This window comes from Triticum urartu, chromosome 7, assembly GCF_003073215.2.
Source record: "Triticum urartu cultivar G1812 chromosome 7, Tu2.1, whole genome shotgun sequence".
NCBI classification, from domain to species: domain Eukaryota; kingdom Viridiplantae; phylum Streptophyta; class Magnoliopsida; order Poales; family Poaceae; genus Triticum; species Triticum urartu.
In genome coordinates this window covers 684581722-684653810 of record NC_053028.1, presented here as the reverse complement: position 1 = coordinate 684653810, position 72089 = coordinate 684581722, and the positions used below count along the sequence as shown (strand labels likewise).

Below are 72089 nucleotides of genomic sequence, written 5' to 3'. Positions count from 1 at the left end.
ATATTCATCATGGGCTTAAATAAATTTTCAAGATCATAAGAAGAATCACCCCAATCATGATCATTGCAACAAGTAGTAGACATAGCAAAACTAGCATCCCCAAGCTTAGGGTTATTCATATTATAAGCACAATTGATATTGATAGAATTTATACTATCATCATTGCAATCATGCTTTCTATTCAAAGATCCATCATGAATCACTCCATAAAGTACTTCATCACAATTTTCAGATCACGGATTTCAAGCAAAACATCATAAAGATAATCTAGTGCACAAAACTCACTAGCAATAGGTTCATCATAATTGGATCTCTTAAAAAGATTAGCAAGCGGATGAGGATCCATAGATCTTAGGTTCTCTATTTAGCAATAAATAAACAACTATACCAACCAAATGAGCAAACGAGCCAAGTAAAACATCAAAGCAAATGGAAAAGAGGGCGAATAAAATGGCAAGGGTGAAGTGGGGGAGAGGAAAACGAAAGGCAAATAGCAAATAATGTAATGCAAAGGGTAAGAGTTGTGATGGGTACTTGGTATGTCTTGACTTGGCGTAGATCTCCCCGGCAACGGTGCCAGAAATCCTTCTTGCTACCTCTTGAGCACTGCGTTGGTTTTCCCTTGAAGAGGAAAGGGTGATGCAGTAAAGCAGCGTAAGTATTTCCCTCAGTTTTTGAGAACCAAGGTATCAATCCAGTAGGAGACCACGCGCGAGTCACCTCGTACCTACACACACAAATAAGAACCTCGCAACCAACGCGATAAAGGGGTTGTCAATCCCTTTACGGCCACTTGCAAGAGTGAGATCTGATAGAGATGATAATAATAAGATAAATATTTTTGGTATTTTTATGATATAGATTGAAAGTAAAATATAGCAAAATAAAATAGATTGGAAACTTGTATGATGGAAAATAGACCCAGGGGCCATAGGTTTCACTAGTGGCTTCTCTCAAGATAGCATAAGTATTACGGTGGGTGAACAAATTACTGTCGAGCAATTAATAGAAAAGCGAATAATTATGAGAATATCTAGGCATGATCATGTATATAGGCATCACGTCCATGACAAGTAGACCGACTCCTGCCTGCATCTACTACTATTAATCCACACATCGACTGCTATCCAGCATGCATCTAGAGTATTGAGTTTATACAAATAGAGTAACGCCTTAAGCAAGATGGCATGATGTAGAGGGATAAACTCATGCAATATGATGTAAACCCCATCTTTTTATCCTCGAAGGAAACAATACAATACGTGTCGTTTCCCTTTCTGTCACTGGGATCAAGCACCGCAAGATTGAACCCAAAGCTAAGCACTTCTCCCATTGCAAGAAAGATCAATCTAGTAGGCCAAACCAAACTGATAATTCGAAGAGACTTGCAAAGATAAACCAATCATACATAAAAGAATTCAGAGAAGATTCAAATATTGTTCATAGATAAACTTGATCATAAACCTACAATTCATCGGATCTCGACAAACACACCGCAAAAGAAGATTACATCGAATAGATATCCAAGAGAATCTAGGAGAACTTTGTATTGAGATCCAAAGAGGGAGAAGAAGCCATCTAGCTACTAGCTATGGACCCGTAGGTCTAAGGTAAACTACTCACACATCATGGGAGAGGCCATGGAGTTGTTGTAGAGGCCCTCTGTGATCAATGCCCCCTCCGGCGGAGCTCCGGAAAAGGCCCCAAGATGGGATCTCTTGGGTACAGAAGGTTGCGGCGGTGGAAATAGGGTTTCGTGGTGCTCCTGGATGTTTGCGGGGTATATGGATATATATATAAGAGGAAGAAGTAGGTTGATGGAGCAACGAGGGGCCACGAGGGTGGAGGGCGTGCCCAGGGGGTGGGCGTGCCCCCCTGCCTCGTGGCCTCCTCGATTGTTTCTTGACGTCCACTCCAAGTCTCCTTGATCACGTTTGTTCCAAAAATAACGCTCCCGAAGGTTTCATTCCGTTTGGACTCCGTTTGATATTCCTTTTCGGTGAAACACTAAAATAGGCAAAAAAAATAGCAATTTGGGCTGGGCCTTCGGTTAATAGGTTAGTCCCAAAAATAATATAAAAGTGTAAAAATAAGCCCATTAACATCCAAAATAGATAATATAATATCATGGAACAATCAAAAATTATAGATACGTTGGAGACGTATCATCGTGCTGACGAAACTCTCCCTCGGCCTCAGCTGAATCAACAGTACGAGGGACGTCATCGAGCTGTACGTGTGCAAATAGCGAAGGTGCCGTGCGTTCGGTGCTTGATCGGTTGGATCGCGAAGACGTTCGACTACATCAACTGCGTTACTTGACGCTTCCGCTTTCGGTCTACGAGGGTACGTAGACACACTCTCCCCTCTCGTTGCTATGCATCTCCTAGATAGATCTTGCGTGATCATAGGTAAAAAATTTGAAATACTCGTTCCCCAACACTTAGTAAGATATGCCACAATAGTTTCAGTTTCATAATCATGGAAAGGATTAGATTCAACCAGAGTAATCAGCTCTGGGTCAACAGAGAATTCATAATCCTTATCGTCAATAAAGATAGGTGAAGTAGCAAACTTAGGATCACATTTCATTCTAGCATTCAGAGATTTTTCTTTATACTTTTGTAGAAATTTCTCTAGATCATATCTATCATTGCAAGAAAGAATATCTCTAGTTGCTTATTCACTCATAACATAACCTTCCGGTATCTTAGCCAATTCATATCTAGGAAGGCTAGTTCTAGCAGGTGTTTCAGGAGGCTCGGTTTCAAGCTCATCATCAGATTCAACAACATCATGTTGTACAACTCTAGCAATTTGTTTATCAAGAAATTCACCAAGTGGCACATCATCATTATAAAGCAAGGTAATAGCATCATCATAAGCATCATTCATAGTAGAAGTAGCATCATCAATAACTTGCGACATATCAGAATTAATAGCATGTGGTAGTGTTGCAAGTTTACTCATAACAGAAGGTGAATCTAAAGTAGAACTGGATGGCAGTTCCTTACCTCCCCTCGTCTTAGAGGGATAAATCTTAGTCTTTGGATCCTTCAGATTCTTCATAGTGATAATATGGTAATAATCCCAAGTGACTCAACAAATATAGCTATGCTCCCCGACAACGGCGCCAGAAAAAGGTCTTGATAACCCACAAGTATAGGGGATCGCAACAGTTTTTAAGGGTAGAGTATTCAACCCAAATTTATAGATTCGACACAGGGGGACCCAAAGAATATTTGAAGGTATTAGCAGCTGAGTTGTCAATTAAACCACACTTGGAGATTAATTATCTGCAGCAAAGTGATCAGTAGCAAAGTAGTTTGATAGTTTTGATAGTAGTGACAATAGCAACGGTAATAGTAACAGTGATAGCAGTAGTTTGTAACAAGTGTAACAGTGATGATAGCAGTAGTAACTTAGCAGAAACAATAAGGATAAATTCGTAGGCATTGGATCGGTGACTTGTTGGATGATATTCATCATGAGACAGTTATAACCTAGGGCGATACGACACTAGCTCCAGTTCATCGATATAATGTAGGCATGTATTCCGTAAATAGTCATATGTGCTTTATTAAAAGAACTTGCATGACATCTTTTGTCCTACCCTCCCGTGGCAGCGGGGTCCATATTCGAAACTAAGGGATATTAAGGCCTCCTTTTAATAGAGAACCGGAACAAAGCATTAACACATAGTGAATACATGAACTCCTCAAACTACGGTCATCACCGGGAGTGGGCCCGGTTGTTGTCACTCCGGGGTTGCCAGATCATAACACGTCGTAGGTGACTATAACTTGCAAGATCGGATCTAAAACATGGATATAATGATGAATTCATAAACGGTTCAGATCTGAAATCATGGCACCCGGGCCCAAAGTGACAAGCATTAAGCATGGCAAAGTCATAGCAACATCAATCTAAGAACATAGTGGATACTAGGGATCAGGCCCTAACAAAACTAACTCGATTACATGATGAATCTCATCCAACTCCTCACCGACCAGCGAGGCTACGAAGGAATTACTCACTCCCGGTGGGGAGCATCATGGAATTGGCGATGGAGAAGGGTTGGTGATGACGAAGAACGAAGATCCCCCTCTTCGGAGCCCCAAACGGACTCCAGATCTGCCCTCCCGAGGAAGAACAGGGCTTGGCGGCGGCTCCATCCTGTGGATCGCGATAATTCTTTCTCCCTGATTTTTTCCTAAAATAATGTGAATTTATAGTATTAGGGGGGTCATCAGCGGGGCCACCACGTGGGTACAACCCACCTCGGCACGCCAGGAGAGGGGGGCGTGCCCTAGTGGGTTTTGCCCACCTAGGGGCCCCTCTCCAATGGGTCTTGGCTCCAGAACTTCTTATTATTGGTATAAAAAATCCTCAAAAAGTTTTGTTCCATTCCGAGAACTTTTATTTCTGCACAAAAACTACATCATGGTAGTTCTGCTGAAAACAGCGTCAATCCGGGGTTAGTTTCATTCAAATCATGCAAATTAGAGTCCAAAACAAGAGAAAAAGTGTGAGAAAAAGTAGATACGTTGGAGAGGTATCTCCCCTCCATAGTTTACTCCTCCGGTCATATTGTCGTAGTGCTTAGGCGAAGCCCTCCGCGGATCACTTCATCATCACTGTCACCACGCCGTCGTGCTGACAAAACTCTCCCTTGACACTTTGCTGGATCAAAAGTTCGAGGGACGTCATCGAGCTGAACGTGTGCAGAACTCGGAGGTGCCGTATGTTCGGTGCTTGATCGGTCGGAATGAGAAGAAGTTCGACTACATCAACCGCGTTGTCAAACGCTTCCACTTTCGGTCTATGAGGGTACGTGGACACACTCTCCCCCTCTCGTTCCTATGCATCTCCTAGATAGATCTTGCATGAGCGTAAGAAATTTTTTAAAATTGCACGCTACGTTCCACAAAGTTCAATCATTTACCGCACAAAAGACAGTTGCAAAGGCGAAGACTATATTTTCTTTCTCCCTAGCAAGCAAGACGGTCAGATCAGCAGGCCAGGGCGCATGGGAGCCAGCGCAAGGTGGCAGACACAGAAGAAATGGTAGCAAAAGAACACAAAATCATTCAGTGGTTGCTAGTAAAGCTCTAGGCCATGTAGATTTTAGGACTTGTTTTCTCTGCCTATATATTTGCTTTCTGCTCAGACGAAAAGAAAATATGCATTGTTCGCCAAAAACAGCGAGTAAACTTGCATTCATATAATTACTTGAGCATTGCATGATGAACAAATGAATGAAAAGAGGAAAGGAAAAACCAATAACACGACTAATATAGACCGTTGCCCTGGAACTGGCGATGGCTTAATGCCATTTGTTTCTGCATCTCCGCATAAACAAATCACTATCAGCCATGCACAGGCCATCCCAAATCATTGTGTACTCTTACCTTGCTTGAGACCTGTACTATATGCTATTACAGTAGTCTTGCCATTTCTCATATTTCACTTGTTATTATAACAAACTATAATAGTTAAGAAAAACATGTGGCTTGTAAATATAGAGAAGCCAGCTTTACCCACAGTTGTCAATTGAGTGAAACAGTTACTTTCACCGTCACATTCATAGGCAGGGAGCAGCCACATCCATGTTACAGCAACCCAAGGTAGACATAGCATGAAAACAAGAACACCATAGACATGACGACAACTGCCGGGATTTAATTCGACAGATCTCGGATAGGGGGTCCCTAATAAGGATATTTCCTTTGCCGTGTACAACTGGACATGCTTTCGACTTCAAATTGAAGCGCGGATGACCTCGGGACGGCAACGTGAGGATGTGCTAGAGGTCATGAGAGCGGAGCCAGTGCTGGAATGCTGTTGAACATGCCATAAGTCAGTGATGCTTGAACTAGAAACCATAGTTTACCTAATGTATGAAATAGAAAACTTGGACCTATGAAATCTTGAAGGATCATGTGATTTTTTTTTTCTGTTGCAACGCACAGGCACTTTTGCTAGTATAGCTAAACTATAAATTTTCCATCTCTCGTGACAACTGAATTAATTAAGGTTGGGGTTTAATTACTTGCAAGCCTTCACACCCATACAAACAGGGTGAAGAAATCCATAGTACTACCGGAAATACTCACTCCTATATCACTTGTCAATTTACGATATGTGTCGAAAATGTGTGAGGAAGCGTGTGTAGAACGGTAATCATCGTTGTTATCTCCATTAAGTCTTGAAAAGCGTGTGTAGTACGTGTCAGACCGAGTGTGGTGGCCGACACGAGTGTGACTGGAATCGTTTACCTCACGCTTTTCTTTCCTGTTGCTCCTACTATCCGTCTGTTTATAAGCAGTATGCATGCGTGTTTAGCTGCCGATCGAATAAACGCAAGGGGACACACTAGCTAACACGGTCTCATGGCACAAGCGCCGCACGTCGTCATGCTCACGAGCTCCGGTGCCGGCCACGTCCTCCCGGTGTCCGAGCTGGCGAAGCGCCTCGCCGTGCGCCACGGCTTCACCGTCACTATCGTCACTTACGCCAGCCTGTCCACACCCGGCCACTCCTCGCCGCTCGCCTCCCTCCCGCCGGGCGTCTCCGTCGCCGCGCTCCCGGAGGTGTCCATCAGCGACCTCGCAGCCGACGCGCACTTGGTGACCCGCATCCTCACCGTCATCAACCGCGCCCTGCCACAGCTACGCGACTTACTACGCTCCCTCCTCGGCCTCCCGGCGGGGATCACTGCCTTCATGACCGACATGCTCTGCCCCGCGGCGCTCGCCGTCAGCAAGGAGATGGGTCTGCCTGGGTACGTCTTCTACACCTCCAGCCTCATGTCGCTGTTATCGTTGCTCTACACGCCGGAGCTCTCCAGGACCACCACCTGCGAGTGCCGCGACCTCCCGGAGCCCGTGATGCTCCCGGGGTGCGTGCCGCTGCACGGCGCCGATCTCGTCGAACCCGTCCAGAACCGCTCCGACCCCGTGTACGAGCTCATGGTCGACCTCGGTCTCAACTACCTCCTCGCGGAAGGCTTCATCGTCAACACCATGGATGCGTTGGAGCACGAGACGCTGGTGGCGTTCAAAGAGCTTTCTGACAAGGGCGTGTACCCGCCGGCGTACGCTGTGGGTCCATTCATCCGGCGGCGGTGCCCCGACTCCGACGAGGTCAAGCACAGCTGCTTACGGTGGCTGGACAACCAGCCGGACGGCTCTGTCTTGTACGTGTCCTTCGGCAGCGGCGGCACGCTGTCCACGGCGCAGACGGCCGAGCTGGCGGCTGGGCTGGAGGCGAGCGGGCAGAGGTTCCTCTGGGTGGTGCACCACCCCAACGACAAGGACAGCAGCGCGGCCTACCTCGGCACTGCCGCTACCGATGCCGACCCGCTGAGATATCTGCCCGACGGGTTCGTCGAGAGGATGAACGGTACAGGGCTCCTTGTGCCACTGTGGGCGCCGCAGGTGGAGATCCTTAACCATGTCGCCGTGGGAGGGTTCATGTCTCATGGCGGATGGAACTCCACGCTGGAGAGCGTGGCGGCGGGCGTGCCGATGGTGGCGTGGCCGCTGTACGCCGAGCAGAGGATGAACGCGGTGATGCTGTCGTCGGATCGGGTGGGCCTGGCTTTGTGGGAGAGGCCTCCCCTGGGTAAAGACGGAGCAATTGTCCCGCGAGAGGAGGTGGCGGCGCTGGTGAGAGAGCTTATGGAAGGGGAGAAGGGCGGCATGGCGCGGAAAAAGGCCGATCACCTCCGGGATGAGGCCGAGATTGCTTCGGCGGCAGGTGGGTCGCAGGATCGAGCTCTCGCGGTAGTGGCTGGCATGGTTTCCTTGCATCGGAAGAGCCACGGTGACTAAAGAGGATGCTCCCTAGTCTCCCTAGTTGCTCCCTAAGGTAACTGAATAAGAAGCATGGTGGCTGAAGTTGTTTCTTGATTTATGTTGTATCGATTGCTATATGTGTATTTTACATTTAAATATAGAATAATACTTTGTTCTTTGAAGATATTATTATCACATATTGTAAAGATGGAAGCAATTTTCAAATTATCCTAAGGGAAAAGAAGTGGGAGGATCTAAAATTACTTGTGTCATAAAATCATAATTGAAATGATTAAGGTCAGTGATCAGGTGAGTAATCAAATCTAAGCCAGCAATAGCGAAGGGAGAGACTTTGACATCAGAAATGACAGTTTTTTTACATAGATCTTTTTATATTATCAACATACATATTTCAATATTTTCTATGTGCCCTTAATAAATCAGCAAAAACAAAATGCAGAAATGCCAAATCTGATTACACTCTAGATGTTCAGATTACATGTGAGACCATAGGTGAAATAGGCTAACAGAATGGCAGACGAATTGAAGAAGGCATTTATTCTAGAAAAATAATACTCCCTCTGTTTATTTTTGTAAGACGTTTTAGACATTTAAGATAACACCTAAAACAGTTCAATTTCAGCTGTCTAAAAGGCCTTACAAAAATGAACAGAGGGAGTATAAATAGTGGATTTGGATTCTTCATATTTACTGGAAAAGAAGAAAGTAGAAACACGCCTCCAAATGGTGCGGCACAAAAGTAGAGGAACCAAGGGTGATTGAGTGCAATCCTTTCCAACGACATCTGCATAGATCAACAATGTAGTCAACGTATAAAGAGGACTCCAACTATCCATGTACGGTCAAAATCTACTATCACTTTATTGAATATAGGAAAAGAAACCATATAAGTTTTCATGGTAATATCACCAACTTTTCTAATTATCATACGGGACACACAACATGCTCTCCTTTTAATTATCTATTTGCTTATTGCTAATTTTTTTACCATGAAAATGTGAATAAAACCACGTCATCCGAATTTAGAATTTTATCCTTACCTTGATAGAAATGAAGATATTATGCCAAAATTTCAACCTAGAATAGCCCAATGAATATCGTCATCAAAATATAATGCATTGAAGGCACGTGGCAATCACCAACATCAATTTAATAGCCCCATAAACCGATGAGGGCGTTTGGCTCCAGGGTGCATACCGCTATTGATTACTAGTATGAGATGGCAATAATCAAGTGCACTTTTATAGTGCAGACACATGTAACTACTCCTGCGATAATACACTAAATTATTGCATAATACATGCACATGCAGCTAGTTAATGCGCCTGGAATGATTGATACATGCAGCTTCTTAATGCCCTTTTACACGCTCTAGTTACATTACACAATGTGATTTTTCTACGGTCATTTTGAATTTGTGAACCTTGTTTTTGGGTTATTGGAGTGACATTTGTTGGCTGAACTACAATGCAAATACAATGGTTTCACTATAATAATGATAATGTTCTCTCTTAGTGTAATTTTGTATGAGAGAAACTCTTAGTGCAATTGTTAGAGTGCTACCTTTTGAGATAATTGATTTCCATGAAAATTCATAAAGTTTTAAACTTAACACTTGGCATGGATATTTGAGAATTCCATATAAAAATTCATGTAATTTTAATTGTGCAAGTCACTGGTATCATTTATCTTAAGAAAACTCAGGTTTTCGTGGCCTCAATTCCAAAGAATATTTCAACAACAATTACGTATTCTGAAATTCAATAATTTATTGGATAAGTAGCAATTCCAAGAAAATTCATTGTACCAATTCCGAGGAAAGTGGTACTCTTGTTAAAAATCAAAGAATTCACACTCAAATTCCTGGATTTTTCATTGTACTAACAAAATGTACCATATATCTCGTGATCTCATCGGCAAAATGGCTATTATTGATATGCATGATGAGATCCTTGTCTGTTGATATGCATGTACACAAGTTTGACGTATTTTAGAAAATGTTAATGCTCACATGCATGAAGTTATTGACATGCATGTTGGTGGAGCCCTTGTCAATTGCCAAGTCACATGTCCACTAGCAATTAGCATTTGATGTACTTCCTCTGTTCAAATATATAGGGTCTAATACGTTTTTGAGATTACCTTTAACCATGTGTTAGACCAATAATATATTATGTGCATGTTACACAATGCATACCATGAAATTTGTATATGAAAGGGAGTTTCTAATGGTATAATTTTTATATCATACATCTCATATACTAATAATTTTATCAATGGTTAAAGGCTACCAAAAAACATACTAGGCCCCATATATCTATGTGTGTGTTCGCGCGCGTGTGTGCATATATGTATATAGGAAATACATCTTTAAATAAAAGTTGCGGTCTATGTATCCGGAAATCGAATTTGGATCTCGGGAGCACATGCTCCTGCGCACTGAAATAATTCAAAATAACAAAAAAATCCAAAAAAATTATGTATTCATAGTCACATCCAAATGCTACCAGTAAATTTTTAGGCAAAAAGGTTAAATATTTTGGACTGTGCAAAAACATTTTGATATATTATATGTTTTTTCCGACATCATATGTAAAAGTTATAGCCGTTTTACTTTTTCATAACACTTTTTTGCAAAACATGCCCAAATTTAAGTTTATTAATTTTCCTAACTAGTAGATGTAGTAATATAACTACATCTCTCAGGATTTTATTTTTTGAAGTTTTTATCATTTTCTTTTTTTTTCAAAACTGAAATGGCGATACACCGCGGGGGGGGGGGGGGGGGGCCTTTAGTCCCGGTTCATGTCTCAAACCGGGTACCCTTTAGTCCCGGTTCATGTCTCAAACCGGGACTAAAGGTCCCATTTGAACCGGGACTAATGCCTTTAGCCGCTTAAACCGGGACTAATGCTCACATTATTCCTGGTTCGTAATGCAACCGGGACTAATGTGTATATTGAGCTGTGACCAAACCCCTGTTTTCTACTAGTGTGTCACTCTCATTTAGTCCATGTCCAAACACAAAATGTCAAGTTATGAAATCGATAACGGGTTTGCAAGTGAGCCATTAGGGACAAGCTAGGGCCAACATGTGTTTGAAGGTACATCCGCAAGAAAAGAAAAGAAAAAAATGTGTTTGAAGGATTAAGAGCGGGAGGGAGAAAACGACCTGAAACCGAAAAGAACACAATCTTTTTTGGTGCTGACTGAAATTACTAGACACGTGTCAAGAACTATGTGGACAAGAAAAACGACGTAAACCAAATTGAAAAGCGGATGACTGAAAATTAGACACTCCCTTTGTTGAATCAAGACTGAAATAAAACAAAAGATTGCCGGAAATAAATGCATTTGAAACTTTGTCAACTGGGCATTTCAAATGTTTCTAAAATACATTAAATCATGACTGATATTTATATCATGAAAATTATGTTAAAATCTCTTGATTGTCTCTGAAATTCATTGAAACAAGACTAAAAAATGAAAAGGCCTGAAAATGAACGTATTTATTTTTTTATGAAAAGTTTGTTCAAATGCAATTGAGACGTTACTGAAACAAGACCAAATAAAATGAAACGTATGTAAAGATAAATGCACTTGAACTTTATGAATTGTGAAACGTTTCTTGAACAAGATTGGAATAAAATGAAACATGCTTAGCAATAACATGCAAAATTATGTTTCCTTTGAGAAACAAAATAAGCGACGATTTAATCGGCAGCTAAAGTCCTCTTGATACACAATCACATCAACTCAGTAGACGTCAAAATGACTACACGATCAGCCAAACATTTGCAGCAGTGCGCCCCTACATTCCGACGTGCGTGCCGGCCGGAGTACTGCTCGCCTCGCCGTCGACATGGTAGGAGAACCATGTGCCCGTGGACGCGGAGCAGTAGCACCCGGACGCGGCGTCGTAGTAGTGCCCCGTGCTGCCGCTGTAGTAGTAGCCCGACGACGGATCGTACACGTAATCACAGCCCGCGACGACGCCGCCGGCTTCCTCCTCCGTCGTCGCACCCGAAGCATCAGGCTGCGCTGCAGGCGGTTCAGGATTAGCTGCGTGTCCACTGGACGATTCCGCTGCGGTCTTCGAGCCGGCGCCGACTGCGTCGTCTCCGAACATGTCCACGTAGTAGTCACGGGTCGCGGCGGCGGTCTGTTGGTCAGCTTCGTCGTCTTCTGGAGCCTCACGCGCCAGGCGGCGACGGCGACGCGCGTGCTCGTAGTCCCAGGCGCCGCGCTCGAAGGCCTCGCGGTCGTCCGTGTACGCGTCGAGGTCGCCGCGCCGCACGAGCTCCGCGGATGCCTCCATCAGCTCGTCGAACGCGCGCCGCGCCGGCTCGTCCATCCCCTTCCCTCTGCCACGTTTGTCTCCCTTGAGCCTCCGCAGCGCACGCGGGACCGTCTCGCCGGGCTGGAGGAGGCCGGCGATCCGCTTCTTGATGTCGAAGACGGCGCGGGAGCCGACGACGCCCTCCAGGATCCTCTCGTCCTCCTCCTGCCTCTGCATGGCCTTCCTGGCGCGCTTCGTGGCGGCGGGGCCGGGGGACTCGCCGTCGACGTCGGTGGCGCCCAGCCAGGGCTCCTCTTTGTTCTTGGTGCCGCCCCGCGCCGCGCGCTCCACGAAGCTGTCGCTCTCGTCCAGGAACCCGGTGTCGCCGCGGGTGCCGTGCGAGGACACGCCATCAAGATCGTCATCGTCGAGGAAGTCGTAGGCCGCGGCGCCGTCGTAGCGTGGTGCTTTGGAGGCGGCCTTGGCGTCGTCGTCCTCGCCGTCTCCGGCGGGGCGCTTGGTGCGGCGCGGCGGCTCCATAGGGTTTGGTCGGAGAGAAGAGACGACGAGAGGTTGGAAGATATGCCGACGTAGTCGTGTTGGTGCACCCATCGGATTTGTTTTGGACTTACCGACGTAGCGAACCAACGTGGCGCATCATCATTTTTCTTCTCCGAGAGGAACTGGGCCTGATTCGTGCGCCCGTGTCCGTCTCACTCCCCCATTTCGGCACATCATTCAGTCAAACATTTCTAGCGGCGCGAATCAACCTGTGGTTGAGTTGGTTATGTAGACAATGGTATCCTCAATCCATCAGGGTTCAAATCATAGTGCTCGCATTATTCCCGGATTTATTTCAGGATTTCCGGCGATACGCTTTCAGTGGGAGGAGACGTTCCCGTCGACGACGAGGCGCCTACGGTGACTTCGTAAATCTCAAGATGATATGCCAGCTCAGTCTCTCGGAGGTGCTCATAGGGGTAGGGTGTGCGTGTGTACGTTCATAAGGGTGAATGTATGCGCATGTATATAAGCGCTTGTGTCTGTACTGATGCTCAAAAAAAAACATTTCTAGCGGCACCCACAAGCCAATGAGTGGACGACACCTCGTTAAGTATCCCTCTGTTGTATTTGATTCCTTTCCTAATTTTGCACGTTGGTATTTTTCTTATGAAACGATGCATATGCATGGTCTCCATTTCTCTCTTTTTTTTCGAACTCAAGTACAGATATGGCACATTCACTCTCTCTGCTTGCCCTCCCTACGAACCCATTTTTTTATTTTCTGTTTATCAGTAATCATTCATTTCCCATAAAAAAAAAGTTTCAACCGTTCATATATTTTAAAATGTAATTTCATTTTTGATTTTTTATATATTTGAAACCTTTGATGCTACATTTCAAACACATTTAAATTTCGATCCACTTATTTCACTCACCTTTTTTTGTAAAAATGTTTATTTGCGAAGCAGGTTACTTAAGTGTGTGAATCCGATATTTGTGAAATATAACTGAAAAATATTTTGTAAATCAATCAAAATATGTGAAGTTGCTTCAAAATCAGAGAAAACTAATTTTCCGAACTAACTGAAAATGGTGTTCCAGAATTGAGTGAACTAAGGTTTTCTGAAATGCGTGAAATCACTTTTTGAAATGAGCAAAATCACTTTTTCAAGTGAGTGAATAACATTTTCACATTTTGATACTAGGCTTATGTCATTTATTTTAATTTTTCATATTTCATAAAAGAATGAAGGAGTGAAAATCAAAGGAGTTACATAAAAAATGCAAATATGCTTTTTCGAAATGGGTGAAATCCACTTCTTTTAAATGAGTGAAATCAGTTTTGGAAATGAATGCAATTAGTTTCTTTTAAATAGTGAAATTTGTTTTCTTAATGAGTGAAATTAGTTTTTTGAAATGAGAGAAATCATTTTTTGAATCGAGTGAAAAAAACTATATGAGTGAAATAATTAAGTTGAGTCTTTTGAAACAATCAAAATCACTTTTCTGAAGTAGTGAACATCGTAAATATTTTTTATATGCTGGAATATAATGAGTATGAAATAAGTGAAATCGGATGAAATGAATATATTTTTTGAATTTAGTGAAATCAGTTATTTAAAATGAGTGAAATTAGTTTTTTTTAACAAGTGAAACTAGTTTGTCACATAAGTGGAATTGAAATATGAATTAAATAATAAATTCAAACTATTCAAAATGCATCCAAGATTATTCTTGTTTTAAAGGTCATATTGACGTGAATTCAAATCTATAAAAGTTTTAAAATCAAAATTTGGTTCAGAAGTTATCAGCAATTCAAAGTTTCACCACCAAACTAAACTGCATGCCTTTTGTTTGTATGCATACCTTCAGCAAAACATTTCAGTACCCGGACTCACCACACCAATCTTGATGTCGAGGCTGGCGGTCGATGCATTGTCACATACTGCACTAGTAGAATTATCAGTTTCCACGGCTCACTCCCGGGCTCGCTCTCATGCTCATCCATCAGAAGTGAAAACCACACTGTTGGTTATTTCGAATCTCGATGAATATGAAAAATTGACCAATGAGCTGAGAAAGCATATACCCGCAGAGTAAACTTATCAACTTTCTGTCATTACCATCTTCTCTAATGGTGTTTCCTTCATTGCACTGTATACTCTGTTGTATTTCTTTTTTTCGACCAAGTTGGATTTTATTGACTTAAAATGAAGCATCAAGCGGATACAAACACAATGAGCACACACCCGTCCTCTGCATAGATAGAATTCACACAGTCAAAATCAATGCACACACACAAATAAACATGCCGGCAAAGAGCACAGTCATATAAGACAAAAACTATATGCCTTATCAAAGAAAAGGAAAGACAAATTCCATAGCGATCAATAAACTACAGCAACAACCATATTTGTACCAATTATCTGTTGACACCACAAAGACAACGGGAAAAGTTTTTGAATGACAATCCCTTCATGAATGGAATGATGCTCAAGCATCACCACACCGGATCCAACAACTAAAGGCCTGGTTCTAGTTTTCGCTCTGAAGAACAAGTCTGAGCATATCCAAGCAATTAATGCCTTCAACAAGGTAATGACACAAAAACATCGCCATTTCTAGGTCTAACAAACTCAGGTCATACCTAGGGTTTTCACCCCGGAGCTCGAGACCAGGCACTCGAGAAGCGCCAAATCAAATTCAATCATGTGTTGTCACTACCACTTTTTCGTGATCCCAACAACTACATGCGCTAGGCTAGAACTCCCACCGCCCCTGCAACAGAACCATACCCTCTACATCAAGCCGCCGCCCATAAATTGCATCTCACAATCAAAGGAAAACTAGCTAGAGCGAGAGCCGTCAAAACCAACAGTGGAGCCTTTGGCTCCCTCCCACATACGTGTCGCCGGTAGTAGCCACTGGATGTGAAGAGATGACCCCAACAAAGACTTCGATGTCCACCGCAATCCGCAGATCGAGCAGCCTACCGTGTCGCCAAGGCCAGATCTGAAGGAGAAATCCTTCCAAATCCAACACCGACAAAACCGTTCGCTAATTTGATCGGACGTGACCACAAGCCATAAAGGAAGCGACCAACCCCAATCCTAACAAGTAGTTGCCACTGAGAGAGCTGCATGTGCCCAACACGGTGGTCTAGAGGGAGCGGTAGAGGACCGGAGGACCGGTGGCGGCGAGAAAAGGAAGGGCTGACGGGAGGTGGTGGCAGCGGCTTAGGGTTGCTCCTCGAGCCGCCAAGGGAGACGAGATGCGGTGACTATTTTACATGGCCTGCTTCGCTTGTTCTCTAGCTAGGAACACCCAAAAAGAGGTACTAGTAGTAATCATTCTTGAGGAAATCGTTAACCGGTAGCTGCTCGGTTGGTTGGCGAGTAGGGGATTAATAGGCTAATCGGCAAGTTAATCGGCCATTTAATCAATTAATCGGATGATTTATCGGTTTATCGGCTACTCGGTGACCCTATGAGTAGGGATTAATCGGCAAGTTAACTGGTTAATCGGATGAATTCTTGAACAGGGGTAGTAATTGGCTTGGATTTCCTGATTAATTGAATACCTGGTAACCTTTACGAAATTGAGCCGAGTTCTAATGCATCAAATGTATCCATTGCTTTGTAACACTACTTTAACAAGCTTACCGTACATATTATTTTGCCATGCCAATTTTTTGTTGTAATTTGTGTTAATTGAGCTGTGTTTTCTTTTTGTCTTTTGAAACTTGATTGTGCACGGATGAAGTGTGGCTTGAGAAAGTTGGGGGAGGTATTTCACCGTGTGAAGATACGTGGGATTGTGTCTTACCATTACTATGTTCCCCTAAAAAATATTCTGCGATCATGCCACACTTGCAGTAAAAATTCCCCAAAAATCACAACCAATTCTAGAACATAGCCGTCCATCTTTGTCTGCAAAAAAAGTGGACTAGCTTGTCTTGCGATGATTCACGTCACATGGGTTGCGCTAGCAAGAGTCCTTGGGATAAAAAATACAACCATGATAATTTGATGGACATTTTAAGCTAAAGGCCTAGCCATGAGTATTTGCCCTTGTTTGCAAAAAGGGTGAAAGTGATGGGTCTAATGCGTTACGTTGAAGTTTCCTAGTAACCATTTTAAGCGAAGGGTACAATGAATGAGTTCGCATCCATTTGCACAAATTAGGGGCCTCTTTAATACTTAGGATAACTGGAGGAAGAATGCATGAATAGAAATTTTTTCAATGGTTACATTGCTCATAATTCAGAAGAATGTACCATAGGGGAAATGCAGAGATTTTTCTTTGGTTTTAAGAAAAACAAAGAAATTTTGCGTTCCACCCTAACCTCTCTTTTGCAAGCGTAATATGCACAAAGACCAAGGAAAATGCCATAACTGACATAGTGTATTAACTTAATCTGAAAATTTCATATGTTTTAACCTTAATTTGACTATGCCTTTTAGGATTCCCGTGTTTTCCTATTCTTGCAAATCAAACACAGAATTCGGCAAATTCATGTGTTTTCACCATCCTCTGTTTTGCACATGCAATCCTATCTCATTCTTATGTTTTCTTATTCTTGTGCTTTTGCAATCTCGTGAATTGAAGAGGCATAGTGAAATGGACATGTTCGACTGGTCCATCATCACGCCTGAACTACACACGCGTGTTCCTTCCTGATAATATATACCCACATCACCCAAAGCTCTGGTCATTTGTGTTCATTCTCATGGTTATTTTGCACTTTGCATGTTTTAATATGACTGTCCTTTGGCTGGATATAACTAAGAACAACATTATCCAGTATATCTGGTTGTTTGGTAAAAGTTTCCCAATTAAAAGGTAGGCTCTCGCGAATCGGCTCATCGATGCAAATAATATGGTTAATGGCTCTAGTTTGAGGTTGCAGTTCAAAACGTTTCTTAGAAAGGAAAAAGACAGATAATAGCCGACAAGTGCAATCTACAAAAAGACTTTCAACTTATAGTCCCATAGTACTCGTCATCTCCAATGTACATATTCCTTCAAATTTGGAAAATGGAATATATATATATATATATATATATATATATATATATATATATATATATATATATTCGCCGTTGGGAACATAGCATGCCTGACTACTAAGAAATTCTTTGTGATCATGCCCTGTGACCCATATCTGCACCCCTCTTTCTACTTCGTGCCGAAGCCTGAAAAATGTTATGTTTTGTAACAACATTTCTGCACTCTTGCAGTAAATCCTTTAGCTGCCCCGGCCGAAAGTTGAAACGTATTCTGGAAGACTGCCGCCCATTTTTGGCTGCAAATCAGTGGGCATGACTAAGCTAGTCTTGCGCTGCTTCACATCACATGGGTTAGGTTCCTTGGGATAGCAAATCGAAGCATAAATAGACGATGGACATACATTTAAGCTAAAAGGTCCAGCTAGCTACGAGTATGTGCCCTTGTTCGGGCGAAAGCGGTCCATCGGTTAAGCTTCCAGTAACCATTTTAAGCCAAAGGCACAGCCATGAGCCTGCACTACTCGTTTCCACAAACTAGTGAAAAAGGACGGCCCGTGACCTGTACCCGCATCAATGGCGCGTAGCTAGCTAGAGTAGTGCTAGAATTGAACAGGGGATTGTGCCATGCCGGTTCATATTCGGGGAGGAGGAAGCTTCGTGGAAGTTGCGAGTCCAAACTCACATCGCATCATGTCATCTATAGCTCGATCGAGCTTAGTGTGAGCTTAATCGGGGGCCGGGCAGCTTCCCGGAAGTTGCTAGCTTGGCAATGCTTATAAACGCCGCCACCGCCCGGCCGGCCACTCTCTCACACCGTAACCGTAGCTAGCTCCAGGAGAGCAGAGTCGAGGAACGAGGTCCGTCGCCGCGCGCGTGTCTCCAAGCAGAGGCCGCCGGCCGGCTCTGCTCCAGTCGTCTGCAACTACGATCTTGGACGGACGGCGGCATACTAGTCCGACATCTGTCAGCCGCCGGCACGGCGCACCGGAGGCCCTGCGCGCGCGGTTGCACACAGGTACGTTATTCATCCGGCCTCTGTCCAGAGTTAATTAGTACTGTATACGTACTAGCTGCAGATCAGACAGGAACTTCTTCATTTACATTTTGTACTGGTTGATCTGATTGCTAGCTAACTGGATAGGATTTTATGTAAGCTTAATTAGCTTGGCAGTTAATTTGTTGCACGCATACATGCATGCAGTGGCGGAGCGTGATGAGCAACTAAGAGGGGGTCAATCTTTTTTCAATCCAAAATCAAAATATACATGAAAGTATCTGCGACTAATATCTAATGCTCCATGGCAATAGAATACACCCGAATGAGAACAGTAGAATAGTTTGCATGCTGTCAAAAAAAAAGAGAATAGTTTGCATTGCAGTGTACCATCCTGCTAGGTGAGATGATTGACTGAGCAGTGCATGCACATGCATCTATTATTACTTTTGGTCAGCGATACCAAAAAAAATAAGTATAAAAAATTTAAATACACACATGAAGTATATATATCTGGATTTATCATGCATGCATGTACAATATATATTATTTGATGGAACAAGTTTTTTTTAATCAATCCATTTACGGTATGTAGTACTATTAAATAAACACATTAACTCCAGCCATCATTTCAGTTTCCTATATTGGACAAGTGAAGTGTGGTAGCTGCTCACTGACACAATGGAACAAGTTGACATTTGGGCGCCCATCTTGGCCGATCCTCTTCCAAGTCAACAGGTATTCACTTTGTTGATCAGATCACATATCTATTTTAGAGACGATGACTAGTTGGATGCTTGGTTTTATTTCAATATAAAAGTGGAGCCAGCCTATATGTCTAAACTAAAAAATCGTAAGTTATCTGAAAGAAAAGTATAAGCACAACCAAAATGGTCAATAAAAAATATTGAAGCATACTCCGGGCCAGTTCTTTTGGGCGATTCTACCAGAATCGCTCCCCTCCCCAGCTTCTCCCAGAATCACCACTTCATATATTTTTTACAATCCTAACTAACTAGACCTTAACTAGATAGGATTGTAAAAAAAAATATGGAGTGGCAATTCTGAGAAAAGCTGGGGAGGGGGGCGATTCTGGGAGAATCGCCGAAAAGAACTGGCCCTCCATGGTTTATTCAAGATTCATTTTAACTGGATGTAATGTATGTCGACAATCATAGTTCATATATGATCCCCACTCTTTAGATCTTATCAAATCTGACTTGGATATAGAGTTCGCAACAGGCTCGTCGAAATCCCGACACAATAACAACATATATTTCATTGTTCTTGATGACAGCCGGAGATTAAAGTTCACTCAACATATGTGGATTATGGCACCATTGACTTTCAAGCACTCTTAGAAGGACCCCATGATTTGGATAGATGGCTGAAAGGTACGATGCTTAATTTTTGCGGTCTATTCCAAACTTCGTTAGACAAACAAGCAATTTATCCATGGTTCGATCTTGAAATCAAATAATGTATGATTCCTTGCAGGTGCATTCATTCCTACTTATATAAAGGAGGCAAATTTAACTCACGAGGCAAGATTTCCGCACATCCAAAAGTACAAACTTGCAAAACAATTGAACGTGGCAAATGGCATTGAAAATTTGTTTCATCATTGCAGATTGAACCAACTAGTGGTCATGGCATGAAAATACAAACACCTATGCCCGCTCCACCGGAGGCGTTGCTTGAGAAAGAGGAGGCCCCTGCCACCACGACTCTCAACGGCGGAGGAGGAAAAGAGGCGGAGATGAGAGAGGGAGGGGGCATGTACCCGCCGCCTTGTCACCGGAGAAGCAGGAGGCTTGCGGCCACCGTGACACCGCCGGAGGAGGGGACCGGCGATCTACTAGGTATGAATTATGAAGGCTCCATTTGTTGCAATGTACCATTTTGTCATTGTCTCAAGTAGTTAAACACATATGCTATGTGATTCAGATTACATACCAAAAAGTGGTTGGAGGCATGGAAGTCGTGTGAGAAGTGCACGTGAGAGAGGAACATGGTCGATAAACATAGAACCATGCTCCCGGGACTTGCGCTCTGCAAGTGAAGGCCAAAAACATGGGTGCAAAAGAAACAATGACCATTGGACATCTGAAGAGGTGAAAGAGCTAGTGGATGGTGTATCTGTACATGGGGTTGGACCATGGACTAAGTTGAAGAATGAAAGGTTTCCAATATCAGTTCGAACAGCGATCCACCTTAAGGTATAGTCAATTGGTGATTAATTGCACTAAAGAACAAGCATTGCATGCTCTTTCTGCTCATTGTTTTGTTGTATTTCACACTTTTTCTCTATTCATCTTTTATTTATCTACATATATTTTATTGTAAAAGATGTTAATTTTTATGTGTTTAATCTTTCAGGATAAGTGGAGAAACCTAGTGAAAGCCTTCACGGTCAGGCCCACATCTAAAAATGAGATTTTATATCATAACTTTATCAAACTCATCATGGAGCACCACCGATTTTTCATCTCTTACATTTCTTGAATTCCAGGGAAATGTGAAAAGAAGGATCTCGCCTCGTCTAGATAAGGATTGCGTCGAAAAGATCAAGAGGCTAGCAGCTGATTGCCCTCAAAAATGAAGTTGCACTCGTGAATGCTACACGGAACATCGTACAGTACTTTCGGTGTAGCAGTGACCCAGCAACAAGAGTTCTGTTATTTTTCAAGAACTGCGAAGCATAGGCTGTCATATTAAGTGTGTCGAGAGTAGAGACTAGATTGAACCATCTGGATGGAACAGCTTCTGTCTCCTGCCTAACCGCCCTGTGAATGGGAATAACACTCACTCCTCCGACCTGTTGGCTTGCCAGTTCTGCTACATTGATGTAATTAGCTTGACCTTTCATTTAACACCATGGCACAGTGTGCTGTAATTTTACACACACTGCTTCAAGCAGTCTCACTCACTCCGCTCGAGGAATAATGCAGTTGATAGCTCGAATCGAGCACCTGTGACACGCCTCGACCTGAAGAAGCTTGGTGCCGCTGCCACCAAGCAACAGGTTTCTTCACCACTCTGCTAGTGCCTTGAGCGATCGTGAGGTGCCGGAATGGCTGCTTGTACCTTAAGGCCAGCCAGCAGGCTGAGTAGTAGCTAGGGTAGTTTCTTTCTTGCTGCTGTATGGTGCGGTTTGTTGTTGATCCTGGGAATAATTTTGGTTGATGACAATATCCTGTCACTCACTCAGCCGGTCTGATTGCTTGCACTGATATTCTTCGATTTCATTCATTCTGTAAAAAAACTAAAAAATTGGAGCCAGGATACGGCCCTCTTGATCTTCTCTAGAAAGGAATTGAATCTGTACCCTTGAAGATTTTAATAGACGTTCAGGTCGTTATCGATAAAAGGCTTATAGTTCAGCAGTTACTTTAAATTTTATTTATTTTGCATAAACAACACAATTGTTCAGGTGTAACACTTTTGCTCAATGCCTGAACTTGAACAAATGCTACTATTGTTCATCAGAGTCGGAGACCATGCATTTTGGTTCAATTGCCTAACGTGTGTTTGAGTTACATTTCCACCACCTGATTTAACCGTAACAGCTATATATATACATGCGTTAAAAAAAAAGCACAGCTATACTATATATACACTGTGGCTGGCTATACAAAGAAAGTCTGGATGTGATACCCAGCTACGGCTTTTGCCCGGAGAACATGATGAATGACCTCTGCACCTTGCTGCTGTAGTTGATCAGGCCACAGGATCTGCACAGGTCTTCCAGCTCTCCTTCCGTGAAGAAGTTGTAGCTGCTGTTCACTGGCCCAACAATCTGCAGCACATAGCAGACAAGGTGCAACAGGCTATTAACCTGTCCCATGCAGAAAATAAGTAGTAGAGCTAGACGATCGATGACTTCTTTTACCTGTCTCAGTGGCCTTAGTGCATCAATAGAGAGCGGGCCACTGTTCGTGGGGGTGGATAAGAAGGTTGTCGCCACAAAGACACCGCCGGGCTTCAGCACACGGCTGATTTCAGCTATCTGGTTTTCAAACAGCAGAAGGGGATGTCATGGTGATGAATAAGTTCATATGAAAAGAAAGGTACACAGGTCATCGCATGACGCCCTGTTCCTACACAAAGCTGTCCAAAGCATACTAACTAAGCACTAAACTATCGTGGTTGACTTACAGACACGTTCAGCAGTCAATAATTAACAGAAATACAGAGCATTATTTCCCATGTAATGCCGGGTTTAAACTTTCTGGATTAACTAATTGTTCAGTGGACTCTGATGAATAAAATCGCAATTCCGAAGACACCAGTTTTACTATATCAATTATTAGGTTATCAACTATGTACAATATTAATCAGAAGTGCAAATGAGACAGGTACTATACCGCATTTGAAGGGGATGGCCAACAGTGGATAGCGGCTCCAGCATGAATGGCATCAATTGAACATGAAGCAAAGGGGAGCCTTGAAATATCAGCCCTTACAAGTGCGAGGTTTCTGCAGATGAATACTGCTGATGAATGTTCATAATTACTGTACTGTACTTTAGAACAAAAAGAACGTTCGGAAGTAGTAATAGATTGAAACAAGAGAGTAGATTATCACATTTTGTTCAATTAGATGCTGAACACATAGTGTAGTCTTTTTTGCTATTAAACTAAAATAAAGCACTAGTTCCCACAAAAAATAGTGATGGCCTAGTTTTTTACTTGACGGTTTGTTACAGTTGGATGTTGCATCTTGCATGACAACTATTCAAGTCTTACAGGAAAAGCTCGAAATAAACACGAAGGAAGGCTCACGTGTTCATAGGGGTTTCTTCTTGTTTGATGTAGTCATAGCATTGGCGGAGCATATTCTCAGAAAAGTCCAAAGCAATCACAGCTGAATATGCCCCAGAGCTTGCAAACTTCCTTGAAAACAAGCCACTGCCACAGCTGACATCAACGAGTATACCACCAGCGACTGATTGGAAATAATCTTGAGCCATTTGGAACTGATAAAGTCAACAGAAGACTAGAATTATATGCATATTAATATGAATATTTTCTTGTCATGAAAACTGGAGACAGCGTTTTGTTGCAGCACCAAATACATGGCTCTGACAGATATACGTCTTACTATAAATAGTTTCTCACTGAGCAGTAACAGCTTAAGGCTATGGAATTGAAAGAATGAGACGGACAAGAAATGTACCTCTTCATCGCGGCCAGGGAAGCCACTCCGATTGAAGTTCTGACGCCACCCCCTCTCGTAAAGAAAGGAGACGAGCGGGCTCCTGAACAGCTCAGTTCTAGCAGGCTTGAGTTCACTGTATTCTTTCATTCCTGAGGTGACAGTGAGATCCAAGAAGACATCTTTGCTGGTGAATGACTTGTTGCATTTTGAACACTTGAATCCAGACCTATAAATCGCTGGCCTGGGACACGCGTAGAAGCAGAAACAACATAAATCCTAATCCGGCAACCATGAGAGATGAAGATAATTCATGGACTTTAGACGTACAGGTTCATGCCTGGCGGCCCTGTCCTTATCAGCGGTTCATAGCAAACAGGGCATGCGAACACCTCTGTTTTTGAAGCGTCATTCAGCTCAGTTTTGATCTCCTGAAACTTTTCGCATAGTAAGCGTCAGTTTCACACGGTATGATTAAAGTCCTACCTCGGCATAACATCAAACACCTTGTATGCAAAACATTCACCTTGGCTTGCCCTTAACGAGACTGTAAACTATGCTATTAAACAGGCTGCTTATTTCTGAACCATACACGACTGCTGTTAACAAGATTAGCTCTCTAGTATTAAAAAGTACAAGCTAGATTGCAGAGGCCAGGCATCCTATACATGTAAGGCAACAGAAATCCAGATATCAGCAGGTATATCAACAGAAATCCATGGGAGGTTCAGTCTTTCCCTCTCGTTGCCAAATACCAGCAGTGCACGCCATGAAACACATCACCTCCCCAAACTGAAAAGATCTGCTAAACCTACGCCTATCTCGATTCAGGTGATTACTCTTCAAGCAAATACAAAGCTTGGTTCCTGCCAAAGCCCCGCCTGGGCATAACACCGGACACTTGGTGTGCGACAATCGTTCACCCTTTTTCTAGCACACACAGCGCGTTATCTTGCTTCTCCTGAGATGAGAATCAGCTTGTGGCCTCGGTACGTACCGGGTCGAGGGCGAAGGCCGCCGCTGCGAGGGCCACCCGGCGAGCCGGCAGCGGCAGGCCTGGGCTGCGGCCAAGGCGGCAGGGAACGCGCGGGGGATGGAGCGACGGGGAGGAGGAGCACGAAGGCGCTGCGGCTCTGACCGCGAGCTCCATGGGCGACGCCGACGCGGAGCTGCAGAGCAACTGCAGTGGTACGCTGACTGCAGCCTGGAGCCTGGAGACGCGCCGGCCGGCGAAGGGAAGGAAAGAAATGATCTTTGGCAAGCTCGGGCAGAGGAGAAACAGGGGAGGGGAGACCGGAAGAGGGGTGTGGTGGTGGTGGGCTCAGGCGTGGCGCCAGCCCCGTCCGTTCGCGCCTTGCCCGTTGGGTCCGGATTTTCTTTTTCAGATAAGCGGCACTCGGCGTCGGTCGACCGTCTAGATTCTGGATCGGTCACCTCCGGAGCCCTTGGATTCGGGCAATTATAGTCGTTGGATCAAGTCAACCCCTTCACACGCATGACTGGGCCTCTCTGTTGCATGTGCGCTCCATGTTGAGAAAAGAAAAGGGGGATCATCGGCCCGCATCACAAGTGAGCGTTGGTCTTCGACATCGGAACGCCGGCTGCCCCGAGACAACGAGACGCGGTACCCACCCGCCGCTCGCATCACTACTAGATGCTCGTCGTTGGCTCGTTACCGCTTGCAGCGCCCGTTGTCGCTGCTTCCAGCAATCAAGAACAACTTCATCGCCATCATAGTGCGGCCCACCGCAACATCCCCTCTCTAGCGATCGTAGCATCTGATGTGGCCGATCCCAGCATCCTTGGTACCCACGAGTGGTTGCCGGGACGATGAGGGTGTTGTCTGTTGCCATCAGGACGGTGTCGTAGCTGGTCACAACAACCGCAGACCACGGTTGTAGCACATGTCGATCTCGGCTCCAGGAAATTTGGCCGTGCCCGAATGCCATGGTCGCAACATCCGGCATCGTAGCCGATCACAGCTACCGTTGACCACGGTTGTAGCACCTGTCGATCTCGGCTCCAGGAAATTTGGTGGTGCCCAAATGCCATGGTCAGAACATCCGACGCCGTTGGTCCCAGCACCATGAGTTGCCTGTTCCGACGTCTTGGCCGATGACCTCTGCTCGGCGGTACCAATATCTCTGCCCAGCAGCAACCGATTGTAGCACACGCGGTCGCTGATTTCAGCATCCTCAGTGTGGTGTTGTAACTCACGGCGTCGCCACTAGTAGCATCTGTTATAGTCGGTACAACATCTTGGACTCATCTGGCTAGCACTGCAAAAAGGCATTGGACGGCGCCCCAGTTGCAAATGCAGGGATGGCCTAATTGTGTGAACATATATTTTCTACAAATTTCACTTCAGTTACGTGTGTTGAGGTTGAGGATGGTGGAGCAACGGGCCAGTTTAGCGACCTTGCCGATGGATCAACGTGCAAATGAGCATTCTGTCAAGAATTGAAGGACTAACATGTTGAGGCCCAACACAGCTCACCGTGAGGCCATGACCACCCTCCTCGCCATGCTTGACTCCTGGGTCATCTGGAATGGAGAAACGCTAGAGTCTTCCAAAATAAAGAAGCTATCATTCTACATTCTAAAGCTCATAAAGGATGAGGTCAAGCTTCGGGTCATCGCAAGAGCTAGGCACTTGAGGGCTATCATGCCTCAAGAGTAATCGGTTGATTTTTGTTGTTGTTGATGAGCTAGATATTGAGCCGCTCTTATGTACTCTAAACACCTTTGAATGACGCAAGTCTTTGGCCTCTGTTTAAAGAAAATATCATCCTTCTTTGTCAACTAATTCTGACGGCACTCGTCGTTGTCGTCAAAAGTGGCTTGCTTCAGAGTTTTTTTTCTTTTTCTACTTTGTAAGGGCAGCGTTTTACCTCAGACTTTCAGAGTTTATGGGAGTAGTACAAAAGTTCCCTAGCAGCCAAAAAAAATTGCAAAAGCCGGAGTTCATTTTCAGTTTGCGCTGCCCCCTCTACTCATCCATCCCACCCATCCTTTCAACCGGCAACCACGCTACCAAACAAACTCTCAGAGAGAAAAAAAGGAGGGGACTAGGGAGAAAAATTTCGTTCACAGTTCATCTACTACTCCAGTACTCCTACAAGACAACCGTTTGTTCAATTGCTTCTTCTTCTTGTATATGCACTTGGGCTACATGGGGAACAACCAGGACATTGACTGGTAAACTGAAAAAAGAATCATATACGAACTACCGAGTATTTGACAAAAAACTATCACATTAAGGGTTGCCGTCCCACAGAACTACCATTTTCAAAAAAGTGACTGATAATTATCAAAAGTTTCTAATTTTGTGACTAAAAACTACCACTTTTAAAAAATGACAAGTTTAGACGATTTAAATACATTTATGACATGCAGGACCCACTCGTCAGGGCTGATGTGGCGGCAAAGTCAACTAAGTTTGTTTTGACCATTAGTGTTGACCGTTATGACAAGTGGGGCCCACATCAACCTTCTTCCTCCTCCTCCTCCTCTCTCTCTCTCTCTTTGGTATTTCAACAAACATCTTACGTGCATGGAGGAAAGCATGTGAACTCCGGCCAACGACGGACGCGAGCATGCTCATCCAGCTGCCGTCCCTAACCCCAGGACCAAGCCACACCGCCCCCTCTACAGCGCAGGCGCGCGCCAAAACCATGCACCGCCGGAGGGCCCGAGTCGCCCGTCCTCTCCCTTGCTCGCACGCGAGACGAGCTTGTGCAGCCATGGCGCCCCTGCCTCGACAAAAACTCCGGCGAGCCCTCAAGTTGCTTCCCGCCGCATGCCGGCTTCTTCGCGGCTGCCCCTGCTTTGGTCCTCCTGCTGCAGCGCACCGGCGCACACGTTCTTTCCTCCGTCTAGCGCCTCCGCCTCCACGAACCCCTCCGTCCTCATGGCCGAGCGCCTCGCCGCTGGCCAGCGGCGCGGACATTCATGACCGCGCGCGCTCGGAGCAGGTGCAAGCTTGCCAGCTACCGTCCGCAACATCTGGCCGCCGCCGCTGCATGCTGCTTTCGTCACCGGGGCGCGAGGAGGAGGTCCTCGTCCAGCGGCAGCACGCCGCCGTCGCACGCCTACAGCTCGCGCACGATGGCGTTGAGCACGTCAAGAACCTGACGGCCAAGGGGCGGTCGGGCGAACGGCCATCCTGCTGTACCACGCCGTGTCGGACTACTACTCGCTGCAGCTCCTCACGTCCAACAGCAGGAAGGTGAGCACGCTCGCCACCTCCAACGTGACCTCGCCTCCGTCGCCTCCTTCCCTTAGATGCACAGAAGGTGCTTGTTGAAATGCCTGAGAGAGACGGGAGGAGGAGGAGGAAGGTTGACGATGATGTGTGGGCCCCACTTGTCATAACGGCCAACTTGACGGTCAAAACAAACGGAGTTGACTTTGTCGCCACATCAGCCCTGACGGGTGGGCCCCATCTGTCATAAACGCGTTTAAATCGTTAAAACTGACCATTTTTCAAAAATGGTAGTTTTTAATTATAAAATTTGGGTAGTTATCAGTCATTTTTTTGAATATGGTAGTTTTGTGAGACGGCAACCCCTAATATGGTAGGTTTTTTGTCAAATACTCACAAACTACCTATGCTACTACTTACTACTAGTATGGTACCTTGCTTACAAAACCAGAGAGACAGAACCTACAGAAGTAAGAAAAAAGCGGTTGCTAGTTGCTACTACGATTCAGTTCAGGCGATGGCGACCACCGGCGGGGGCGTCAGGCGCGAGTTGAAGTTCCGGTACCTATCATGGTGAACGATGTAACATTATTATCTAATGAATAAAGAGGTCATTTTGAGGTTAAAGAAAAATCTTGCTTTAATTCCGGCACCTTGGGAGTGATCACATTGGTTAACCTGCACTTTCTTGGTGCCCCACCTCAAGTCGTCAGCACCATGTCCATGTGTACAACAATGCTACAGGAAATACAGAACAGAGATAAGGCCGGTTAACTAGGCACCAGCGACCCCTGTAACAACTCACAACCCACCAACTGTCATTTCATTTCTTTCTTTTTTGATAAAAGGAGCATCGCTTTCAAATCCATTTCTGAAGTTGCTGAAACAAACAAGACGAATGTATGATCCTGGGCAACATCCAGGCCAGGGTTTGGGTTTGGCTGCAACACAACCTGTTGGCTACCACAGAACTGAACTACAACAACCAAACTACCAAAAGAAAAACAGAAACAGCCACAGAAAAGAAAAACGGAAACCCCTCTCACTGTGGTTGCGAGCAAAGCTTCATAAACTGAACTGAACAACAACAACCAAACTACAAACAGACAGTAAACCGGCGAACACCAAGCCTCGTCTCATTTTTGTGAGTCACGCTGGCATGAGGGGAGAACAAAAAAGTAGAAACAGCCAGGGAAAGAAAAGAAAAAAAATAGAAACCTCTCACTGTCATTGCAAACAAAGCTTCTTAAACTGTAAGTAGCCATGCTGGCACCCTGATCTCGCAAACGCTGACCAAAGCTGTTGATTGAATTCCAGTAGCCACACGATCGATGTTACATACACACAGGAAGAACAACCTAGTAATGAGCCACACGCACTGGGCTGTGAGTGCACTGTAGATTAAAACGTGTCCTCTTGCAGGCAAGACGATGCTGCCGAAATAGAAGTATGAGCAACCGAAATAGCAACCGCCCGGAGTTGTGAGGACAATGATGTTCATATGACTGGCTATGGCTCCATCAATTGACTCTGTGCAAGCAAGACAAGAATTAATCAGCCGATACAGAAGGACTTTCAGCTCAGATTTTGCAGATTCAATAGTTTACGTATGAGCAAAATGGACAAAATCATAGGGGGCATAGTATACACACAGAAAAAAAAACACATGCAGAAGTAGAACAGAATTGGTGTACCACCGACAATATTGTTTCTCAACTGAATTTGGAACAGATTATAGGGGTTTATAGTATTGAACAGGCAGAAGCAGAACAGCATTGGTGTACCACCGGTAATATTGTTTCTCAACTGAATTTGAAGTATGCAACTACTATCTGTAAATGCTCATTTGTCCCACTAGCAATGTTGCTCTGAACTGAATTTGATATGTGTAACTAACTGCAAACATTCTTTTTACAGGGAGCTACAGCATATAGTATTACAGGCAGAAGCAGAATAGCATTTGTGTCCCACTGGCAATATTGTTCCTAGCTGAATCTGACACATGTAACGAACTACAAACACTCACTTTTATCTGTTTAGCGCCGTAACTTGAAACACAAGCTGTAATAACAGTCAGGCAGATGCAACTAAACATAAACAAATGAGCTGAACGAACTTCAATCGTAGTTTTCAGTCTCCAAAGAGAAAACTTCAAACTTACGCCACACAAGGAAAAATAATTAAGGGGGTCTTGGCAGCCACAATCAACAAACTGTGTGCCTTCTACTGTCCTAGAGAGATTAGAGAACAGCTAGTTCACGGTCGGCCGCAGCAGAGCTCCCCAATGGTTGATTTGCACCAGTCATGTTCATCAGTCAACTTGCGGCCTGAACATGCATGAGGAAGAAAGGGGGGCCACCGCCACCACTCGACTCCACTCACCAAGACTGCCGCCGTGCCCACCGTCGATGACAAGCCGGCCAGCCTCGGAACAACCACAGTCTTCAGCTGCCCACGGCCATGAGAATTAACAAAATTGTCCCTTTTCTTGAAGTCCAGCAAAACACGAACCACCTCCAAAACTTTAACCAAACCTAACCCTTTTCCTCGTGTTGACCTTGGCTATGTGAGCACCACATACCTCAGTGTTGGAAAATACTTAGCTTTAAGATTCCAATGTCAACGCCACAAACCATGGCGTTGAGCTATTAGACGTCAATGGCACAGTCCATGGCGTTGACCCCATGAGAGTGGCAAAAATGATGGTGCAATTTTGAGAGAGGGTCAACTCCATGGACTATGCCGTTGAGCTCTAAAAGCTCCATGCCACAGACCATGGCGTTATTCTCGTGACACCCATTTCGATCGGAAAACACTAATTTTTCTTCAATGCTGAGATACATGGCACTGACATATAGCCACATAGGCAAGTTCAATGCATTTGAGCTTGGCATTAACTAAAAGGGTTAGATTAGGTATAAGTTTGGGAGGTGTGTCATTTTTGGCTAAACTTTGCAAAAGGGGATTCATTTTGTCATTTCTCACCCTGCGGGCAGCGTCGCTGGCACGCCGCCTCACGCTGCCTCAACTACCGCTGCCCCGGCCGTCCCTCTAAGACCTCCCGGGTTTGTATCTAGGGGGAGGGGCTTCACGCAATCACATGTGGCAGCATCGCCTCCTAACCCACCCTTACGTCTCTTTTTGCCCGCGCCTCACCGCCACCCGTGTCATCTCCGACATGGCCCAGTCTCGGCCACAGCAGGCTGTGGCGTTGCCGGCCTCCTGCGTCGCAGGCCTCGTTGCCCGATTTAGCGCTGGCTCTGATTATTGGGGTGGATATGGGAGAGATAAAACGGAGGCTGCAATTGTTGTGGAGATGGGAGAAGATAATGAGACATCATCGTTTTACTGGTAAGTTCGTGGCAGGGCCCCCAACTGTCGGCTGCAGGGATTTTTTGGCATGTTAACTGACCGCACAACACAGAGATTAATGCTTATATTTGGCATGCATTGGCATGAGAGACTCATGAAGAGGCGGGTGAAATGTTCCAACTATCTTTAAAAGGAAAGGAAAAACAGCACCCCGCCTATAACAGATCTTATGAGGCTGATTCAAATAAAACAGCTTTTGGGAACAAGATACATGAGCAGTGAGTTGGGCTCTTATTTGTGACTGTATAAGTTAATCATATTTATTTTGAAACAACAATGAAGATAAAATCATATATGTGAACATGACCAAAAGAACACTTTTCCTGCCTCATTGCTTATTTATTTCTCAAGAAACAGAGACAAGAGTAGCCATGCTTGAATGGAATGAATTTTCCTGAGGTGAGTGAAATACTCAAAAGGTGAAACTGTATCTATCAATCTTTCTATACCTTGACCATGAAATATTGCTTGAAAATAATAGTTGAACATAAGCTATGTGAAAGATCTTTTCTCCTATCTGATTCTCTAAAAACAACAATTTGAACAAACAAACAAACAAACAAGACAGCGCATCACAATTATGTTCCTAGCACAAGATAAATAACCCCTACTAAATGATGCAAACAAGAACAACCAAGTGCAGTATTGAACTATTAGGCATTAGACAAGCTGGGAGATAACCATGAACGGATGGACCTAACATGGATGCAATAGATAGTTTACCGCTTCATACTGTCGGTAAAGACAACAATGACGGTGGAAAGTTGGTATATATGAACGCTTTAGAACCAGAGAACCCGTGAGATTCAGCACAAATCCTCTCAACCTGCATTGTCTTGACATCCAGTTTGAAAAATTCCACGATTGGTGGGGTTATTAACGAAAAGTACTTCTGAGAGCATCTCCAGCCGCGCCCCAGGAAGGCCTCCTCAGGCGATTTTCTCGCGCCGGCGCCAAAAAAACGGCCCAGTCGCGTCCCATGAGCCCGATTTTCGCCGGCCTAAGCCGAAAACAGCGCCGGCGGATCCAGGCCGAACCCAACGCGCTGGGGGCGTCCGGGAGCGCCGGGGCGAGCTGTTTTGGCGCGAAAAAGCCGCGGACCAGCCGCGTCAGCGACACGGCGCCTCGTCTTCCCCCAACGGCCTCGGTTCCCGCGGGGAATCAATGGCAAGGCTGCCGCCGGTCAGCCTTGCCATTGATTCCTCACGGGCGGCGCGTCACGGGACGGCGAGCCGACGCCTCCCCTCCCTCGCACGCGTTCACACGGGCGCGGCGCGGCTATATAGCCGGTGGCCTTACTCGTCTGTGCCCACACCAGCCCCGCCCCTCGCCGCCGCCCAGCCCCTCCCTCTACCTCTCCCAAGCGCCGCCGCCCAGCCCCTCCCTCTCCCTCTCTACCTCTCCCGAGCCCGTCGCCATGGCAGAACGTTTCCCCGGAGACGAGGCGGCGGCCAACGGCTTCGGCCGTCGTTCGCTGCGCGAATAGGAGTCCTGGCTCCTGTTCCAGGCGAACATCCCGGCGCCGCCGGACATGCGCGCCGAGCCGACGGGGTGGAGGCTCAGCAACGGGGGAGTGCCCGTTCCCCCGTTGCCCGACGCCGTTGCCAAGCCAAATTACTTCGCCGAGGAGGTCGAGGTCGTCCGCGCCTCCCTCACTGACGCCCAGCTCTCCCTCCCGCAGTACGCCGCTGACAACCACGCGGCTTGGGCGGCGTACTTCGAGCGCCGCCAGCGGCAGCGGTTGGCGTCCACCAACGACGCGCCGGTGGTCGGCGGCCAGAAGAACAGCGAGGGGTGCCACCTGTGGTGGGGCGTCCCCGGCCGCACACTCGAGGGCGTGCTGACGCACCTCGAGGGCGGCAACAACCCGCTGTTGGCGTACCCGGCGAGGGCGGCCGCCCCGCTGCACCACCGACGCGTCGGGCCATGGGCGCCAAGGAGGTTTGGGTCCTCCTCCTCTTCTTCCTCCTCGCGCTCTTCCTCTCACTCCTCCGGTGCTCCGGCCCTGCTCGGCGTCAAGGCCGAGCCCGCGGCGGAGACGCCGCTCGGCCGGCGCACTCGCAGCGCCGGTATCGTCATCAACGAGGGCGGCCGGCGCGCCTCCTCATCGGCTCCTCCTCCGTGCTTCGTCAAGCCAAAGACGGAGCCGGGGCTCGCGCCGGTGAAGACGGAACTCGACGACGACGACGCGGCCCTGGAATGGGCGCGCAGGGACTCCATAGCGATGGAGAAGGAGCGCCTGGAGAAGGCGAAGGAGCGCCAGTGCGCCGCCCTGTGCCGCTTCGCGGAGCGCCGACGCGGCCGCGACAAAGGCGGGGTCGTCGTCATCTGCGACAGCGACGACGACGACGCGCCACCGCCACCAGCCCACGTTGGCGACGCCGGTCAGGGGTCCACCAGAGACGGCTACGTCAAGGAGGAGAAGTCCGACGACAGCGGCGACGATGGCGGCAACGACGGCGACTACTCGACGTTCAGCCAGTTTCTCTTTTAGTTTAGTTATTATCTATTTTGCTATGTAACGAAAACCGGCGAACATGTCTAATATATGCCCAAATTTGCCGAAGTTTATTGTGTTTCGCCGAACTTCGCCAAAATTTATCGTATTTTGCTATACAAATTTTATTTTCAAACGCGCCTGGGGGCAGCCCTGGGACCGGCGGCTAGGGACCAACTCGCTCCCAGACTCAATTTTTGCGCCGGCTCACCCTCAGGAGGCGATTTTTAGGCGTGGGGGGCCAACGGCTGGAGATGTTCTGAGCTTCTATCCTTAGTAGGATCAAGTAGTTTTCTGTTCCACCTTCGATATTATACCGATACCCAGAACCTAGTGACATTTTCTCCATCTGCCAGTCGCCGGAACTCTCGCCTTTGTTTTGCCAAATGGAATAACAGAGATAAGATTCACCACTTGCATTTTCATAACCTGCACGGAACATCCCAAGCCTGCCTTCCCCTGCATCCACAATAGCTATATCTTGTTGGCTCCATTCTCCAGGTGGGAGGTCAGCAATGGAGTCTTATTCATCGGCAAGACCCAGTAGACGCAGCCGCCCACCAAATGGAATATCCGCTCCAAGAGGTGGGCGGGGAACTCCGGCAAAGTCGATTCGATTTTCTTGCTGCTCTCCATTGGAAAAAGAAAAGAGGAGGCCGGCGGCGGAAACCCTTAATCTGATGTGATGGATGGATGGGAATGTTGTTATGTGGAGGTGAGAGATCTTTTGTGCTGCCACAACGGGCCTTGAAAGGTAAGAATATGTAACGGGCCATCTTTCGGCCCATACGGGCTGTCCGTTGTGCTATTTTTTCTAAAGAAAAAACTACTACAGCGCCAGTTTGAAAACTGTATTTTCCGTGCGTACAAAAATACTTTTTACGTGATATATTTACGAAATTAATTTCATAGGGTCATAGGTGAAAACTGTATTTTCCTTGCTAACCAAGTTTCTTTTTTATGTCATATTTATGCAATGAAGTTCAGTGTTATACACTTATACTCAGAATGGGCACGCTATCTCAAGTTCCCAAACAATGGTTTTCAAATTATTATTTTTGCGAGGAAATGGTTTTCCAATTTAACCTGGAATTCTATGAAGATCGACACGTATTAGTTCAGAAAAGTATACGCTTGTAACATATACTACCTCTGTAAACTTTACAAGACAGTAGTACTTTAGTGATCTAAAACATCTTACAAATGTTTGCAAAGGGAGTATTTGATTTGATGTAGAACATACTGCTACAATTATTGTGCACTTGTCTTGCACGCCAACTATATCCGATATAAGGAAACTTGTAGACACGGATATATAATTATGTGCTAAGATTTTTCACTCATGCATTTGGATCAACCACACCTCAAGAGACTATAATAACAGTACAATAAAAAGTACCATAATGGATTCATAATGACATGGGAAAGTCACACACGATATATAGAAATGGTATCCATCCGTCCATCAACAAACATGCCGTCACAGCGACAAAGATTCTTAATATGTAGCAAATGCTCATCACAACTGTCAAATTTCAGCGGCATCTTCATCAACATGTACCTTTCTCTCCCTATCTCCTTTGCGCATAATCTGTAGCTAGCTGCTAATTAGGAGCCATCATCCCAAGAAGAAGAAGAAAATAATTAGGGGTCATCACACTGTCTCAGCGAAATGCCTTCTTAATCTCAGGCATGGGCCACCCTAATCTTGCAAATGCTCATCACAACTGTTACATTCCAGCGCCACCTTCTTCAGTTTGGAGTTCCAAGGATGAGAGGCTTCTTAATCCATCAACCGACTCTGCGCAAGCAAGACAGGTAATAATCAGATGATACAGAAGAACTTTCAGCTCAGGTTGTTGTACAATTCAATACTACTTCACGAGCAAAATGGAACAAACTAGTCACATGCCCACGCTTTGCTTCGCTGTGGGATTCACTAGATACTCATCTTGATTGAAGGTTTTATGAATTAGTTCCCACAAGTGTGCAGCAGGTATATTTTTTCTACCTGGATGGCACGCCCCTTAGTTTTAGCAGTACAACCAAAAATATCTCTCCTAAAGGTAGCCTTACAACACTAATTACCTGGACGTTGCATTTCATAACGGGGTGTGAATGGTGTATATTGGTGATACCCACATTAAAAACTGGGTCTGCAATAAGCGCCATGTGCAGCAACTTAAACTGTGGTAAATGTGTCAAAAATAGTTAGTGCTTAATAAGCAAAGACTACTTCCAATACGAAGATTGGTAATTACTTTCCAAGCTCTGACGTTTGTGTGGAAAGATGTGAGGAATAATGATATCTTTATAAATGAGTCATCAAGACAGTTTTATCATACTTCAATTATTGTTGTTGCAGATCTGTGGAGATGTAAGTACATCAATTGATGAACTTGATAGTGTGAATCAAATGAACTGAAATAATTTGCCACTCGACTTAAAATAGCAAACCTGCAAACAAAAACATATAATTTTCCCAACTCCTTGTTTCTGCCATCAGCATTCGTTTCGACATTGCTAGCCAAAATTTGCTCCCCAAAGCTTGGAGAATTTGCTTCATATAGTGTCCGGTTCCCAGTGCAGCCAGATGAAGTAGTATCGGCTCCAACAGGGAGAGCATGGGCAGCGAGAATCTTCAGCATCAGTCAGCGAGCACAGGCAGCGAGAAGCTTTGGCGGCCCATATAGCAAGCCCAGGAAGCAAGCAACAGAAGATGGTCAGGAGCAAACGCCAGTGCGAGTTTGGTGGCGAGCATGAAATAGTTTCGGTGAGCACGGGCAGCAAGAAGCTTTGGCGGCCCAGAGTTAGCATGGGAAGCAGCGGTAGAGGATGATCAGGAGCAAACACCAGGGGCGAGCGTGGTGGCGAGCATGGAAATAATTTTGGACTTCATGGAATTAAAGACAAGCAGCAAGCTCCCGGGTAATCCTAATTTGTGAACCAATGTTTCTTTTGTTAGCAACGAAATATCCGTGTATTGGACCGGGCCTGCTAAGCCTGGAAGTACACGGTAGCTGTTTGAGATCAAAACCATCCAAATGGAAGGAAAGGCTGGGATGTACAACAGCATAACTATGCCTTTTCAATTGCCTCTTCCAAAAGTAAAATGGATGTAGACTTATATTCCTTTTCAATTGCCTAGAGACCATAAAAACTAGTCCTCGAAAATAATTGCTGCAATTTACGATTTCTGTGAATCTATGAGGACTAAAATTACAAGTGATGCATAATGTCACAGTTATTTTGTCATGTCAGATTATCGTAACGGTCGTTGGAACAAAAAAGACAATGAATCGCAATTATATCCCTGAGCTTGATTAGCTCTTTCACAAGGAAGAAAATAGCCACTACCCAATCACGTAAACAAGAATGATGAATTGTGATAATGAGTTATCACAATTAAAAAAATTGTGCGAAAACTATGAGGGAAAGCAGATAAATGAGATAGAAAGTTTACCACTTCATATTGTTGGCGCTAACAACGATGGTGGGAAGCTGGTATACAAGCATGTCCTTGACGTGCGAAACCAGACAGGTTTACCCCAAGCTCACTTATGCTCTATCATACCAACAATGAAATAAAATCGTGAGAAAATAATATTATGGACAGAAGACAACAATATTTATGGGGATACCTAAGCCATTAACATAATTGTATTTGTATACAGAGTAAGCATGGACAGAAGGTTGTATACAGGGTAAGCATGGACAGAAGGGAAGTCATCATAAGTAAAAATTACGTATGTGTGTCGATATAGCAATCATTCACTCAAAAATTAAATTTACGTATTGAGGACATATTTTTGGAATGCCAGATAAACCTGTATTCCCACTAATATAATTTATTAATAGGAGTGGCCTCCAGCAAGATTTTGAAGTCATGCAAAAGGAGAAGGCTCAAAGATAAGCTTGGGTCACAGCAAAAGCTTAACATCTAAAAGGCATCAGGTTAATCAGCACACAGCACGAGCTAATTAGCACGTACTTAGCAGCTTCTCAACCTCTCGGATGCTCAAAACTTTAACCCCAACCAAATACACGAGCTTCCAAAGCCTGCTCCCCCTCCACTATTCTGCAATAGGGACCAAAAACAAATCTGTAGCAAAGTAGAGAACACAAAAACTGATTAGGAAGTTAAAAGATTCCTTTTCAAAACAACCAGTGTTTCTTATTTCCAAAATTGACCACCATATTAGGTTGCCGCCATAAAAAATAGGTGATCAACTTTCTCCTTTGTAGTACAAAAACAACACCTTGTATGCACAACTTGTGTATATAGTACCACATAACCAATTCACACCAATATAAATTTCTGGGACAATCTCATGTGGCCATTCCATAAAATAAAACTAAATACATACAGTAAACAGTAAACACCCCCTCTAGCTTGTACGAAGCATAGCTTATGCCAAGAATCATTCAAGTTGACCAAACACAGTTGACTATGACTGAATCCAAGACTTTAAATTCTAATTATGTACTTCTAATGAGAAGTCCAGAAAATCTGCTTCGACAATACCAGGCACAGAAAATAATATTATAATAGGAAATTATACTAAATAATGACAAGTACAAAGACTCATCTCACATCCAGGGGTCAACAGAATATATAATCTAAGCAATCGTATGCCGTAAAAACATGGATGGTAAAACAAGGAAGGATAAGGTCTGGCAGTACACTTGAAGTAATTACCTGTCCAGAGGCCATCCGAAATTATCAGTTGAAGAATTTCCGAAGTAAGAAAATAGTACCAGCCTCCAAGATCTGCCCAAATAAATTGACCACAACCAGTATGAACATCACCTGCACAAAATTTGGGATTGAGAGGATATCAGGATAATGTAATTGTTTGGTGTAAGAAGGAATTGTACATGAACGGGAAAGAAATACAGGCGAACCTAGCCGAGCACCATGCTGATAGATGTTGTGTTTCCGGAGTGGAAAGAATTAGTGAAGAGTGGTAGGGGCATAAATACACGTACATGTACCGAGGCAGCAGAAGGATGGGCACATCACCTGCCATGAATGCCTGCAAAGAAACTAAAGAATGATTGCTTCTACAAATCCCGGCGGACAAGTTGTGCTCAGCCGAACGGCCATGGTGTCGGCCTACATCTCCCGCGCAGGCTCTCCTTGCCCTAACCTGTGGGACCCGTGCGATTTGGTCGCTGTTTGGATCGCAGCCAAAATATTGGCTCGCCCAGCCCGCCCCGGCCAGCTCCGTGTAATTTTTGCCAACACATCGGCGCATCGAGGGCGCTGAAATCGGTCGCCAAATTTTTGGCAAGCACGTCTCTCGCCCGCTGATATGTGGATCTCGTGCGTGTTAATGGGAACGACAAATCAATAGTCCACACACGTATTCTCTTGCGTGTTATGTGGATCTCGTACAGCGGATTAATCATCCGAGGAAACAAGCGTTGCCAACGGGTAAATTACAAAGTTGGTTGTTTGGATCGGTTAATCCCCTGGATCACGCAACTAATTGTCCCAGTTTCCGTAAAAGGGCAGCCGTGCATTTGATGACTTTGGTCGAGTTCAAAAGCTGTTCTTTCTACAAAAAGTTGTACGTGTAATAATTTTGCATGTTATAGTTAATTAAGTGTTCATACTTTACAAAAGAAGTTTTGTATGTATTTTTTATTGGCTCAACATTATAATAAATTAGAATCAAATAAGAGCACAAATCAATTCAATCTGGAAACCAAATGAATAACTTGCCAAAAAATTGGAAAGCAACAATGGCTAAAATCCAAACAATAGCAACTTGCCAATTTTTTGGTTATGCCCTCACTTTGGTCATGCCAAATTTTTGGTTGGGCAAGTTGAGGCACAAACCAAACACACCCCAAATTTTCCTCTAGAAAAGCAGCCCTCTAGGACTTTTTGGCCCAGGAATCAGAATCTATGGTGAAAGCCGGAGTAGACAACAGACTAACATTCAAGGTTGCCCAAGTCAAGAAAATGGATGGCCAGAAACGCGCAGGGCATTAGATGGTTGGAAAGCTGCTCAGTTTTACTGTCCTACAATGTGGCTAAATTTCCGTATATCAGAAACATAGCTTGTGTTCATTGACCGCGAACCAAGGCCTAGATTTTGTTTGTCATTGTGTGAATCACTGAATCAAAAATGACCTGAGTGGGCTGTGATAACTCGGGTTGCCAATTTCGCTGTTTGTTAACAGAAGAAAATCCCATCTTCTAACATTTTCCTAGAGTGTTTATAAAGCAACTGTTGAAAAAGGACAGTTCAACAACCACAAACCCAAGGATTTCTTGAACAGACGAGATAAGCAAATCTATACCAATATAAGAAAACATGAGTTAGGATGAGGTTCTTTTGATCTAAGCTCTCCAAAAACTATATATTTAAATTTTGTAACCATCAATCCCATGGTTGTGGGCAAGTATTATACCATCTCCTAATCATAGTATATGTATAGTTTGTTATTTCAACTTATTTATTCATAGTTACTTTCTGAATTTATTTTATGTATGTACGTGGAAATTTATTTCTCATCCTTCAATTTTCTATGTGATATTTATGTAAAAGAAGCCAGTGTCATTACTATCAAGATGGACATGCTATTTCAAGCTTATAAACAAATTTTCAGTCTTAACACTGGATTCTACACCGATATGCATGGCTTTAGAGAAGCATCTGTTTGGCTAAAAAACAAACTGGCAAGTATAGAACTGCATCTCGACCATCGGAGTGCATAGATAAATAGGAAGGCTAACTTCTGTCCCACTGCTTTTTTTGCGACGAAAATCTCATAGTAGCGCTTTTTCAAACTATATGGTTTCATCGACATGGACAGGATGAACCCGCATCAGAAAATCCTGGTGCATCTCCTTCATCCTCGTTCACCTCTTTGGCTCTCGCTTCACCACGGTTTCCTTCAATTCTCTTGAGCTCATCTCCCACCTACATGCTAAGAGTCACCACCACGATGTGGGCTTCTAGGATCTCCTTCCTAGTAGTCGCCACCAGGATGTAGCGTCAGGATTCAAGTGCATGGATCCCTAACTCCGGCAAAGGAACATTTGTATAAAAGTTTGAATCATCATTTTTGTCAAGGGATGTAATATAGTTTTGTATTGCTATTATTTTTGCTAGACACAACCTCAGCCTAAGGTTCACAAAGGGATAGAAATAGAAATATGTTCTCTCCAAAGGACAATATATGGATCTCACAATTTCAATATATGTTCCAACATCTTCTGCGCGCAAGAATTCTCCGCATCCTTTACCCTTGACATCTTATCACTTAAAGTTACCCAAATACCACCATGGCTTTCTACCTGAACAGAGTAAACAAATGTCCTATCATGTGCCGGGCCATCTTCCTTCTCTAACCTGAAAAAAAACCGAAGCAAATGTGTAGGGTTGATCTAGGCAAAATGTCAAGTTAGATAATGCAACAAGTGGTAAGCATTCAAAGGCGCTAAGCTTTCACTCGGCCCCTCCCACACACCTTGTCAAGGGTATTCGAGCCACTAGACCCATCATGACAAAGGACCCACCACAACAAACCAAGGACTTGCTCCAGCTAAAGATCAGGGCTTGCCACCCACGGCAACAGCTACATAGGACCACCCGCTTCTACTCCCCTCACAGCCACGCCGACAAAGATAGCACCCAACACCACCGTTGAAGAGTCGACCGCATAGCCCACCATCCAAGGCCACCGCATAACCCACCATCCAAGGCCACCGCCCGGGCATCCAAACTCCACCGTACAGAACCACTGGTGTGACAGCAGCTGCAACTGAGCCCAGATCTTCGTGAACATGCAAGAAACCGCCACGCCAGATGCACCATATGGGCCACAAGACGAGGCCGCAGACCGACTCTCTCGGTCAAATTTAGCGAAGGGCGGCAACTCTATGCGTGGGCAAGCACCTTCCAGCCAAAGCACCAACGGACCAAGGTCAGAGGTCATGACTGCATCGCCCCCACGCGCCGACGATGGGGGCGAACAGCTCCACTGCAGAGGCCAACAAACGACGCCATGGACTGGCCTTCTTGGACAGATCTAGCGATGCACATCACCTCCATGCCTCGGCGGGCATCTCCCATCCCAAGGCAATGACGGGCCGAGGCGGCGGCCAAGAACGTGTAGCCCGTGCGCGCAACACCAGGGGAGTTGCACGCCACCATGCCCGAGTGGAACCCAATGGCTCTCGGAACCACGTTGTTGACAACGCCATGCGCGGAGGTACGAAGAGGAGCAAGGGTAGAGGGAGGGAGGAGCGCCCCGCCGCCATCATGGGCCGGCCGATTGCCGGTGATGGCGGTGCAGGAGGACACGAAGAGAGTGGTGGTGGAGATGGGAAAACCTAACCCGCAACCCACCGAGGAGGGCGATGCGAGGTCCTCACAGGGGGGGGGGGGGGGGGGGGGGGGGTTCGCGGTCATCGTTTACTGCCCATTTTCTTAAAAAGGGGGGGGGGGCAATAATACTACTATTGAGCAAGAACCATGAAGGATCAGGCTGCCAGCAAATATGGAAGTTAGGATTTCCTTGATTTGTTACATATATTGATCTCTACACGAATACGGGAAGGTCAAGACTGAAGGTGAGGAAGGATGGTGATGGGTGCATGGAAAGGAAGATGTGTGAGTGGGTGGTTTCTATGTGTGGGCAGGGAGGTAGCATGAAGCAGGCTAGGCGCGCAAGCGAGATAGGAGATGAATGTTACAGGAAGTGAGGAAGGGGAAATGCGGGCATGGGCTTCTAGGAAGGAACACGAAAGCACTGGAGGTTGTGGGTCGATGCCCGAAGGAACATCAGCGGGCATGGGAGAGAATGGGATAAAGGAAAGATATATGCCCATCAAATTTTCTAATTTTCTGATTGGTTAAGATAGTAGATCACTGCAAGGTGGCTCAATGCATACATACAATAATCATGTCAAGTAGCTGCCGCTTTAGTCAAAATAACTTTGTGAAACACAATGTTGGGGGAACTAAAAAAGTGCACAGTTTTTATACTTCAAGGTAGTGTTTTAGACAGTTTTGGAGTTCTAGGTTGAAAAGACATACTCAAGCCATAGTTTAAGGTTGAAAAGTGTACACTTTTTCATTTTAGAAATGACTTAGCACTAACTAAGATGCTAAAATGTACAAAGAATGATCAATTGATTTTATGGGTTTCTAAGAGAGGGGTGGGGGGGTATATAGTACAACCATGATTCAAACAAAATACAGAAATCACTTTGGTTTGACATTAAATCAGCATGAAAGCTTCCCCAACGGTATTAGCAGATAGTTTTTTAGTTTATGAAGTATGGCATTACTCTTTTGTTTTCCACTTTTATACTTTTTTTTAACATAAATTCCCTTTTTCTGGTAACAGAGAAGATATAAGTAAACAAATTTTGAATTAAGAACCATGTAATCGAGTTTTTTTTGGTGGGAGGGGAGGGGGGTGTTCATGCTATAGTGTTTGGCAATCCAACCAAACTAGTGGTTTCCATATACTACATCTGAGATGGTCTGGACAAGTATGTTCCAGATCTAGTGACCTACCGATGTCAAAGTACTATTTACCTAGTAAGGTTGTGTACCAGAAATAGTAGTTCTGGACCAGACTTGTCCAGACAATCACTCAGATCAGGTATCTCTTTCCCACGTGTTCATGCTGTAGTGTTTGGCAATCAAACCAAACTAGTGGTTTCCATACTACATCTGAGTGATGGTCTGGACAAGTCTGTTCCAGACCTACCGAGGTCAAAGTACTATTTACCTAGTAAGGTTGTTTAACAAAAATGACCAAAAGATACTACCCTAAGATAAATGGGAACAAGGGTAAAATTACAATATAGAAACAAAAAATATGTGCATCAGTGAAACAGTTCTAAAGATGCCCAGAACAAAATATATGATCAACAAACAATTGTAGTGTAGGTGTGGGAAAGAGATGCCTCATCTGAGGAGCATTGCAGGAAAAGTTCAACTAATGAACAGGATATATAAAACTAAAAACTGACAGAGTAGTCAAGAATCTTACTTAAAGATAGGTTTTGGCCAATGCTTCCTGCTGCACTGCTCAATAAGCTTCTGCTTGCATTCCCTAAGATCTCCAACCTCAACCCCCAATCCATGGCCAACTCCGGTTGTCAACACTTGCTGATTGCCTCCACCAAGAAGCTTGCTTAATGCATCCCGGGTGGCATTGAGCTTAGCGATTACCATCTGCTCTGAGGAGCCCATCCCAACAAGTGCCCCACCAACAAATACATTTACAACCGCTGTTCCACCCTTCTGCCAAGTCTTGAATTTTATATCTTTCCCATGTTTCTGGCACAGTTCATGCAACGTAGACACAGGTTGCTCATCTATTGTTTCTGCTGTGACAATGGGCTCAAAGAGGAACCTTGTTACCTACATAATAAACAGTGATATCATTATTCACCACCCATTATTCTAGTGAACTACTCTCTCCGTAAATAAATACTCCCTCCGTCCCAAAATTATTGTCTTAGATTTGTCTAAATACAGATGTATCAAGTCACATTTTAGTATTAGATACATCCGTATCTAGACTAATCTAAGACAAGAATTTTGGGACGGAGGGAATATGTCGTTTTAGAGAGCAGACATCCATTTTTTTCAACTTTCACAAATATTATTGGTAAAGCTATCTTGGATTGGTCATACCAAAATGAAATCATACGATTACTCATAGAAAACTACATAGATTTTTATCAGCGTATTATGACTAGAATTAGTAGTTAAGTTATTTTCTGGAAACCTCAGATCAACATATTAATGAATGGGAAATAACATGAAAGATGGATTACACACCTTCCAGAGCTTCTCAAGATCAAAGTTGCAATCCACATAGACAGCAGCGGCAATGGCCTCAACTATATCAGCAAGCACCTTGGGAGCCTTAAATACAGTGCCACCATAGGGCGTAGTGCCAAGGTCATCCTCTAACTCTTGTTTCACTGACTGGATAAACTGTCCTACCTGCAGAAAGGTGTACCCAGTAACATCACAATGGTAGCCAAAAACAGTTCATCTAATATCCACATCTCCAAGAGATAACATCAATCACTTAACAATTGAAATGCATTATGCCTTATGAACCCGAATGGAGCGGCGGGAGTACTTACCAATTCCAGTTTCAGCATTGATAAATACAGTACTAAACTTATTCTTGCATCACTAAATCAAAGCTAAGATGTGGCGTGAGCTGCTATAGGTAGATGTTTAGCTCTATGTTTTACACTCAAATTAAGCCCATCGAACCGCTCGAGCGGACAGTAAAAAGTGGATGATTTAATACAACATCTATATATAAAAACAGAGCCCGCAGATCTATGGCTTCTAACTCAGGACGCTTACGCGGCACATACCAAGAGATCGAGGCGAGGGCAGTTGCGTCGGAGCAGCGGGTAGAGGTCGTGGCGCACGGCGGCGCGGGCCAGCTTCTCGGTGGAGATGTTGGCGGCCCGGAGCGTGGAGAGCGCCCCGGGGCCGACGGTGGGGTTGGTGAGGTAGAGGAAGTTGGAGAAGGCAAGGCCGAGCGCCGCGTCCCCGACGAACTCGAGCCTCTGGTACGAGCCTGCTGCGCCGCCGGCGAAGGACTGGTGGGTGAGCGCCTCCTCGAGCAGGGAGCGGTTGTTGAACTGGTACTGGAGAAGCCGCTCCACGCGGGCCGCCGCCTCCTCCCTGTCCGCCACGAAGCCGGGCGGCGGCAGCGTGACGGGGCCCGACGGCGGAGGCGACGAGGCGCGGCGCTTGCGGGAGGCGGGCTCCATCATCCCTGGCGTGCCGGTGCGCGTGACCGTCTGGCTAGATCGGGAGGGGGGAGATGAAATTTTGGAGAAGAGAGTTTGGCGGCGTCCGCCGGAGTAGAGTGCTGCTGCTGGAGAGCGGGGCAGGGGCGGGTGACGCCGACGGGAGGAGCAGCGGAGGAGGAGGGACCCTACCCGGCCGCCATGACGCCGGAGGGAGCCGCGCACAAGGGACCGGCGGCGGCCTGGAGGAAACCTAGCGATGGGAGGAAAGGGGATCCAGGGCTGCGAGCGGGACTGGGCTCTTCGCCTGAATTTTTTTTGCGCGTGGGGGTTGCGGGCCTGCCAGTGGCATTTTTGTTGTAATATGCCCAAACAATAGTTGCATTTCCACATACCCTTTCGGGTTTGAGTGAGAATCTGCCGGAAGGCGGAAGCACCCCTCTTTTCAGGCTTTTTTCATGGGAAACGTTTGTTTCCAGCCGGATGATTTCTTCCTGGCGTAAACCGCTCCCTCCGCTCGACACGCGCACGCACGGCCCCACGCACCGCTCTACACTTTTTCTTAAAACATCTACAACAGTGAAGCCGCCGACGCGGCGTCAGGTGTTGACATGGAGCTACGACGGGCAGTCGGTGCCGTGATGGAGCACCACCACGCCAGCGGTGGCGCTGCAGTGAAGCTAGCGGCGGTCGTCGGGGTGCTGCGGTGGCACTGCCGTGAAGCCTGCGGCGGTCGTCGTTGTGCTGCGATGGCGCTACAATGAAGCATGCAGTGGCCGTCGGGGTGATGCGGTGGAGCACTGCTGTGCCGGCGGTGGCGCTACAGTGAAGCATACAGCTGCCATCACCGGTGTGGATTGATGTTGCGACTTGCGCGGCGTCGGCATGCTCAATACCGTGGCCATTGATGTGGTCCGTGTTGCTGAGTGTCGCTGGCCGGTGCTGAAAAGAGGGAGAGGGGTGCCACTGCCAGGGTGCTGCAAAGGCAACACCTCCGCGAGTCGCCGGTGCTGCCATGGAGCTCCACCAGGCCACGTCGCTGCAGTGGGACATCGTCGGGACCGCTGGAGATGCAATGAAGCACCGCCGGATCATTGAAGCTCCGCTGGGGTTGCAATGAAACGTCGTCGCTGATGGAGCTTCGGTGGGGGAGCCGCCGGTGTTGCTATGAAGCTCCGTCGAGAGCCTTCCAGTGCTACAATGAGCTTCCCCGAGGGCCACCACTGCTGCAATGGAGCTTAGCCAGTGGCCGCCGGAGTTGCACTCAAGCATCACCGGAGCGCCCTGTGTTTCAATGGAGCATCGCCGGCGGCGTCCGGTGCTGCGATGGAGCACCGCCGCACCGATGTTACCACCGTAGTGAAGCGTCGCCGGCGGCTACCTGGGCTCCGATGCACTGCTGCTGTTGTGCGATGTGAGAAGACCATTCAAACTAGCTGAGAGGAGAGATCCGACAGTGTGGTGGGACTGATCAAATGGCCAGCAAGGCGGCTTAAATCTTTCTGGCATCAGCCGGTTGATTTGTAGCACTTACCTTTTTCATTGTGATGAAGTGAGGGAGTGTGAAAATAAGTTGAGCTGACTTTTACAAAACAAGTTTTTTTTGTGCTTTTAGCTTATTTTGACAATAAGCTATTATAGGCTACTCCCTTCATCCAGAAATACTTGCCGGAGAGATTGATGTATCTAGACATATTTTAATTCTAGATATATCCACGGGTGCTTTGTGAACATATTTTTTTAAAGTATTTTCTTTTAAAATTAGATACATATTATAAGCTATTATTTTTATCGCTCACAAACAGTATTGGTGGTTTGTGAACATATTTTCTTTTCTTTCAAAATTTATCACTCACAGATATTTTTCTGAAGTCATGAATATCTTTTTCTATATTCATCGGACACGAACTTATTCTCAAATTCATGCTCGTGAACATTTTTTCCATATTCGCTAACAATATTAATGGTCCGTGAACATATTTTAAAATTTATCTTTCGTGAATACTCTTTTAAAGTTGCGAACATTTATTCCATATTCGCGAACATATTTCCAAATTTATCGCTCGTGAAGATATCTTCTTTTCTTTTAAAATTTATGGTTCGCCATCATTTTTTTAACGTCGTGAACTTCTATTCAAATTCATGGTTTGCGAACATTTTTATAAAGTCGCGGACTTTTTTCAATACTTGCCAACATATTTATTATCTAATGAACATTTTTTTCCATATTCGCGAACATTTTTTGAAATAATGATTTTAGTTTTTTTGTGCATTTCTGTCACCAGCCGTTACCTTGAGGACCCTCTTCTTCTGTACTCCTGGGAGTATGTACTCTCATTCTTAATATACCTCATATACGCATTAATTATACCTCTTTATTATTCTTAATATACTTCATTAAATATTCTAAGATACCCCAATACGAGTTTTGTTGAAAAAATATCATCTGCGATGTACTTTTTGTAATATACCTTTTTCACATACAAACACATCAGTATATACGTAAACATTTAAAAATATGTAGACTCACATGAATTTTTTCATGAAACTCATTTTGGGGTATCTAATAATTAGTAATGAAGTATATTAAAAATAATAAAGTGGTATAAAAGATTCATCTATGTGGTATATGAGAAGCAGGAGTACACAACCATTTTCTATATATATATATATATATATAATCTTTCCCTAATACCACGGATTGACTCCATGGGTTCACCGTCACAATACGCTTCTTCCCATGAATTTACGCTTTCAGTTTTTTTTTCAACATGTTCATATTTTTTCCAAAATCCAAGGTGCATCGCGTCCTCCTTTTTTTTACGGTCGCTTCTTTAAAAAATGGCCACACATAAAAAGTTGGTATTTTGAGGATTCGAATGCGGGTCACCAAAAAAGTGCATAGAGCGAGCGACCAACTCAGCTAGCCCATTGTATGTTCAGAAAAACAAGGATTACCCACTTAGTCTATCACGCCAGGAGGATTTTCGGCCGCCTCATTATTCCAGCCCACCCTGCCAAGGGAAGCCACACAACCGAACGGGCAAAGCTGGCCCAAAGCCTGGTGCAGAAAAGTACTCGATGGTGGGCGGAATCAAACTCTAAACCCTTTTAAATAGTCCCATACTGCTACCTTAAACCCAATCTTTGCAATTTATATACATCTTCGAGTTTACTCTGTATTAAGGAGCCATCTCGGGAACCAATAAAGAAGGAAATAAGTCCTTCCATAATAAAGAAGGAAAGAGAGAGAAAAGAAGAAAAGAGGAGGGATTTCATATATCTCTTGACAGAATAATGAAGAAAAGAAAGAAAAATAAAGAAGGAAAGAGGAGGGCGATTTCATGGCTTATATGGCAGAATAAGGAGGGAAAGAGGGCTGGGATTTCATGTCTAGATGGAGAAAAAAAATGAAAAGTGGAAGCTGTCCTAAGGAAGGAAAATACAAAAAACTAAAAAAAGGAAAGAGAGCGTCTCCAAATGGGATATAATGTCACTAATAAACGTCTCCGTGCATGGAATGTCAATAGTAGCAACCACTAAAAACAAAATAAATCTTTGCTATTATTTTTCTGCTAAACCCACTAGCGCCCGTCACAAACTCTTACAATGCTCCTAATAAAAAAATATTGGTCACCAAAGCACAAGCAGTTGGACTCTGCTGTGTGCGACACAAACTCCACACTTTACTTTGTTATATTAGCCACTGATGGAGGATTTTTTGTACAACACTCCTAATATCAATGCCCCGCAAAGAATGCTTATGATACCATTACCCCACAAAAAATGCTTCTAATATCGTTGGACACAAATAGTGCTATGCTACCCCTAAACCTACCCAACACTGGTTCATGGAAATCTTTGTTGCCTCTGTAGTGAAGCAAGAATGTTGTACTACGACTTCACCATTTTCATTATAGTGCGATATTTTTGGGGCATCACTAAGCAACGTCAACAAATATGTGAAGAGATACTCGCGACCAGGTGGATATTTCTATGATTTAAATTGCACACACCTACAGTACACTTACAAATTCCTTTCACGATTATGTTTTTGCACAACACATCTTTTCATGTTGTTTCTCATGCGGCAGTGTGGAAGATTTCAAAGAGTTTACTGATGTCACCATGTCTGGCAGTCGGTTGTGGGAGGAGGAGGGGGAAAGGTCTTAGCTATTGGGTTCATAAAGTAATTATGTATTTTAAAAAGTACATTGTATATTAAAAAATGTAATAATAATAATAATAATAATAATAATAATCTTTTCCTAATAATAAAGCACGGATTGACTCCGTGGGTTCACTGTCACAATAAACTTTCTTCTCATGTCATAATACGCTTTTACGATTTGTATAGATAAAATCGTAATATAAACAAGGTGGTACTAATTTTATGGAATTTTCATCAATCGTCTAAGAAAATTTAGTCTGAAGGCCGCTACGCGCACAACAGGCTGGGCCTCGACCTGAAGTTCCGCATGCTACCTGGGCCACATCGTCAAGATGGAAAAACGATTCCTAATGGCCGGCTCCTGCCCCCGTCAGGGTGGAAAAAGAATGAAAACTAATCCAATCCAATTGTGAATCAAACTCCCAACCTCGGCTTCCATCTATGGGGAAGTAGCCAGCCGCACGGTACTATGATAGCATGAGATTCGATTTTTATTAGTCCCATATATCGCTTCTTTAAATAAAGTCAGCCAAGAAAGACCCGATAAATCCCACTCAAAAAGAAAGAAAAGATAACATAGAGGAAAGGAGGGGACAATCCAGATGGCGGGTGGCGGGATGGCGGGGTGCTCGTGCTGCCGGCCACGAACACACCACATAGAGGCAGGCAGGAAGGGGCCGGGGCGGTGATCGAGGTAGACTATGTCGGTGGCGGCTGCACATCGGGACTGGAGATCGGGAGGGTGCGGTGGCTTGTGTTGATGGGGACGACAGATCCAGAGTGGAGGCCAGCTCCGGACGCGGCGGATGGCGGGGTTCGTCGGTCGGCGGGGTGCTGGACGCTGGTGCTGCTAGCGGCGAACACAACACAGAGCAGAGGAACTCAGGTACCAGGAGCACAGTCCGCCACCAGCTTCTCTCTTTCCATGTCGCGGACAGCCGCAGACTTTGCAGTTGGGCACGTACTGAGGACTGGAGGAGCGCACGCACGCTGCGGTCATTTAGGACCCCACACCGACACGTTGCTGGGACACTTGCGGAGTTGGCCGGCAAAGGCGCAGTACTATGCGAGCATAGCCGTGCGGCCCTTCTCGATGGCGGTGGAGCCGGCGTTGGCGAAGGCGTACATGGTGGCCATCTGAATCTGGTAGTGGTATGTGATCCTGTTAAGGATGGACAGAGGATGTACTGACGCCTGACAAGACATCGATGATCAGTGTTGTATACGGGTCTAACTCCATGCAATCAAGTTGAATCATTGAATCGGTGACGAAGAGTTTGCTTGGTAGCTGCTTGTGGATTCTCCCGATCAGAGAGAGTAGGCTGGTAGTACGAGTTACTCTGTATTTTCATTGGATGCAGCATACGCGGGATGTTGCGACGCCCAGCGGACAATGCGGGGTGTTCGCTTGAACCCGTTTGTGATGGTGCAGTCAGCCCAGAGGCAACTTTGCGGGTTTTTGTTTGACGGCGGAGCGGCGGGATGACCCGTCCATCTTGTAACCTGACGCAAGGGCGCGGCAGGCGCTGCTGGTCGGCGGTGCGGGATGCGGGAGGAGCTATGGCATGCGGTCGCTGCGCTGCGGAGACATGGAGGTGAATTGGATTGGGTCTTCCCTGACAAAGACAATCTTCATGGTACATGATGAAGACGGCAGCTATAGCTGCATGAGCGCGACCCACAAAAAAAAGTAGATGTACATTTTTTTTTGCAGGAACAAAAAATGTAGATGTACATGTACGCACAGGATGCTCTTGCTCTTAATGAAAAAACTAACTACACACTCTTTGTTTTGCCACAAAGATAATCCTATTTCGGGTACAATGACCAACCAAGATCATGTAAAAAATAGACTTTGTGTCGGAAAATTAAATAAACTCACAATGACAAAATAAATTTTCAATATCTCTAAGAAAAAAAATGAATTTGAGGTACCCTAAAATAATTATTAGCCTCCTTAGATTTCCTCAGTTTAAAATTGTACCAGCATAATAAGGTTTGAAAATGCAGATATTTTGTTGGAAATGTCATCAATGAGATTTTGTATAGTAAAAAACTCTCTTATTTTCTGCACAAAGACTACAACCAACATGCTAAAAAATCGACACTAGCAGTAGATACTCTATAGCTATAAATCTATGTATGAAATAATGCGTGTCTTAGTAACTATTTTTGGCACTATTAAAGTTGAATTGTAAATTAAGCTTTCACTGCTTATGCTATTATTGAAATGATGGGCATGTACCCGTGGAGTGTCTTAAACAATTATTATTACGCCAAGGATTTTATTTCTCCCGTTGCAACGCACGAGCATGTTGCAGTACAGCTCAAGGCAGATCGTAGATTACATGGCTAAGCAGCCCACCTGTGTTTTGTAATTGTTTGTTGTGTTATTTAAATTAAATTGGTTTATGTATTCTGCTGGAGTAGTCACATGTCATACTAATTTCAGAAGAACAATTTCTAATTTAATAGTTAGTGTATTGTTGGTCTAAAATGAAAATCCCAAACAAAAATAGAGTCATAATTTGTATTTATGCGACGAATAATGAAAGTTTCAAATGCTACATTTAAACTAAGATTTTTGGAATAAACTATTATGTCTCTAAAGCTTGTCTCATGTAAGCCATCAACTAAATGTATTATATTAGCATGAATAATTGTTAAGTGCAACCAGTGGTCAGTTTTATTTGATTTTGAATAAACAAGGTGAGCTATACATTATATGATCTCAGTAGCTTGATTTGAACCCCGTTGCAACGCACGGGCCCTTTTACTAGTATTATATATATATATATATATATATCCCTAATAATAAATCACGGATTGATTCCGTGGATTTACCGTCACAATACGCTTTCTTCTCATGCCATAATACGCTTTTATGATTTGTATAGACAAAATTATCTATCCCTAATAATAAAGCATCTACCCCTAATAATAAAACACGGATTGATTCCGTGGGTTCAACATCACAATACGCTTTCTTCTCATGCCATAATACGCTTTTATGATTTGTATAGACAAAATTATCTATCCCTAATAATAAAGCACGGATTGACTCCGTGGGTTCACCGTCACAATACGCTTTCTTCTCATGCCATAATACGCTTTTATGATTTGTATAGACAAAATTATAATATAAATGAGGTGGTACTAATAGCATATTCGCCCGTCTGTGAAAAACGTTTTGTTCTTGGGCTGGACTTGACGTTTTCATAAGCAGCCCAGACTCATCCGTCGTTGGAATTTTTGCCCCGCACGAGAACGCGAGGGTTTCCTCCGCCGCTGCCGCTGCCGCGACCCCATATCCCTCCACTCCACGGCGCCCGTCCTCGCTCCGCAGTCGCCAAATCCGGACGAGATCGGTAGGATCCACTATCGGGCGAGGTTTCTCTCTCTGTAAGTCGCTGCCGCGACCCATGGAAACTCCGACGAACGGAGTGCATACCGGCAGCCTGCGGGCCGGCGGATCAGCGCCGGCCACCTCCACCGTCACCTCCTCCTCCATGACCTACGCAGCCGGACGCCCGAGGTGATCGCATGCTACGAGTGCGTGTTGGTGTGTGCTTAGCCTGCCGCTGCGTACGTACCGGCTCGTGTGCATGTGCCTGTGTGCTGATGGAAAGTATGGCTTGCTAGCCAGAACATCTTCGTGACACTGATTGTTTTGCCGCTGCTTAGGACTTCCCTATACAGTAGATATAAGATGATTTGTGTGTTCTAAATTCTTGCAAATTGAACTGACTATTTGTTATCTCTCCTCTCTAGATCAGAGAAGATGTTATTATTTTTTCAGAAAAAGGAAATTAGTATTTGAACGCCATCCCACTAGTAGAAAACAGGGCTATGGTCCAGGCCGGCTCAGCCCATTAGTCCCGGTTCAGTGTAGAACCGGGACTAATGTGGACATTGGTCCCGGTTCGTGAGCCCAGGGGGCCGGCCGTACCACGTGGGCCATTGGTCCCGGTTCGTCTGGACCTTTTGGTCCCGGTTGGTGGGACGAACCGGGACCAATGGGCCTCGCTCCTGGCCCACCACCATTGGTTCCGGTTGGTGGCTTAAACCGGGACCAAAGGATCCCCTTTAGTCCCGGTTCTTGCCACAAACCGGGACCAATGAGGTGCCTATATATACCCTCGCCCGCGAGCAGAGCACTCCAGTGCTCTGTTTTTCTCTGGCCGGCGAGGGGAGGGGTTTGTGGTGCTCTAGCTCACCTCCTATGCACATGAGGTGTTCGATGGAATGCCCGAGCCACACTACTTAAACTTTCTCCTCTCGAAGCTCGACCTCCAAGCTCCATTTTCCTCGAGATTTGTCTAGATTTAGCGGTCCGTCACGCCCCGTCCCCGTCTTCATCGCCGTCGATCACCCGCGCTGATCTCATCACCGACACCACCGTGGTGAGCCTCTTGTTCTTATCTTCTTTCTGAAAGGAAAAATATTCTTACTTGTCTGTTTAGATAGATACTTGTATCATTTTCTTACATTTATTATTGCATCTTATATAGTGCGATGGTTTTGGTATCCGCCCCCGTCGGCCCTCGTCCTGTCTATGATTCGGATTTGGTATGTATATTATCTTCATAACTATTGGTTCATTTATTGTTTATGAAAATTATGCCGACCAACGTGACATAGATTTTATTTATCTAGGATGTATGTGAATCGGAAATGCCAACCGACCCTATTGTCGAGAGGTTAAATTTAGTTGAAGAAGAAAACAATTTGTTGAAGGAAAAAATAAAAAAAATTAAGGAGGAGAAGATGATATTGGAGTTGCATGTTGCGGATGTCGTCGATGATCACAAGATCAAGATGGATGCAATGCGCTTGAAGATTAGAAAGATTAGAAAATATGCCATTCATACCGAGGCTTGGTATCATTATGCCGTTGGATCAATTGTTACATTGGTTGCGATTATGATCGCATTTGTTTTCGCATTGAAATGTTTTACATAGTTTCAATGTATGGTTTAATTAATTAGATGCTCTGGAGAGCTATATGTTGTTAGATGAGAACTATGTATGCACTTTGGTTTTAATGTGATGATGAACTTCTATTAATTTGGACACTTAATTATATATAATGCACGCAGATGAACCGGCAATGGATGTACGGTGACAGACACACCCGCGAGTACATTAAGGGCGTGCATGAGTTTCTCGATGCGGCTGAGGCAAACAAGCAGAATGGTTTTATGTGTTGTCCATGCACTGAATGTGGGAATATGAGGTCTTACTCTAACCAGAAAATCCTTCACTCCCACCTGCTTTACAAGGGTTTCATGCCACACTATAATGTTTGGACGAGGCACGGAGAAATAGGGGTTATGATGGAAGACGGCGAAGAAGAAGAGTACGATGACAACTATGTGCCCCCTGAATACGGTGATGCTGCAACGGGGGGAGCTGGTGAAGATCAAGAGGAACCAGACGATGTGCCCAATGATGCTGCCACGGGTGAAGCTGCTGAAGATAAAGAGGAACCAGACGATGTGCCCGATGATGATGATCTCCGCCGGGTCATTGTCGATGCAAGGACGCAATGCATTAGTCAAAAGGAGAAGCTGAAGTTCGATCGCATGTTAGAGGATCACAAAAAAGGGTTATACCCCAATTGCGAAGATGGCAACACAAAGCTCGGTACCGTACTGGAATTGCTGCAGTGGAAGGCAGAGAATGCTGTGGCTGACAAAGGATTTGAGAAGCTACTGAAAATATTGAAGAAGAAGCTTCCAAACGAGATCACTGGCCCGCATTCAGGAGGATGGCAGAACTATTCAGGAGGTGGAAGAAAGAGCTGAATAAGTTTGTCGAAAAAAATGAGACACCAGAATTCAAGGGCAGATATGAGAAGATCAGAGATCACTGGCCCGCATTTGTGGCCCACAAGACATCAGAAAAGAGTAAGAAGATGTCGGCGACAAACAAGCAAAATGCTGCGAAGAAGAAACTTCACCATCGCACGGGGTCAGGTGGCTACCTCGTAGCCCGGCCTAAGTGGTCCAAGAGTGAGAATGATCTGGTTCATAAAGGGATCGAACCAGAGACAAATAACTGGCCAGACCGTTGCCGGACTTGGTTCTTCGGGGCTGGCGGAACCCTGGACCCTAAAACAGGGAAGTGCATTTGGACGAACGATCAAATGGACATACCAGTCAGTAAGCTTAAGCAGTATATCGAAGCAGCGCAGGAAGGGACGTTCTTTCCAGACAGAGAGAACGACGAGCTCACAATGGCCCTCGGGAATCCTGAGCACCCTGGACGGACACGAGGCACGCCAGACTCCATTCCGTGGAAGGTTGGGTTTCCAGACGCAGGCGGTTACAAATCCCATGAGAGGAGGAAAAAAGTGCAGCAGACCCAAATGCAGGCGCTGCAAGCAAGGGTGGACGCGATAGAGGAACGAGAAGCAAATCGCAGCAAACGTACTGCCGAAGCCTCCCCCGAAGCTACCCCGCCATCTCAGCGCAGAAGCAGCGTGGCTTCCACCGAGCTGCTTCAGCTAGAGCATGCCTTGACGGCTCCTGCCAGCTATCCCGTGGATGCTATCACGGAGTCTCAAAATTGCCACCTTATGACGCAATGGATGAATTTGAAGGTCAAGGCGGCTGTTGGCTCTGTTTATCCTACTGAACCCGGCGCAACTTTTCACTGCCGGCCGATTCCAGAAGGATATGCTAGGGTGATGGTGGATGAGATAACGGAGGGATTTGAGGACCTCCAGCTTGACCACCCTACCGGTGAAGGGGAGACTCGGCTGGGGTCTGCTCTGAAGACTCCATGCCTATGGCGGAAGGACCTCATCAACCTTCTGAACTGGACGCCACCGCTTCCTCCTCCTCCTTCGGCGAGTCAGGGCACTCCGCCTCCACCGCCTCCTCCTCCTCCGGCGAGTGACGATCAGGGCCCTCGGCCGGCTCCTTCTTCGGCGCGTGGCGGCACTCCGCCTCCTTCTCCGCCTGCGCCGACGCGCCCGAGCAGCCCGCCTCCTCCTTCTCCGCCTCGTCAGCAAGGGCGGAAGAGACCTGCCGCCGCTCCAGCTGCTCCGACGCGTCGTAGTCTTTCTCCTCCGCCGCTTAAGCAAGTAAAGAAGACAACAGCTACGTCTGCTCGGTCGGCGTCTAGCAGTACAACCAGAGGCGGGAGGACATACAGATTCGGTCCTTCTCTGAAGACTCCAGAGAAGTTACCATATGAGAGGACCCAGGAGGAGAACGCCGAGATCGCGCGAGAAGAAGTGAAGAAATTTTTTGAAGGGGTGAAAGCAAAGAAACATCCACCTCCGGAGGAGAAGGTAGATCGGGTGAAAGTGAAGCGCACTCTGGCTGCCCTGACAAAAACACCGAAGTCTGATTCGCCGAAAGGAAACTATGACCGCATTATTGGAAAGGAATTTGCCGAAGCGGAGCGGTCGGGAAGTACTGTCAGTGATCAAAGGCTGAAACAACGACGAGCTGGGAAACAAATTGCCCAGCTCGGCGAACAAGCGAAGCAATCGTGCCCCCCGCTCAAGGTGCCTAGCCACAACGTCGATAATGATCCGAGGATGGTGCCCGGTTATAGCAATCCTGCAGATTACCTGCCCGACGAAGTACATTATGACCCCATGGACGTGCAGATACAAAGATACGAGTACGGGAAGCCTCTCGTCAAAGATGAAAGATCTCTATCAACGATGATGCGAAGATTGCATGATTGGTACTTGAGAATCTACAGAGACTCTGGGGGGAGGAGTACTTTGTATGCGAGAGTTAAACCGGAGCATGACCTCGTTGGAATTGATCTGCTGCCTGTTCCATTTGAGGAGTTCTATCAGTTCTTCAATCAATTGGCCCTCGATAAAGCAACCGTCACCTGCTACTGTCTGTAAGTAGTACTACTTCTGTCATTAAGTTTCTCTATATAGCTTAGCTCTTTCATTGCATGTATTTATAATCATCCTCACTATATTATGCAGATTGAAGATCATCGAATTGAAGAAAAGACAAGTCGGTGATATTGGGTTCATTAACACAAATCTCATAGATGCAACTCAGGTTAAATTTCATGCCGCAGAAACCGAGGCCAGCATGCTAGAATCGTTGATAATAAATCAAAACAAAGATATAATACTCTTTCCTTACAACTTCAAGTGAGTGTTACTGTCTTGTGCGTATTCGGTTTCCCTTATATATTTGTCAAGGTTATAGTAATGTAATTGATGAGTTATGCATGCGTGTGCAGTTTCCACTATATTCTCCCACATATTAAGCTTGAGCAGGGACTAGTAACCGTCTTAGACTCAAGACGAAAAGATCCCAAGGACTATGCAGACATGACTCAAATACTCGAGAAGTAAGTTAAATCGATCATTATCCACCATATCAGCAACTTTATTCATTTCCTGATATATCAAGTAATTGTTTTCTTTGTCCGGCAGGGTTTGGAGAAAATTCACCAGAAAAGCTCCGGGACTGCCGAAGGAGCTGCAATTTAGACACCCGAAAGTAAGTACTAGCTATAGTAGCATTTTAAGCGCATCTACTAGTCATTCAAGCGCTAGTTTCATCAATACCATTTGGCATTCTTGCTTATCAGTTTGATTAACCTCTATTTCTTGTAAAGTGGTTGTGGCAGCAACAAGGGAATGATTTCTGTGGTTACTATGTTTGCGAGTCCATCCGCCACACGACCTGTGAGCGGGGCTACGCTGACGAACAATATGAAGTACGTAAATAACAACATTCACAATTTTATTTTATTACCATCATTTGTGTTGAGTTTCATTCATTCATATATATATATATGTATTGACCCCCTTCTTTAAATTAGATGTTTCGGAAGCGGGATGAACTCCTAGCACCAGCTCGCATGCGAGGAATTGGCGGCATTCTTTCTTGACCACGTGATCCCTGAAGACGGAGAATTCTATGTTAACCCTGAGTCCGTATGATTATATTTGTAAGAGATAATTACTGTATATATGTAGCCGGTAGTGTCAGATAGATATACGAGAACTTGTTGTTCGACCAATCTCTCGGAGAAGGAGAGGTGGTCGATATCACTTCTCTCTGTATAGATGCATATATGTTCATGACGATCTTCTGTTTCCTTCATTTGCTTACTAGCTAGCTAGCGTGTCTAGTCCTCTCTATATACGTATGTATAGTACGTAGCGTCGACCAAGCACAGACATAACAGAGGACACTTCTCTCTATTAATTATAACTAGCTAACACAATATATGAAACACCTAAATTAACCCCCTAAAACCCCCAACCCCCCCTTTCAAAAAAAAACAAAAACCCCAGCCACAGAAGTGCTGACGCGTGGATGCCTATTGGTCCCGGTTGGTGCCACCAACCGGGACCAAAGGGTCTCCACGTGGGCAGTGCGCAGAGCCCAGTCAGGAGACCCTTTGGTCCCGGTTGGTGGCACCAACCGGGACCAAAGGGTCTCCTGACTGGGCTCTGCGCCACCAACTGGGACCAAAGGGTCTCCTGACTGGGCTCTGCGCACTGCCCACGTGGAGGGCCTTTAGTCCCGGTTCTGGATTGAACCGGGACTAAAGGGTGGAGGTATTAGTACCGACACTTTAGTCCCGGTTCCTGAACCGGGACTAAAGGCCCTTACGAACCGGGACTATAGGCCCTTTTTCTACCAGTGTCCTACAACATGAGTACTAGATTTTGTATGAACAAATAATAAATAACCTGGAAGTAGCACGCTCCCTTGTTGTTGTAATTCTCAGCGTGTACTTTTGCTACTGTACTATTGCTTGACAATCTGGTCTGGATTTATAATAGGTAGTAACTATGTGATTTGTATTTATGTGTTGTTAGTTTGATCCAACTGGAACTTCTTACTGTTCAAGAATGATGCTTCGTGATGTAAAGATGTTCTGTTTAAGTGAGAGCCGTGAAGGGCCTAATCTGTACAATCTTAAGTTTCAGAAATATGGTAGTAGTCCATATAGAGTACAAGAGCTGACCAATGTTGTGGTGTGGAGCAGACTGACAATGAAAATACCCAGGCTCATGCTTTTATTCTCTTTCCAGTAGATGAAATTATCACATGATGGTGTATGCAGAGGAGTGGAAGGTGTATGGAGTTTCAATTAGATTGGGTGGCCACCGGCGTCCATGAGACTCCAGAGCGACATGGCAGACTGTTAGCACATCTACTCACATCATTGACATTCGTGATGAGTCACCCATAGGCCCACTCAGCAGGCAAGTAACTCCATATCCTTCAATTCCAAGCCTCAGATGATTTGCATTAATATATTATCTCTAATACCCTGGCCCAAACATTGATGGTACATATAAAATTTATAAAGCTAGATTTGTTGTGAGTGCATAGCATATTGAAATAAATTTGGATGAACTAACTTGAGTTCTTCCATCAAGTTTTATTATATCAAATCTTCAATACAAAAATTACAACAAAAACGACATGTAAATATTGACAAGCCTGATGTTGTGTGCCTGCAACACTTCTGTCGCTGATTATGATGATGAATTCTTCGCTTAGATGGAAGTTTTTCAGTGTGAACTTTTGATGAACTATCTTCATGATGATGATGCTAGATGTTATATGATTTGTTATGTTAATGAAAATCTTTTATACCTAACTGACTACCCATTATGTTATACTCCCTCCATTCCTTTATATAAGGTGTATTTGTTTTTTCAAAAGTCAAACGAGTGCATGTTTGACCAAGCTTTTAGAAAAACATATACTTATTCACAATATGAAATTTATATCATTTGACCCATCATGAAAAGTAGTTTCATGTTTTATCTATTAGGTATAGATAATCTTGGTCAAACATTTAAATGGTTGACTTCCACGGAAATCAATACACCTTATATTCTGGAACGGACTATGATTTATTTATTTTCTTCAGTTGCAATGCACGGGCTATTACCAATAATTTTCATTATCAAATGCAGTGTTAGTGAAAGGGTGTTCCTTTATCACGGTTAAAGGTTGCATGCCTTCTGATAAGTGCCTAGATATCTTTTCGGTCTCTACTTGAATGTCGCGTACTTAATTTTTTAGTGCCCAACAATCTTTGCACTGATTCTTGCAAGGGGTCCTCGAGGAAGCAAAGTAAATGACTATTCTCAGTGGAGACGACACCATAGATGTTGTTTTGAAGTAAACTCCTGCTCACCATTCTTTTGTAGTTCCTTCAGAAGAAATGATTCCATTCTTTTACTTGAGACTGAAGAGTTGTTTTTGCCCATCCATCTTAGTTTAATACAAAGTAGATGCCAGGACAGAAATATATACTTGAAACCCAATGAGGTCAATGATGTGCGAGATTCTGTGTTCGGAGGATGGCTCAAAGATCAATTACATCAAACTAAGAAGGTTTAACCAAAATGATGCAAGTTTGAATTGCCTCTCGCTTAAACTTTCTTAATTATGCATTTATCATTTTTTAGATGTTAAGCTTTGATGATCACACTACTTGATTATCCGATTCCAGGATCCGTTGAGGAAGCCATTAAGAAATTAAGGGAGAACAATATAAAGGCCTTTGTGTTTGATCTGCATATTAACAGATTTTTACCTGTAGAATTCGTGGTGGATTTTCACCTAATGTTGTTGAAAAATCTAAATCTTTACATGGTTGTTTTGATGCAGTGGTCGGCTTTTTCCTGAAGGGATTGAGATTAGCAAGATTCGGATCAGACCCTTGCTTTGTCAGTGCAGGAGAACTGCTCAAGCACATAGGCATGGCGTGCCTGACGTGGATTACACCCGAACTGCCCTCCTTTGACATAAAAGGTACCCGATTCCCTCGACAAAAATCCTGACTAAATCGCAAGTCTCCCTGCTGGAAAGTTGATGCATCTGAAGTTTTCAATCTCGCCGACTTCACTGGAGTGTCGTGCGCCCATGCTCCAGTAGAGGTACGAATTTGCAATATTGTTTTTAGGTGCTTCTACATGAATCCAGCATTAGTACCAATTTAGCCACCACACTTTACCTACCGTAGCAGCCTTCAAAGCACCACTGTATGTGGGCTGTCTCAATGTCATTTCATTGGCTGAGTTGATCTCACAGGCTAACATCAATGTAGATTGCACATTTATCAGTTGGATTATATCATAGACTGAAGTCCAGACCATTATAATGTATGTTGCTTCTTTGAAAGTTAGACTTCATAAAGAAGCAATTTCATCCGACCACAGTAGCTCTGAAAAAATGCATAACGGATTTGTGGGTTCACCTTCCTGGATGGTGCTTTTCTTGTGATAGTGTCATAACTGATAAATAAATATATCTATATTGCTTCACATGCTAGATGATTTTGGTGGCCTACTGTGTGACGTATACTTGACTGGTGAGGGCTTAAAAAGGGGGCCTTGGTTTCAAAACTCTGTTTGTGCACTATTTATATCCTCTATTGTGAAGGAACTGGATGGAGCAAGGTCCACATGCCTTGAATTTCTTAAAGATCTCCTGCACTCGCTTAATTTTCCCAGTGGAGTAAGCAAAAGCTGGGTCCAGAACTACTGCATGCCTAACGCAAAACTTCTTTTATGCACAACCCCAGTGCGGGAGTGTGAATTGATGATCCCACTACATTAGTTAACTGAGTGCAATGGTAATACCGTCTGAATTGCCTCACCCTCTTTATACTGCCTGATTTCACTTCTTAGTCATTGTTGCATTTAGCAAAAGATAAACTTCTTATACTGATATGCTATTTTTTCCTTAAGAAATATTGTAACGGCCATATCTTTTCTTATCTTCCATTGTTATTGATTTCTTTTTGATAATTTTAATTCTTATTTTCAATTATTATCTCTATGTTTGCAAAAAAGCTGGATTCGTGACAAGTTTATTTAGGAGAATAGTTATGCCCAAATTTAATAAACTTTTGCTGAACATACAGTATCATATAAATCCTTCTATCAGAGTGTTGTAGGTGCCATGAGCTAGACACGTATATGTACTTCTCATTTTGTTTCAATCAAATGGCATCACATAGCATATGTCCTTGCATGCTATGTAATGTTTAGTCACAACAGGTGGGGTAATGTTTTGTTCATATCTAATATAGAAATGTAGAATCGTGCTATTTGAGAGGTATATATAGATTTTTTTATAGGTGTTAAGTACATATTTAATTATTCCCTATATGTTGCAATGCAGCCCATTTGATATGATGTTTTTTAGGTTGTATGATTTTTTTCTCCCGTTGCAACGCACGGGCATATTTACTAGTATATATAAAGCACGGATTGACTTTGTCGGGTTCACCGTCACAATACACTTCTTCCCGTAAATTTACGTTTTCAGTTTTTTTCATCTATATATTATTTTCTACATCCGAGGTGGTACTATTGCTCCGCGGTCATTCTGTCGTTACATCGCCAACCCAAGGAAGATAGTTGTTGGACGGACCAGGCCAACTCTTGCTGCGTCCATCGCATCATCTACCAACACAACACAAGCGGCCGCTGCCATCGCCAGCTCCCTCGATCGGCGGCTGCCAAGGAGAAGGACTCCGGCCGGTGATCGGCATCGACCTGGCCTGGGGCCCTGGGCACCACCTACTCCTGCGTCTGCGTGTACGTAGCCGTGTACCGGAACGGCCACGCATGTTGACATCGTCACCAATGACGATGGCAAACCTAGCTCATCACCCCCTCGTGCCCGGGGCGCCTTCACTGACTCCGGCGAGGGCCACCAACCCGCCCCCTGCGGCAATGTCTACAACGCCGAGGTGCAGCTAGCGGGACATGCATGAAGCTGCTAGCTAGCTGCCGTTCAAGGTCGTCATCGTCGTTGTCGTCCAGGTGGAGGCCAAGGCCGGCTACGTCCTTCTGGCCTCTTAACCTCAACCCGGAGGCGGAGGAAGGAGGTGAGCGCGATCGTCCGTCCTCACCAGGATTAAGGAGAGACGGCCAAGGCTTACCTCGAAGGCGCTCAAGCTCCGGGACGCTGTGATAGATCACCATGCATGCATGCCGGCCTTCTTCAACGACCCGGCGCAGCGACAGGCCACCAAGGACGCCGGCCAGCCGCCTCATCAACGAGCCCGCCGGCGCCAGCCCATCATCGCCTATGGCCTTCACAAGGTGGCCGGCAGGAAGGAAAGGAACATGCTGGTGTTGGACCTCGATCGGCCGCGTCACCGTCGACGTCCTCGCCCTCGATGGCAGCATCTTCAAGGTCCTCACCACCAACGGCGATACCCATCCCGGCTGCTCTCCTCGGACGGACCGAGCTTCAAGCTGGAGCTTACTGGCGTCAGCGCTCTCACGGCCGCCGCCTGCCACGTCCACGTGTAAGCCTCTGCCGTCCGGCACATCGTCCCCGGCCCGGCCCGTCCAACGTACGGCTTCCACCAGCACGTATTGTACCGTACATGACGATCGAGCAGCGCAACGAGCAAACACCGCTCATCACCATGTGTTCGATCGCCGTTTTGTTTCTATACTATGGAGCATCAAATTAAACGCTAGCTGCTACCTACACTAGCTAGCATGCATCACCCGATCCGAGTAATCTTATATGCGTACGTGCTCGCCATCGAGTAGCTAGCTCGCCGCCGACGTCGAGAACCACGGCGCGTGCGTGGGATGGGAAGAAGATAATATAGCTAATCTTCGCTCACTCAGTACCCTAGCAAGTAGACATCTTCCCCTTTTTTTTAGTTGGACTAGCACGGCCATCTCACGTGCATCACAATGGCAGGCAGAGAACAAGGTACATGACCGATTGGCCAGCCATGAGGTTTAGAGCGTCTACGGCAGCCGACACCAAATCTGATCCCTCAAACGCCTCCGGACGTGCCCGACCGGTTAGACCTCATACTTGATGCTATGCATCTGAGTACCTCGTATTTCACCTCCTAGATCCATACAAACCATGAAAAAGAAATCCGATTACTTAGTGATTTCACATATATATTTGTGGGGTATTAGGATACTGTTTCATAGTTATGACGCAAAACTTAAGAATGTTAGTCTGATTCTCGCGTGTATATAATGGCATGTACAATGGTTGATAAGATAGTCTTATCTTAAGTCCTGCATGCGATTTAGAGATATAAAAAAAAATATGTCTACAATGGGTCATCTCTTAGCCTTATTTTCAATAGCTAGCTATTCCTAAAAACATGGTGAGATATATTGTGCTAAGAGATCATCTTTTGTTTAGGCAAAAAATCTCAAGTTTATATGGAGACAATTAGTGGCCTTAATCACCCTATGTGTGTAGCAGCCGCTAGCTTCAAAACATATTGATTTAAGCTGGGCCATGGGTGAGAAGAGATAAGTTGGGTCCAAAAGAAGTTGATTTACGGCCACGTTGACCAATATGATTTTAGATTTAGAAAATATACTTGGTGGAAAATAGATCAGCAGACTATAGTTATGCCAATTGTTCTGACATATAGAATGCAAAGTCAAAGCTCAGGAAAAACAAGAACACAAAAGCATCATTAAAAATTGTTCTTTTGACGAAGTAACTAGAGGGAATTCACTTACATTTTTCTTTTTGAAAAGTTCAGGATCGCATCCTAGAGAAGGTCAATAAAAATGGTTGTGCAAAAAGAGACACCGAGGGATTCATGAAAAAAATTGCAAGTTGCTGTCAGTGGTGTTTTAATTGTTATGTGTCCATTTTTAGTTTGCTAGAACTTTTGTTTTAGGTTGCTAGAATAAAAAAAGGGATTTTCATGATTTTGTAAAAAATCCTTGAAGTTCAAATTTTAAAAATGCACAATGTTTATTAAAAAAACTATGATTTTTCCATTACAAAAAGAAATAAAACCAAGAAGTTGAAATCAAAAAAGAGGATTAGTTTGATGATTATACAAAATTCGGATTTGTCAGAAGTGGCGCACCGAGCAGATTTGTAAAATGAGCCATATTTTACAACTCTCATTAAATTTGATTCCACGTCAAAGTTTTCTCCCGTTGCAACACACGGGCATTTGTGCTAGTTATATTGAAATCACAGCAAATGAAGTAACATAGGAATAGCAGAGGCTGAAAAAGGAATGCTCTCAGCGAGTCGTACTGACGATGGTATAGTGATCGTTCGATGGCCCAATGACCTTGATGTAATTTTTATTATGTTTGAAATAGCTTATACTTCAAACTATTGTAATAGATGTTGGTATAAAAATGTGAAGGCTCGGACGAAAAGAAAAAAAAGACTGACGCCAATCCGTACACTTCTAGCCCCCCTCATGCTAGAGTTAACAGCAACTTCAGGTGACAGGCCCGTGGCTTGGCCCGGCCAGAAGTGTATGTGATGACTGCTTTTTGCCTCAGCAGACCCTGGACCAGCAAGCTGGTGTATATGCTTGCGTCGTCGGCAATACGTGGGTCACTACCAGGCTATTTAGACCGCGACATAGGATTCGTAGCGAGCGGTGTGGTCTTCAAGGCTATTTAGACACAGACACATGGCAATGATCCGACAGGGCAGGATGGACAAGAAAATCGAGATGTCCTATTGCCTTTTCGAGGGCTTCAAGGTGCTCGCCAAGAATTACCTGGACGTTGGGGAGATTCAATGGCTACTCGAGGAGACCAACATGTCGCCCATCGATGTGGCAGAGAACCTGATGCCATTGTCGATGAAGAAGAAGAGGGACCCTGATTAGTGTTTATCAGGCCTCGTTGAGGCGCTCAAGTAGGCCAAGGAAGATGCGGCAGCGGCAAAGGCGAAGGCGAATCAGGAAGAGGAGGCAGACGCGGAGAAAGCCGAGGAGAAAGAGGAGCAAAGGAGAAGAAAGAAAAGGAGAAAAACGATCGGAAGGGCGCAACACCACAGGAAGCTAAAGGAGACATCAAACAAGGTGACGAGTGAAGTGACAGGAGTATAGTGAGCTTGTTAGCTCTCTCTTACAAACACAAACATATGCAGTGTTTGTCTAAATCTACTACCACTATAAAAGAAAGAGAGAGGCAGATCCAAACAATCGTATCCATCCATCATCAAAATCTAATGACCCTTAATCCTTCTGTGTTTAACACTACCAACCACGCATTAAGCCACCACAATCAATCGATCGCTAATCTGCCCCGCACGAAGAAAACTGATCGCCCGCACGACCTCCACCTTCTCCTCCCGCACGACCTCCTCCTCCTCCCGCGCCGTTCGCCTCCCGCAGCCTGGCGCCGAGCAACGGGAAGCCGCGCCCTTCACCGCCACCTCGCGCCGCCGGAGCTACGGGAAGCCGCCGCAGGTCGCCGGGAGCCCGTCCCCGCCGCGGGTCGCCGCCTCCCCAGCCGCGGGAGCCGCCCCGCCGCGCCCTTCGCCGCCTCCGGAGCCGCAGCTTGGCCGCCGCCACTCCGCCGTCCTCTCCTCTTGTGAGTCGCCCGCTCCTTCTGTGCTGCCGAACGACTGCAACACGGGCTGCCGCCACCGCCTGTTGATACTCCACTCTGCCGCCACTCCAGTCGCCCGTCGCCGCCGCTCCAGTAAGCCTCTGCCGCCCACTCCTTCTGTGCTGCCCAACGGACGTGCCAGCATGGGCTGCCGTTGCCACCCACCGATCCTCCACTCTGCCGCCGCTCCAATCGCCCGTCGCTGCCCGTCGAGTCGGCATCTGCCGCCGACCCTCCGCTCCTCCGCCGGCGCCGCTCAACTCGGCTTCCGTCGCCGCCGACTCTCTTATCCCCCACTTCGACGTTGGCCATCTATACGGTGAGGCCCTCGCCATCAAGCCAGGCAACTTTCACCCTCTATCTCTCTGTATCTCTCTGATCCTCCAAATTGATGCTTGTGATTCTGTTCTCTCGGTATCTCATGAGGTCCAGTATATGTTCCTTCCACACAAGAGAAATTTCATTGCTGACTTGATTATAAGAAATTTCCACTCTTTGAATATAGGTCTGAATTTTAATAGAAATTTCCACTCTTTGAATATGGGTATGAAATTTTCACCAGCGTTGCTTCATGTTGTGCTAGCAGCTTTCCTTTCCATATATGTCTACATTTGTAGATTCTGGAACCAACCATTCTTGCATGTGCAATGTCTCATTCTTGGTTCTTTTGATTTAATTGGTAATGGTAAGTTGGATTAGATTTTCAGATTCAGACTCTACATACGCTTGCCTTAGCCATCAGATTAGCATTGGGTCGCTTATTGTTTTTGTTCGGACTCTAAAATGTTTTTTGTGTGATCATAACTTCTGCTAAATTCGGGTCAATAGAGAGCTAGCCGAACTAGCTTATATTAGGCTACACGTGCATTCCACAAGTTTGTTACTTATGCAATCAGAGATCGGTTGATTTTTGATACCTACGCACATACAGATACATGTCATTAGTGCAATGAGACAAAGCTAATACAATCTACGTCTACATTTTTGTTTCATGAAATGACTACACAATGATATAGAAGATAGCGTGTGTACAAAAACAATCATAACGTCAACGTGTCCGTAACATTAGGAAAGTCAATTTAGTACCTGGTATATGAGGCCCAGTATATGATCCTTCCACGCAAGACAAATTGATGCGTGTGATTCTTCTCTTTCTGTATAACCATATAGTTCATGGCCGAGAGTGGTCGTTTTAGTGCACGACGTTCTGCATACACCGCAATGCCAAAGTAGCATTGTTGTGGGATAATAGCCATGGAACTAGCGGTAAAAGGTGAATTATCATGATCCACGACAATGCCAAACGCAGCATTAAAAGGGTTACAGACTGATTTTTGAGTTATTTTTAATAAGCTCTTAATATAGTTGACAAAATTCATTGTGTTGCTGAAATTGCCTTTTAAATGTTGTCTGGAATCTGCACTTTCCCGCAATACCACGACGGACTGCTCAAGTGGCAAGAAAAATACCTTGTGAACTTTTCAAGGATGTTTTCAATGATCTACTAATATCTGAAATTCAGGCAATCTCACTAAGATTATTCATATGTTCTTTATTTGCCTTCTCCCTAACAACAGATAGTTTATTTCTACTGGTTTAGACCATTGGCAGTCATCAACATTTGCTGCAGCTAAGGTCCTTTTTGTCACCTTTTTACGTGTACCTTTTTATACACAAAAACCTTTCTTGTTTATCTCTATCCAGGCAAGACTTGAGAGTTTACTTTTTGCACTGAATCCAAGCAAGACTTGAGATTTTAGGGTTACTTGTTTGCAACATTTAAAAATTCAGCTTCTCAATATTAGATGAGAACTTAGCATACCTTCAGTTAAGATCCATGTGTACTTTCACCAACATTTAAGAATTCAGTCACATCCCTTTGTATTAAATTTATCCAGAGGTGTAGCATCATTATGTGCTTGTACTGATTTAAAATGTTCCCTATTTTTTTGACATGCCACGGATGAAGGATCATCATCCGCCTGCATCCCCATTAGGATCAGGGGAACGTTCCCCGTTTAAAGATCTGACAAATACGCCTACTCATGTGAATGCAAATCAAGCAGGTGAAAAACTGCAAGAACAAACACCAAAAAGTGGTCAAAATTGGTTTGCACGAATGTCTGATGAGAAGAGAGCGGAATACAACCAGAAGCGATGTATTGCCCGAGCACGAAGACACCTTCTCCACTATGATCTACTCACAGCGCCTACGGTTCAGAGGTAATGTTGCACCGGACCCTGTTATGGGTCTTTCATCATTTGATCACTAAAATTGCTTTTGTTCACATTATTATACGACAGATGCATGTTCACTGAAAGTACTCCTGTGAAGATACTTTGTCCATTTATGGCGTGTCGATGTCAAAATTCAGTACCCTGATTAGAGTGACCTTATTTCCATATGCAGTTGCAGATTTCAGTGTGACATAGTTCCAGAGTGTACTTTGTATGATTTGTTCAAAATCTGCATGTTTATTTCCATCTGCTTTGAAGGCTGCATATTCTACTGACTTCCTGTGTAGAAGCATGCTCATAGGAAGGTAAATAGGATTCTTGAGTTCGTCTTTTGTTTTTGTTGACTGTAATGTTAAAGCAGAACGATTGATGCTGCTGCAGTTCATCTACATTGATTCTTGATTTACCCTTCTTATTACCATTTGCTAACTTAACCACCTCTCTCTCTCTCTCTCTCTCTCTCTCTCATGTTGTTTCTGAAGATAGTTTATGTGTCATGTCGACAAGGGTGTTTGATGGGAAATCTAGGAAGGCTGCATATGACATAGTGAAGGATAAACTCCTCTCCCTCATGTTGTTTCTGGATATGTTATTTTTCAGTCATGTAAGAAAGTAAGATTTATTTTGGGCACGTGATTACCGTAAACATATACTGGAAATATTTCATACAAAGTTTCCCTCATATCAAACTATTGTTTTTCTTCTAACAGAAAGTTGGTAGAATATGCAGCCTTCAAAGCAGATGTTTGTGAATTTTATGCCAGGTGAGCCTCTTTCATTTTAATGCTTGAGCCTCTTTTAAGTCCTAATGGTGGCGGCGGTAGGAACCCAGCCCCTTCTCCCTTGCCTGCTCTGGCAATGATGGAGGCGAAGAGGAGAAGCGCCAATGGGATAGGTCGCTATGAGCGTGTGAGGACAAGTGGTAACGCCCTGCACCCTCTGCTGGGGCGGCAGCGCCACCCTTGCCACGTGCCTCGGCTTCTCCGTCGGATTGAGGTTACATCACCCCCCTTCTGCCACTCTTGCGTTCTTTGGTGATTTCTATGTATTCAATATTAACCGTTCTCGGATTTTGTTGTATTTCTGAAAAGATATGAGAAGAAATAATTGATTTGCGCTTAATTACTGTAGTGGGGGAAGGGATATTCAGAATTTGTGGTCATCTTTGTAGAACAACATCAGCGATAATTAATGTGAAAAGGGGATATGAATGGTTGTGGGTTCGGCCGGGGAGGCGACGGCGGCGGGAAGAAGCGCCGCATCGTCAGATAGCAGTGACTACAGGAAGAATACTGTTGTGATGATTATATACATATATATGTATTCCAGTTCGTTGCTCAGTTAGTATTAATTTCTTATCACTTCATTTTTCTTGTAGTCAAGTTTTGAAACCATGCTTTGATGATAACTTCATCCGTATACTCTGCCGCTGGTTTCAAGTCATGAGCAGATGGAGATCATCAGTGCATCATCTCTTACACAACTGCTACTGCAATTGACTCCTTTGCAAGCACTGGTAAGATCTTTCTACACAGCTTAGCTACATCTCTCTTCTTAAATTTACCAGGATTTTTAGTTGCTTTTCCTCTAATAAGATGCATCATACTTACTGTTGAATAGTTTATCAAATATATATTCTTGCTGCACATTTTGTATCAACTGATAACTTTGAAACTTTTCTTCTCTCATTAGATCATGCTTACTATTGGATATGCACATGAATAACTAAAGGCGCCATGACATTAGGCATTTCCTTCATTTTAGCCTTTTAAACTTATTTATATATCCGTTGTTAATTTTAGTGTGATTTCTTCTCGTGAGGGTATATTCATCAAAGTTAGGAAGGTCTTTGTATGGCTTTGGTCATCCTAAATTTTGTGTTTGTTCTTTTTCAGTCCTGGTTAGCTTTGCGAAACAATAATTTTTATAGCCCTTTATGTGCTCATGCCCAATTTCCTTATATTCTAACCATTCTAGAATAGTAGCCTTTTTGCACTGCTAAGATGTTGAAGCATGGTGACATGTTTAACTCATGTCATAACTAGGCTTAGGGTAGAGAAAGGGTTGCTTGCATGACATCCATGTCATAGAGAAAATGTTAAATTCCCTCTCTCCATTCCTTACAGTGAATCTAACGCTTTATTGATTTTTTTAGCTTCTAGATGTTCTGCAACTATATACACAATAGATAATGTATGTCTAAACTGTAGTTCCACTCCAGGAGAGACTGAAAACTGTCCGACTCTTCCGGCTCACGTCATTATTACTCCCATGGGTGGTTTTACCGCTGCCGTCGAGCCTTCAAATTATGAAGATAACAAGCAGCCCAAATCCAAGAGGGAAACTAATTCAGTTCTTCAAAGGCTGCTATTTTTTTTTTGATATCTTTGTAACAACTTTTCATAGACACCACGTTCACGTGGACAATGTTTCTATGTTCTTTGAAGTTCACCCAGGAAAATAAGCATTCTGGAATGTTCATCGGATATTTGATTCCATTTTTACTATACAATAGACTAAATAGGCTACGCCTTTATATGAGCAGTGGAGGTGTTCATCCAGTCGATTGCCATTGATTTGGGACATTTTCTATATAGTTATGATTTCATCATGGTCTTCTTGAACTATACATGGCATCCTCAAAAGATAATTGATGGGGTTGTACTTCTCCTTTTGTTCATAAATAAGGGGTCTTCCTAAAGAATGAATTAAAAAACTTATACCCACATA

At 44.8% G+C, this 72089-nt stretch overlaps 4 protein-coding genes and 1 long non-coding RNA gene across 5 annotated transcripts; 2 read left to right on the top strand and 3 right to left on the bottom strand.

Moving 5' to 3' along the window:
- The first annotated feature begins 6332 nt into the window (after positions 1-6332).
- Positions 6333-8027, top strand: LOC125524262 (hydroquinone glucosyltransferase-like). The gene has a single exon (XM_048689340.1). The coding sequence runs from the start codon at positions 6393-6395 to the stop codon at positions 7833-7835; it is 1443 nt and encodes a 480-aa protein (XP_048545297.1). The 5' UTR covers positions 6333-6392; the 3' UTR covers positions 7836-8027.
- Positions 8028-11514: 3487 nt separating this feature from the next.
- On the bottom strand, positions 11515-12793 carry LOC125525367. Its single transcript, XM_048690367.1, has one exon. It carries the CDS (start codon positions 12709-12711, stop codon positions 11632-11634), a length of 1080 nt encoding a protein of 359 aa, XP_048546324.1. The 5' UTR covers positions 12712-12793; the 3' UTR covers positions 11515-11631.
- A 5491-nt stretch (positions 12794-18284) lies between these two features.
- Positions 18285-20824, top strand: LOC125519971. The gene is made up of 5 exons (XR_007288382.1): positions 18285-18627; positions 19242-19344; positions 19904-20000; positions 20104-20468; positions 20554-20824. It is a non-coding gene; the product is annotated as an uncharacterized LOC125519971 (long non-coding RNA).
- A 1238-nt stretch (positions 20825-22062) lies between these two features.
- Positions 22063-25082, bottom strand: LOC125519965 (uncharacterized methyltransferase At2g41040, chloroplastic-like). Its single transcript, XM_048684747.1, has 7 exons — positions 24761-25082; positions 24094-24200; positions 23785-24007; positions 23391-23584; positions 22974-23085; positions 22499-22615; positions 22063-22405 (listed from the first exon to the last, which is right to left on the bottom strand). Exons 1-7 carry the CDS (start codon positions 24911-24913, stop codon positions 22268-22270), a joined length of 1044 nt encoding a protein of 347 aa, XP_048540704.1. The 5' UTR covers positions 24914-25082; the 3' UTR covers positions 22063-22267.
- Positions 25083-35214: 10132 nt separating this feature from the next.
- On the bottom strand, positions 35215-45908 carry LOC125519964 (ribonuclease 3-like protein 2). The gene is made up of 8 exons (XM_048684746.1): positions 45214-45908; positions 44657-44824; positions 43860-44233; positions 38742-41203; positions 38536-38646; positions 37828-37938; positions 37300-37401; positions 35215-35637 (listed from the first exon to the last, which is right to left on the bottom strand). The coding sequence occupies exons 1-4, from the start codon at positions 45619-45621 to the stop codon at positions 41038-41040; spliced, it is 1116 nt and encodes a 371-aa protein (XP_048540703.1). The 5' UTR covers positions 45622-45908; the 3' UTR covers positions 35215-35637; positions 37300-37401; positions 37828-37938; positions 38536-38646; positions 38742-41037.
- Positions 45909-72089: the final 26181 nt, after the last annotated feature.

Excerpts from the sequence above, each read along its gene's own strand:
- LOC125524262 (XM_048689340.1), top strand. The coding sequence starts at position 6,393 with ATGGCACAAGCGCCGCACGTCGTCATGCTCACGAGCTCCGGTGCCGGC.
- LOC125525367 (XM_048690367.1), bottom strand. The coding sequence starts at position 12,711 with ATGGGTGCACCAACACGACTACGTCGGCATATCTTCCAACCTCTCGTC.
- LOC125519965 (XM_048684747.1), bottom strand. The coding sequence starts at position 24,913 with ATGGAGCTCGCGGTCAGAGCCGCAGCGCCTTCGTGCTCCTCCTCCCCG. Across the intron at positions 24,008-24,093 it reads GGGCCGCCAGGCATGAACCT|GCCAGCGATTTATAGGTCTG; the intron begins GTACGTCTAAAG and ends CGCGTGTCCCAG. Across the intron at positions 23,086-23,390 it reads GAAGAAACCCCTATGAACAC|AAACCTCGCACTTGTAAGGG; the intron begins GTGAGCCTTCCT and ends ATTCATCTGCAG.
- LOC125519964 (XM_048684746.1), bottom strand. The coding sequence starts at position 45,621 with ATGATGGAGCCCGCCTCCCGCAAGCGCCGCGCCTCGTCGCCTCCGCCG. Across the intron at positions 44,234-44,656 it reads ATCTTGAGAAGCTCTGGAAG|GTAACAAGGTTCCTCTTTGA; the intron begins GTGTGTAATCCA and ends TTTATTATGTAG. Across the intron at positions 41,204-43,859 it reads TGGCCAAAACCTATCTTTAA|GTTAGAGAAGGAAGATGGCC; the intron begins GTAAGATTCTTG and ends GTTTTTTTTCAG.